At 30.3% G+C, this 57,267-nt stretch overlaps 2 protein-coding genes across 6 annotated transcripts; both read left to right on the forward strand.

Moving 5' to 3' along the window:
• The first annotated feature begins 20,561 nt into the window (after positions 1-20,561).
• Positions 20,562-28,481, forward strand: LOC129904976 (beta-amyrin 11-oxidase-like). 2 transcript variants are annotated; one of them, XM_055980384.1, is made up of 8 exons: positions 20,562-20,867; positions 21,035-21,503; positions 21,605-21,883; positions 22,473-22,562; positions 22,987-23,065; positions 23,326-23,432; positions 27,576-27,697; positions 28,279-28,481. In XM_055980384.1, exons 1-8 carry the CDS (start codon positions 20,635-20,637, stop codon positions 28,370-28,372), a joined length of 1,473 nt encoding a protein of 490 aa, XP_055836359.1. In that variant the 5' UTR covers positions 20,562-20,634; the 3' UTR covers positions 28,373-28,481. The 2 variants fall into 2 exon arrangements, with proteins under 2 accessions (XP_055836359.1, XP_055836360.1); XM_055980385.1 differs by lacking the exon at positions 28,279-28,481 and having other exon boundaries at positions 27,562-27,697.
• A 20,645-nt stretch (positions 28,482-49,126) lies between these two features.
• On the forward strand, positions 49,127-55,744 carry LOC129904975 (ent-kaurenoic acid oxidase 1-like). Of its 4 annotated transcripts, XM_055980381.1 has the most exons (9): positions 49,376-49,452; positions 49,610-49,652; positions 50,487-50,955; positions 51,175-51,471; positions 52,002-52,091; positions 53,015-53,093; positions 53,505-53,611; positions 54,285-54,406; positions 55,544-55,741. In XM_055980381.1, the coding sequence occupies exons 3-9, from the start codon at positions 50,503-50,505 to the stop codon at positions 55,641-55,643; spliced, it is 1,248 nt and encodes a 415-aa protein (XP_055836356.1). In that variant the 5' UTR covers positions 49,376-49,452; positions 49,610-49,652; positions 50,487-50,502; the 3' UTR covers positions 55,644-55,741. The 4 variants fall into 4 exon arrangements, with proteins under 4 accessions (XP_055836357.1, XP_055836355.1, XP_055836356.1 ...); XM_055980380.1 differs by lacking the exon at positions 49,610-49,652 and having other exon boundaries at positions 49,128-49,452; positions 55,544-55,742; XM_055980383.1 differs by lacking the exon at positions 49,376-49,452 and having other exon boundaries at positions 55,544-55,742.
• Positions 55,745-57,267: the final 1,523 nt, after the last annotated feature.

Raw genomic sequence — 57,267 nt, forward strand, 5'->3', positions numbered from 1 at the left:
ATATATATATATATATATATATACTATAATAATGTCAAAAAATAATTGAACAATATTTTTCCGTTCATGATAAGAGTAAATATCATTATTCACCGTAGCGCATCCAATCCCATCAATAAGCTGGGATGTTGACTGGGAGGGGCTAAAACTCCTCTTATGGACAAAATAATAATATAGCACATGTAAATTTAATCTGCTTAAAATATTCAACAAATATCAATATTCATTATAATGCATTGAATGATCAAACAATGTCCGTCAATAAATACTACTTCTTCCATCCCATATTAATTATTATGTATATTAGAATACTTACTTTAAAATAGTTATCAACTTAAATAATTAAAAAAGAATTAATTTTTTTTAATTTCATTCTTAGTATTAATTATTCTAGAATTAACAGGCTCATAAGGCTCATAAATAGATAAATATTAAAGAATTAATAAGGAGTATATTAGTCAAATAATACTCATAATGAATGTTAATCTTAATATGACAACTAAAAAGAGACGGATGAAATATTATTATGAAGAGGTGCTTAAGCTCCCTCTTAATATTTTTAAGAACATATAATATTAATAATTAATCTAAATTTATGTTGTGCATAAAAATTAGGTAAAATCCATAATTTTAGCAAAGAAATTTAAATCACGTATCCACCAAATATCAATACTCACTGTAGGGATGTTGACAGGGAACGTATTCAACAAATATGTCAATATTAACAATAACATATTAATTGATCAAATTGTGCCTATCAATAAAGGAGGCATATTAATGAACGGTGCTTAAAGTAATCCCTCTTACATACCCCTATGTTATTTTTTACTTTATAATTTTGATTGGGTACACGTATTAAGAAAATAATTATTGTTATAATAAGTTTATCATTTTTCTTTTATTAATTAATAAAATTTTAAACGTATTTACTTATTATATTTTTCAAAGACATTAATTCAATATTAATAAATTGAGGATATAATAGGAAGAAAAAATTAGTCATTTCTTAATTTCTCAAAATTGTCAAGTATAAGGGGAAATTAAATTAAACATTTTTTAACAAGTAAATAGAAATGGAAAAAGTATTTTTTAGAACATATAATTTTTATAATTAATGCAAATTTATGTTGTGTATAAAATTTAGGTAAGACCCAAAATTTTGACAAAAAAATTAAATCACGTATTCAACAAATATCACTATTCAAGATAGCATATCAAATTCGGATGTTGACTCTTAGGGTATCTCCAACTCAATCTCTATTGTACCTTCGACCCAATTTTTTATTTTACTTTCTAAAATAATTTTTTTTAATATTATATTATTATTTCTATTTCATTTTTATTTTCTTATTTCATAATATAAATCATTTCTTCTTCTTTTTCAAATAATCACCCTATACTTCATGTAATATAAATTTTGTTCTTTTCAAATTCTTTATTTAATATAAAATTAATTTTATTCTAAATTTCTAAATAACATAAATTTCAAGAAAATATTATATATATAAAAGACTTTATAGGGGTACATTTTTGCAGCCTAATGAATTTTTTGGCTCGTTAGGAGTATTTTAGATCAAATTATAGATGACAAAGATAATTTTAGATCAAATATTTATTTGAGGTAATTTAATTTAATTTTGCATAATTTAAAAATATTTTTGATCCTTTTTAGTTTAAAAAATATATAAAATTTAAGATGAATGAAAAAGAATATAAAATATAGATAGAGCCAATAAGAAAAAACATTGAGCCCTACGTGTAAGTGATAGGATCATTCACGTTAAATAAAATAAGGTGGACCACTTTTCAAGAAATAGCTATACAGACATGTTGTCGGCTTATTCCCTCTTAGTGGAATTAATATTTATTCATAATTTTCTTTAAAATGATATTGATTATATTTATACGATAGTAAATCATTTTAACAAGTGTAAAATAAATTCTTAATAACTATTATTAATATAGATAAAAATAATTTTAAGAACGTATAATATAATTGCTAAAATTCAGAATTTTCACAAAGAAATTTAAATTTCGTATCCAGCAAATATCAGTAATCACTGTAGCACATCAAATTCCCATCAATAAGTAGGGATGTTGGGGTGGGGTGGGGTGGGGGGCTAAAACTCCCTTTTATAGACTAAAAATAATAATATATAAAACATAAAATTTAAATCATTTAACGTATTTAACAAATATCAATATTAACAATGTCACGATTCTGACTCGTAGTAATTGACACAAACTAATCCTCTGGTGGGAGAACCACTATTACAGCCCAAACTAACAACAATCGCAAAAGATTAACAATTTAAGATGTGAAGCATGTTAAATATAAGAAAAGGATGTTGAGTTCCTATAAACTCAGCCAGTCCAACCAACATGCGGAAATACCTCTAAAATCTCAAAATCATCGTACCAAAACTCTAATGAAATAACTAGTCTAAAGAAAGGAGGATGCAACTCCAAAATCATAAACAAGTGTCTGAAAATTTAAATCCTGAATGAAGGACCAAGATATAGAAGAGCTCATGGTAGTCTGAAAGAATTGGCTCACCCTTGAACTCTTATTAGTCAACGATCTTCTATGTAAGGTCTCTCAACCGCCGCCTAAAGATGCCCTATACTTAACAAAGATATAGCAAGTGCAGTATCAGTACACAAAAGCAACACTGTATTGGTAGGATCACGCGGCTAGCCAGTAAGTGAGACATGAGCAAGTAACTACAGCACAGTATACACATATATACAAAGTATCTTACCACTAATCATTTCATATCCAGTACTTAAACATGCTCACAGATTAACAGTCTCAATTATCATGTAAATTCAAGGAAAGGTCCTCTCATGGGATCTACAAACACATATTAGTGTATCGGAACGTGACACCTGATCTAAGATTATGTCGGAATGTGACACCCGATCCAATTACGTGTCGGAACGTGACCACCCGATCCAGTTATGCGTTGGGACGTAACACTCGATCCAAGCATACACAGTCAATCAAATTTACAGTAAATAGTTCAACATTCATATCTGCCAAGAACAAGTTCATTGCAAGCCAGAAACAATACATAGTCATTTTACATGGTTCATTTCATCTTTCCCTATTCACATAATATAGTGAAGCAATTATCAAGCACATATAACACATACAGGAAGACAAAACCATCACCTACCTTGAACCAAGCTTTTGAAAACTCTAAATTGCTGGAGATTTTCCATTCTGGTTTCGTTCGGCTTGTTTTTGGTCTAAAAACAGTCACACGTAATGCAAATGATCAATAAAATGACCTAACTCACTTGAATTATAACAACTTTACAACCCTTGGCCAAACTCATGATCCTAATGCCTAACTAGGGTTTTTTCCACCACTAATTTCAGGCCAAAACCCTCCTCCAATTATCACCAAACATGATTCTAGGTTCTAGGAATCGAAATTCGAATTAGAGGAGTAATTATCTTATCTTTAGCGCGACAATTCGTAGAAAATGGATGGAAAATTGCCTTGGATTGCCTCTTAGCTCTTAAGAACAACTTTTGCAGAAAAATATCGTTTGTAGGTTGTTTTCCCGTTTTAGTCCCGACTAGGCCACTACAGCGGCCCCTATCCTACCGCAGTAGCCCCGTTCTGGCGGGATGTGTGAAGACAGAGAGCTCATATTGAGTCCCAAGGTCTCCCATTTTCAACCGGCCACCCTCATCCCATGATGTCTTAACATCTACCTTTCACGTCTCGTTCAATTTTTGAAGTTTTACTCGCCCGATTAATATTTCGTAAAGACGTACACGCTCCATATCGTCTCTGCTATCAACTCAACTAATCAAATTAATAATTCAATTCCCCTTCCATTCCCAAATTACCCTAAACCTATCCTGACTCAGATTTCGTCCAAATCTGACCTAGGTTCAAAGTCATTATCCGAAAGTTTTCTTGCCCGATTTCCTTTTCCGTTGACTTATCCGTAACGAAGGGACAGATTGTTACAAACAATAACATATTAATTGATCAAATTGTGCCTGTCAATAAATGAAGCATATTAATGAAAGATGCTTAAAGTACTCCCTCTTACATGAACCTGTCAAATGGGCCGATTGGCCCCCCTAACCGGCCCATTAAGGGCCCGACATGAGACAGATCCGACCGGGTATCGGGCCGACACGAGACATTACCCGCCCATCGGGTCGATTCGATCTATTTTTGACCTTGTACTGGTAAGACCGGCCTGGTAAGAGGACCAGTACCCGCCCACCGGTTCACCGGCCCAGTTCGCTAAATATTTTTTCCTGAAATTAATTTTGGGCCACAATTTGGAAAATAGTCGTTGGGCCCAATGGCCAAATCCCAAATTTACCATTTTTTTTTTAAAAAAAATTATTAATCAAATTTTTTTTCTATAAATATCTACAATATTTAATCATTTTTTCCCACCAACAATCATCTAATTCTCTCTCAATTTCTCAATTCTTTCTTAAAGTGATATCAATCTTTTATTATTTTTTGCAATTAACAACATCAAGTGAAAGTTTTCAACTTTCATGTATTCAACATTTTATTAATTTTACGATTCTTTATTTGATACCGGCAATTTGATATAATCGGTCCTTTTCTTGCTTTTATTTAGTAAATTAATTTTAGTATATTTAAATATTTAATTTTTATGTTTATAATTTTTATTAGTTTAATTTGTATAATGGATAGATTAAAAAATATAGATAAAAGTGTTAAAAATTTGTGTTCCAGCAGAGGTTATGGTAGTAAGAAAAAAAGTGCTTCAGATAGAGGTAGTACAAGTAGAAATTATTCTCGTATGCCTGAAGCAGTACCTAGTGAATTTGGATAAATAGGTGTAGGCACACATGATATGAATGAAAATGAATATCAACAAACTTACGGTATAGAAGAACCAAATGAATTTGAAGTAGAAATAGAAAATGATGATAATGATGATGTGGATGGTACACCAACTAGTCTTGATGTAGATTTAGGTAATGCTCAATCTAGAACTGTTAATCTTCTTTCAAGATCTGTAAAACAAAGAAAAAAAAACTAGTTTAGTATGACATTATTTTGAACGCATACCCGGAATAACTAAAGTTCAATGTAAAAAATATCAAAAAAAATTTGAGCATAAGATCGGGGGTAATAGAGGTGGAACGGGACAATTAACTAGGTATCTACACAATGAGCATCTTGGTTGAAAAGAACGAATAGGGGGTGCTACTGGGCCAGTTCAAGATAGAATAAACTCACAAACCGAAAAATTAACGGGGATGTATAATAAAATGAGGAACCATGAAGAGATAGCGAAAATGATAGTTGTAGGTTGTCTACATTTTTCATTTGCTTCTTTTGATGCTTTTATTCATTATATACAATCAATTTATAATCTCATGTACAATTAGATCAAATAATTTTAGACTTCATGTACAATATGCATACTATTTACGTTGGTTATTAACAAATTCTTCCGTGTAGAGTTTCACTTAATTCTGATCTTGATCGTGCTATAAATAAAAATAATTATTTAACTGTCACTTGTCATTGGATAGATAGTGATTTTATTATGCAAAAATGTATTTTAGCATTTCAATATGATGATGACCGAAGGCATGCTCAATTTATTTCTAATTCTATATCAATGGTTGTAAAATATTATAGTCTTGAACATAAAGTTTTATATATTTCTTTTGATAATGCATCTAACAACACCGTTGATATTAATTTTTTGAAAATTGAGCTCCCCCCCTCTTTAAATGATATTTTTCATGTTAGATGTGCGTGTCATATATATAATTTAGTTGTAAAAGATAAACTTTATTTTTTTGAGCCAACAATTAAAAAAATTAGGCATGCAGTTGGTTTTATTCAAGGAAATAATAGAAAGCTAGACTTAAAGAATTTTAAAAAAAATACGAGGAAAATAATCTTAGACCTAGATTAATGCCCGAAGAAATTGAGACTAGGTGGAATTCAACTTATAATTTTTTAAAGACTTGTAATATTTATAAAACCCCTATAACTACAACTTTTAATCAATATGCATATTAATTTACCAAATTCATGTTGGAAAAATCTGATTGGACTAAAATTAATAATGTTGTTATATTTTTAGAAAAAAATAATTTGGCTACTCTTGAATTTTTTAGTGCTTATTATCCTACTATTTCTAATATTTTAGCTTATTTAGCCGGAATTTCTGTATTGCTTATGAATATAAAAAGAAAGTTGATTACAAAGATGCTATTGTTGAAATGATAGAAAAATTTAAAAAGTATCTTTTTTCCTATTCTTCCTATTTATTTAATTGGTGCTATGTTAAATTAGTATATAAAATTTAATACTATGTCTGAATGTGTTCAACTTATATATATACTTCTATAGAAATTGGAAAAGATAAAGATCCTAATATATTTAAGGCGATGAGTGATACAAATGATTATATTTAAACACTATATAATCATTATATCGATTTACTTAATAATGTTACCACTAGTCATACTGTTCCTTTATCTCGTCATTCTGACGAACCATCATCTTCTAAAGGGCAAACACGTGGTATGCCTACCCGTGGTTTTTCTAATTTAGCTATTTGGATTAGAATACAGTCTACGTCATAACGGAGCATAAATCAGGACAAACTTAATTATTATTTGTGACAGACTGCAGAGATCTATGATGAAAAATAGTGTCATTACACTGGAATGGTGGAAGAACAATCGAAAACAATATCCAGTATTATCAGCCATAGTTAGGTATGTGCTAAATGTTCCAATATCAACTGTTGCATCGGAGAGCGCATTTAGTCAAGGAAAACGGCAGATCAAAGACAATCGACACTCTTTGGGGAGCAATGCCATTAATGTTTCAGTTTGCCTTCGAGATTGGATTAGATCCGAGTGTATGAATAAAGGAAGAGCAAAAGACACGGAAGAAAACGAAGAACTTGAAGAAATAATGTCAATTGGAGATCATTCGGCACAAGCTAGTTCAAATTACGGATTTGTTGATTTTGAAAATTACGAGTCAATTCCTATTAATATTAATACAGATGAATTGGAGAAAATGATTCGAAATATGCAGAGGTTACAATTTATTATATACAACTAATTGTATGTTTGTAACTTGTATGTTTTGAATTTTATCAATATCTTAATAAAGTCAATTTTTTCCCTACAATTTTATATGATTCAATTAAATAATTATTTTTACTTTACATAATCATCTAAGGAAATTAAATTTGTAGTCACTATAAGATTTCAATACTTGAAAAAATATTATTATAATAAATAGTATATAATGAGTATATTTGTTATACATTGTAAGTATATATAATATATAATGTAAGTAATAGATAGTATATTGTGAGTATATTAGATATATATTATAGGTATATATAATATATAACATAAGTATACTATTATAATAGGTAGTATATTGTTAGTATATTAGATATACATTGTAAGTATATATAATTTAAGTATATCAATATAATAGATAGTATAATATTAGTATACTTGATATATGTTATGTCGGAAAAAGACCGTTTAAAATTAATTTCAACTTTATAGAGAAAAAAAATCAATTTTAAAAAAGAAGAATCGCCACTTAATTTTTTTAAAGAAATTAAAAAAACATAATTTAAAAAACCCTAATAGATTCAAGTCTTAAAAATTCAGAGAAAAAAGTACAAGGGTCTTATTTCCACTTTGAGAAGGTGTTAAGCATTCAAAGTGGCCGCTAACGCACGGTTATCCGACGATTTGAAAAATTATTTGACTAACTTTAGAAAATATTAATTTAAAAGGACACGAAGACTTTTAATTATTTTTTTTTAGAAAAATGATCAAACTTAAGCATTTGAAAATAATATACACATGTATAAAAAAAAGTAAAAAGTTTATCAAATGACTAAGTAAAGGTAGAAAATCATTTAAAGAGTAAATTAACATGAATTGGTTTATCTTTAAGAGAATCTAATTAAGTTAAAACAAAATTAAAATTAATATCTAAGCAATCTTAAATAACATAAGTAAATAAATTATTACAATCCGAATCAATATAAATAACACATAAAAATATTGTCCGACACTTAGTTTCTGTACGCCTAGACTAAGTTGTTGAGTCACCTGCACCTTGAGCTTTTTTCCCAATTCTGTTGTATATCACAGCGGTATATACATTGTATATCAGTGTATACAGCCGCCAATTTTCTTGTATACCATATATACATGGACTGTATATCAGTTGGTTTGTGCTCTAACACCTGTAAATACAATAATAATAATAATAATAATAATAATAATAATAATAATAATAATAATAATAATAATAATAATAATACAATAATAATAATAATAATAATACAAAAATAAAACCCGTTTTATGAACATGGGAAGCCTTGGAAATCAACAGTAATTTCATCATCAACCAATTTCAACTAATAATATATAATATGTAACGTAAACTTAAACTAAAATTTTCGTCTTTTAAAATTGAGAGACCTCGAAAACCAATAGAGAAAATTTTTCATTGGAAAATTTTAACATACAAAATTATAATATATATTCACGGTTGATTTAAATAAAAATTCCAAGAGGTAAACAATTCCTTAAATACAAAGCAATAACCAAAGTGGGTGAACCCAAAATTAATCATAGCAATAAAATATACATATATCATTAATGGTAGGACAATAAAAATAATAATAATTTAAAACCTTTTAATAAATAATCTAACAATATAGAAAGTAATTGTAGTAAATATAAAAAAAACAAGAACAAACAATGATACAATAAACGCGTATCAATAAAAATATTATATATGTAAAATTATGAATTAATTAATAATTTTACCCACTAACAGGGGCGGACCTACCTTGTGCCGAGGGGGATATCCGAACCCCCTTCGGTGGAAAATTATACTATTTATATATGGTTAAAATAATTTTTTATGTATATAAAATAGATGTCGAACCCCTTTCGACTAGCTCATGTGTTTACTTATTTAGATTTTGAACCCCCTTATTTAAAATCCTGGGTCCGCCACTGCCCACTACATATATCAGTTTACATAAAATAAAACAAAACTAATGCTCTATAACTACACAATTCATTAGAAAAAGAAGAAAATCTAAAATCAGTCCATTAGCAAAAGTTATAACTACATGAAAACATAAATTAGTCCGTTCAAACAATATAACATATATAAACTTAAACTAAATTTCCGTCTTTTAAAATGGCGAGGCCTCAAAAACCGACAGAAGAATATTTTCATTGGTAATTGGACCTGCGGACAGTTTAAAAGGAAACAAACAAAATTGAGATAAAAGAATAACATTAAAGACGTCCAAATTAACTAAAAATTACCCAAACAAGAATAGTAAACAAAAACTTAACGAAAAATCATGAATAATGACCAGAGAACATGAAAACGCAGAAAATAATGTCTAGGTTTGAACCCCTCCGTTCAGATCTGAAACGGAACAAAATATACGTGAAAATGCAACAAAACATAACAACAAGAACAACAAAATCATAAAACAAAGTGAAGCAACATTTATGCCTAGTTAGATTTGGGAGTGAAAGCTCAAACCTTACCAAAAATGAAGTGTGTTTGGCTGGAAAAGAAGAGGATTTTGGTGGTTGTTGGTTGGTTTTAATGGAGAAATGTGAAGGAAAGGGATAAAAGTAGTGAAGAAGAATTACAATTGGTGTTATTTATAGTGAGGGTGAGGGAGAGAGTGGAGAAGAAGAATAAATATTATGGATGTGTTTTTTTTTATTAGAAAGAATTAAAGATGAGAAAGAAAGAGTTTGAAAATGATTGTATATGTGTAGAAAATTGTAGTGTATAGGTGTTGGACTTTTGTTGTAATTGTTGATGGATGTGGTTTTTTTAGGAAGAATAAGAAAGAAGAGAGAAAGAGTTTGAAAATAATTATATAGGTATAGAAAATTGTAGTGTATAGGTGTAACGACTCATTAGGTCGTTTTGAGAACTAGAACTTTTTATTTTATAAAAGACTCATTCCATAATTTTTTTTAATGGTATTTGGACTATTCAATAACCATAGTTATTTAGTTGAAGGGCAAATTTAAATAACTAATTTAATTAGTGGGCTAAGTTGATAGTTTATTTAACACTCTATACTAATTAATAAAGGAAAATGATAGGGTTTATTAATTTTGATACATAATTAAGTAGAAAAGAAATGAAAGAACACAGAGATAACTTACCGGCGCAGCGCAAGTGCTTCAAGTACATCACAACCTCGCCCAAATATTTGTTTTACTGAATAATGATAACAATGAAACTCAGGGAAGTAATCGTTAGAGGTTATATATTATTATATACATATAATGAATTTGTCGGAGGCATAATGTTGGTTTCTTAATTAAAGCATAATGTTGGTTTCATATACAGTAACACCACGACCAATGGTAAAACATGGCTTCAATCTTTATTTCCACATAATTATTGCATGATAATTTAAGTTTTGATGTATTGAGATAAATAATTAAATATTAGGTGTATTGTATTACCTAAATACCATTAGAGTTATGATATTGGATGAATTAAGACTTAACCCTAGGCTTAAGTTTTAGAAAATTGATTATAGAGTTGGATTTGTCGTAGGGTCTAGATTAAACATAAAAATAATATTGGTGTCTACTGTTACGACCCGCCACTTGATCATGAAGAAGGAAAAAGAACCTAGAGTCTTGGAGAGGTTAGTGGAAGACTCTGGATTCTTGTAGAAACTTGTAGAGAAGTCTTGAAAGACTTGAAATTCTCTAGAGGGTGTAGAGAATGTAAAGTATGGACTTCTTTGTAAATATGGAAGAACTTGTATAGCAATTTTTATTTACACTTGAGCCCCTTAGAAGTAGTATAAATAGAGGTGGCATTCATTTGTAGCAAACTATCCAAAAATCAATCATTCTTCCAAGTAATACAAAACCTTCTTCATAAAAGCTCTCTTGTCTTTCTTACAATCTAGTGTTCCCTTAGCGATCTAGTCTTAAAGGCTTATTTGAGTTTGCAAGATCGTGAAAGATTCCTGAGTAAGTTGTCAAGTGCCGCACGGAGGTCTTATTTGAAGTCTAAGTCCGTGACAAAGTGGTATCAGAGCGATGTTCTACTAAGGGAAATGGCAAGTGAGGGAGACATTAACGCCACTACCGCTACCAACGTCAAATAAGATGTTGGAAGGAAGCACCGCAGGGGAAAAAAGAATTCTAAGAGAAATGAGAAGGTGCCGCTCGAGCCTAGGAGGTTAAGCTTGGGTGCCAGTCATGACTCATTTTGGGTCGTGACAATAGGTGTTGGACTTTTGTTGTAGTTGTTGATGAGTGTGTTTTTTTTAGGAAGAATAAGAAAGGAGAAAGAGAGAGAGTTTGAAAATGGTTATATAGGTGTAGAAAATTGTGCGTGATTAATAGAGTAGGTAAAATTATGGAAAAAATTTGTGTGATTAGTTTGGTAGGTAAAATTATGGAAAAGATTTGTGTGATTAGTGGAGTAGGTAAAATTGTGTGAAAAAATTTATGTGATTAGTGGAGTAGGTAAAATTGTGTGAAAAAATTTGTGTGATTAGTGGGGTAGGTAAAATTGTGTGAAATTTTTTAATATTTATCTGTATTTTAATGTAATCCTAGACCGTGCTAAAAATACTAAAATGAATATGAACAAATATAACAAATGACATGTAAAAATTCAAATTAACGAACTATGATAAAAAATAGCTATAACTAAAATTTTCAAAAATAAATTGATAAAATCCTCATCTAGGGATAATTATCGATAAAATTGATTTAAAATTGTAAAAATGCATTTTTGAACTATTTAACAAAAATAAAAACTAAAAGTATTAATTTTACAAAGTCAGGCCAAAATTGAGTGTCAACAATATACATAGTACGTATATGTAGTATAATGTAAGTATATACATACTAATAGATAGTATATTGTGAGTATATTTGATATACTTTGTAAGTATATATATAATATATAATTAATTATATCACTATAATATATAGTATAATGTTAGTATATTAGATATAGATTGTAAGTAGATATATAATATATAATTAAGTATATTACTATAATAGATAGTATATTGTGAGTATATAAATTATTATAATTACTTGTAAATTAACTAGATAACGATACACTATATTGATGATTGACTCAAATTTTCGAATACATAAAAGCCAAAAAAAATATCAAGCCCGACGGACTCGGCCCGGCCAAACGGGTCCAACCCCACACAACCCATTAAGCCCGAACCCTATACCCTTAATGGGTCATGGGCCGGGTTTTAAAAAAAAATTCATTGCTCAGAGCGGCCTGGCCCGACCTAGTAATGATCCGGTCTACCCCGACAACCTCGGGCCGATCTGATCCGATCCGGCCCACTTAACACCCTCATTCTTACATATTTTCAAGAACATATAATTTTTATAATTAATGCAAATTTATGTTGTGCATAAAATTTAGGTAAGACCCAAAATTTTGACAAAAAAACTAAATCATGTATTCAGGAAATATCACTATACAAGGGGCGGAACCCATCGGTGGCCCCTCAAAGTTGGCACCAACTTTTACTTAGACACCTCAACTAAGCTTTGTTCATTTTAGACACCTCAAGTAAGGTTCCGATGTGTCATTTTGACACTTTTTTTTACAATTACCCAAATATCTAAAGTGTGTGTAATACACTTACCGCTGATGTGTCAAAGTGACCAATTAAATGAAGAAACGTGACAGATATATCAAAAATAATTTTAAAATAATGACTTTTGATTAGAAAAAAAGTGGTCATTAACTTCATTTAATTGGTCACTTTGACACATCAGTGGCAAGTGTATTACACACACTTTAGATATTTGGGTGATTGTAAAAAAAGTGTCAAAATGACACATCGAAACCTTACTTGAGGTATCTAAAATAAAAATTAGTGTCAACTTTGAGAGGTCACCGATGAATTAAGTCCTATAGAAGGTAACACATCATATTCCCATCAATAACCATGGATGTTGACGGGGAGGGGCTAAAACTCCCACTAATAAAAAAAAAATATATATATATAGCACATGTAAATTTATTTATTTTATTAGAGGCGCCCTTCGTCACGTTTTCTAGATGTGAGACAATCTAAAACACCAATAAGCTTTCAGATTGTCATATAAGCTTATCCTCACAAATCTAATCATATAGGCTCACATATTTAATTAAATTATTACGAATAAAGATAATATTTTATTTTCATAAAAAAATATTAGAAAATCTATTTTTATTATGTATTTTTTCAGTCATGATCTGATTCGATGGCAAATAAATAAAAAAATTCACGTTGTCTAGTATAAATTTGTCATAAAACTGTTGTTTTTTAGTAGTGAGAAAAACTTTCTAATTTTGAAAATTACTTTTGGCCATATAGTTTTATAAAAATTAACTTGAAATTGAATTTAGATAGTTTAAATTTTTTTAAAAATATCTAAAAAATTATTTTCATTTTCTTTATTCATTTCGAATTGATTGGTTGTTGTCGGTAACAGTTATCGAAATGGCAACTGTTCCTATCCCTATAGCTTCTGTAAATACATAAACTATCCCATTCAACTGAAATTAAGGCTCTCACATAATCAAGAAGATATTAATTGAATCGTAGTCTCACTAATATACTATTAATTAAGTTTAATGAAATAAAATTTTTAACATAATTTATAAAATTATTATTATATAATTATGTGATTGGGGGTTCAACTTGAGGAAAAAAAACACCTCGTGGAATATGTGGATCCCCTGTCGTTTACCTTGGTATTACCATAGAGTACTTTTTTATGTAATTATTTTTCTCTGACTTGTGGACCATACTTTCAATTATTGTAGTTGTTCACAAATTTATACATTTAACAATTTTATTTCCTGTTTTTTCCACAAATATTAATTCCCTATCAACCAAAAATTCAAAAAACATCACCCACCCAAAAACAAAAATCCTTCTTGGGATTCATGCCACATTTTGTGTGGTTATGCTACGCCAATGACAAGTTGACAACCTTGTTAATTGAATTTTTCCAAAATATCGATATATGAGTATTGAATTCTTCGAAAATAGTATATATTTAAAGAATTCGTTAATATTTTTGAAGAATTAAAGCTATATAGATGTAACCAACCTAAGTGAATGAAAAAATAATGCGAGTAACCATCTTTGACAGAAAAATAAAATTCTAAAGTAAATCAATAAATTATATTTATGCCATTCAATATATTAAATTTAAACACCTGATCTGGGTGTTTTTCTCACAAATTATAAATATTATTGCATAGTTGCATTGCATATTTAGGCTTTTTTGACTTAAGGATTTAGTTTAATACTTTTATTTTTGGCTATCTAAAATCTCAGTTATTTCACGAGGTGTCAGTATTTATTTTTGAGCAAGATACAATATGTCAATTCATGTATTGGTCACCTTATTTCTGAGTAATTTTTTGTATGTGAAATATTAATGGTTAAATCAACAATCACACCAATAATGATCAATGATTGATATTAGGAAAGCTTCCAATTATTTTAGTAAGAGTTTGTTTCCGCAGTACATTTTTCCAATAGTGAATTGACTTGATGGAAAATTATGTTTTATAACACAAATTTTTCACTATTTCAGGGTAGAAAAACCTTTATTTCTAAAAGTAGATTTTTTATATTCGCGTACTAAGTTAATTTGGTACTATAGTTTTGAGATTATAATTATTGGACTAATTTATCCCATCTTGAAAGGTGAATTAAAATAATATTAAATTGGATGAAATAAGTAGAAATATCAACGATTGCCTCTGTGTGTGTGAGAGAGAGAAGATACAAAGTAAAAGCATGTATGATACAATAAATACAGTCGTATGACACCTCAAAAAATATAGAAATACAGATATACATATGAAAATATAGAATATAAAGAGAGGTGAACGAGGGAGAGAGAGAGGGGATAAAACCTAAGGGGATGTCTGGTTTCTGTATAAGATAAATCTTATTCATGTATAAAATGTTGTATTAGTTTTACTATGTTTGGTAGAAATTGTATTAGTTTTACTATATTTGGTTGTGTTTTTTTGTAATCCTACATAATTAATACCTACATAACTTATGAGGGAACCTATATATAAGTTATGCGGGGTAGAAGATGGAATAATGTGGTATTAGTTATACATGTATTAAAATAATAAATTACACATTTACCCCAATTCATTTATTTTTAAATATTTTTTTTATTGAGAACTTTACATAGCTATTATGTTTTTCTAACTATTTTTGTTTCTTATTTCTTTTTATATACGGACAAATTTCTATTTCTTTCTATTTGAACTCCAAATGTAAGTATTTTATTAATAGTACAAATTGGATTGTATATATTTTAACGGCGCATATGCTAATCATATATTAGCACTATATATTATTAAATATATTCCACATATTTAATTAGCATGAATTATCTATTGTTTAGGACGTGAATTTATACATAATTTATATATTTGGTATGCTAAAAATGTATAAATAATATATGCAACATATTGATAGAATATTTACATTATATAAAATAGAATATTTGAAATATATTAATAGTATTTTATTTTTATAAGTTATAACCAAACCCTGGATAATTAAATCCTGCATTACTAATACTTGCATAACTAATATATATATTACTAATGCATGCATAATTCTAACCAACAACCAAACGGCCCCTAAATGCACATATGAATATAACAAATACATTCGCCTGATACATATATAAATATATAAATACATAGAAAGAAGGGTGAAAATACAAAACACACGAAGAGGTGAAAATATTGAATAAAAATAGGGAAAGAAAGACAGAGACAGAGAGGGCGAGATAGGGCGGAGAGAGGAGAGAGATGAGTGAGAGGATACAAGTTAAATACACATATAAATATAATAATAATAATATAAATACAGAGAGAGTAATGTCAATACAAAATTCAGAGAAAGAAGTGAAAATACTGAACACAAGAAGAGAGAGACGGAAAAAAAAGAGAAGCGAGTGGAAAAAGATATAACCTAAATATACATATAAATACAATAAATATACTCGTATGATACTTTAAAAAATCTATAAATACAATGAGAAAAGTAGAAATATAAAAATATATAGAGAGATAAAAATACAGAATACATACAGGGAGAGAACAAGAGCATGAAGCCTTTTGAATTGGCTTATAAATTGCTTAGAAGCTGTTTTCAACTTTTTTTGAGTGTTTGACTGACCATCTTAAAATTATGTTGGGCTTAAAATAAGCCCCAATAAATAGTTGAGTTTATTTGGATGAACTTATTTTAAGCAGTTTATAAGTTGAAAACAACTTATAAGTCAAAAAAAAAATTGGTCTGCACCTATTTTTTTTTAAAAAAATTATATGCAATTTTCAACTTATAAACTGTTTAAAAATAAGTCAATCCAAATAGGGTACGTATGGTGTGATGTGTGATTCTAGCTTTTTTTAAGATTAGCTGTCTAACTTGTGGGTCCTACTTGATTTATGACCACAAACAAAAGTATATTAAATGTACTATACAAATAATTAAACAAGCTCAATGATATAAATGCTTTCCTATATTAATTTGTGTTAAAAAAAAATCTATTGAATATAGATATATTATTAATTTAGAACTTAGTAAGTAAAATTGATTGAGGTTCCTGAAGAAAGTAAACTATACTGGTGTGAACATTAACAATAAATAGTGATGAAATTAAATTATAGAGGCACTTAATTTATTATTTGATTAGCAAGTTTGGGATAATTTATTTCGGTATTAATAATTAGTGATGTGATAAGTTATCCCTTCTCTTGGGTGATATACTAATCTTGGAATAACTTATCTCGGGATAAAATAGATAAATGACAAAAATATCTCTTTAAATCTTTTTTATGCCTTACTTTTCAAATTTATATATTTACATTATTTTTAATATCATATATAACAACATTCACAACCTTCACTCCTTATTTTTATGATAATTCTTCATATTTTTCCTATTAAAAAATTACAAATATAATTTTTTATTTATAAAATTATTTGACTAATTCTTATGTTTATTTATATTTTGATTTCTTATAAATTATTTTTTACTTTAACAAATTTAAAATGGAAATTCTATTTTAAAATTAAATAAGAAGAAAATTTTATTTTTTAAATACACACGGACATCATGAAAATGCACACATAAAAATATTTAAACTAAAAAGATGAAAGCTTTATTTTAAGAATGGATATTGAATAACTGAAGCTTGCAAATAAAATATAAAAAACTAAAAAAAGTGAAGGGTATTTTTATAAATAAATAACTTTTTTTTATGCAATGCATATTATTTTGAATACAACAAGTCAAACACTCAATAAGAAATAATCTCAGCATAACTTATCTCATCATAACTAATTCGAACATAACTTATCACATTATAACTTATCTCATCATAACTTGTATTCAAACCAAACGACTCCTTATAAGTGTGGGTAAGGAAGGACCCCCTTGTATTATAGTTTTAAGGGAAAAGGTCTTAATCTACCCCTCAACTTTGTCATTTAGTGTAACAACCCCTAAAATGTTGTATGTCGGTATTTCAATTCTCGACGAAAATAATATAGCCTCTGTATTTTGGGCATAACTTTTCATAGGTTGGTCCAAATTAGGTGATTCAAATTTCTAGGTAATCACAACATCCTTACCTACAACTTTCATGAAGAACATAACTACAAATTCGGAGTATAAGTAGGTCAACTAAATTAATCTTTGCAAGATATAGTGCTGTGACGTAATTGAGTGTTGATAGAAAAAAATTCATATCTCACTGTAGGTTGCTCCAAATTGGTTGATTTTTGAATGATATGAAACTAGACTTCCATATCTACAATTCTTATGAAGACACCAAATCCTAATAAAGAATTTATCTTATTCAAACGCAGCTTCGAAAACGGGTATTCTGTTAAAAAGAACTCATCTTACCTACCATGGAAACATCTAGATGCATTTGACATCATGCATGACATAAATTGTCCTCCATTTAACATCATCCATGACATCAATATATTCCATTAAATTTTCAGATTTTTCTTTATAATTATTTTATTTATTGTTAGGTCCCTCTTTTCCACCTATAAATACCCACCTTATTTCCTCATTTTATTCATCAAGCTTTCTTAAGCATTTCTTCTCTCTATATACTTCTTCTCAAATATAGTTTTAGTTTTAGTAGTATAAAAATACTACTCCGGTGATTCTTATACTCCGGATAGTACACAAAACGCTCCGGCGAGAAGAAAAGGCTAGGGATCCAAGAGTGTTCCAATTCGGAGTAAACCTTCGGATTTAAGGTATGTAAGGCTTTTATAGCATTAGATTGAGTTCGTCCATGCGCCCAATATTTAAATTCATTATAATTGAGTTATAGTTTAGTTTTATCCAAATCTTGAATTCTAAATGAAATAATTCTTCTTCTATTGAGTTTGATATATTATGCATTAATATTATTATTATTCTTATCTCTCATATTATTGGAATTATTGTTCATGGCTACTTTCCCATGAATCCTAATTGATTTAATGTTCATGAATATTTTTACACATGTTTTGAGTAAAGATGTTGGCTTTTTATTATTTTTATTGATAAAAAGAGAGTTATATGAATTAATACTATATATGTATTTTATTGAGTTTTGAAAGAGCAAAAGAGTTGAATTTGAATGAATTTGAGAAAATGATATTTTGAGCAAGATGTTTTGATGAGATGTAAATGATGATTTTAAAAGTATAATGATTGATGAACATGAAATGAGATGAGTTTGATGATTTAAATTAAAGTCCAATGAGACTAGATGATGAGTTTAATATGAGCACATATTTTGGGAGTAGTATTGAGCACCGAGTTGGGTAAGAGTTTAATTGACTCAAACCCTAGAACTACGTAGCTAGCGTAGGATGGAGGCTATGCCTCTTAAGTCCCAAAAAGAGGACTTTGATGAATGGATCCAAGATGGTGATGTCCTTTACCCTGGCAAGGTATTGGATGGATGTGGCAACGACATCGCTTCGTTGTATCATCTCTAGCTTATAAGTGATGGTTGTCGGTTAGAGAAACTCCCAACTGAGTAAGCATTGCTTATTACTATTATTTTTATTATTATATTTTAAACTTGCATTACATATTCATGTTGAGATGATGTTGAGTTCTGAGCTGAGTTTTCTTGAGAGGAGTTTCTTGATATCTGTCCTTACCTTCCTGCCATTTTACATACTCGTACATTCCACGTATTGACGTCATTCGACCTGCATCGTTTTATGATGCAGATACAGGTGTTAGAGATCCTCAACAGGCGCATCGTTGAAGATCATTTCTTTTCAGCTATTTGGTGAGTCCTTCTTGTATTCGAAGGAACTCCTTATCCTTTTATTATTGTTGAGTGTGATGTTTCTTTTGAGGTAGCCATGGATATGTCGTTGGCACCATCTAAGAGTATTAGAGGCTTCATAGACAGAGTCTGATGATGTAATCGGAGTAGTTCTCCTTAGAAACTACTTCTTATAAGAATTATCTATTTTTTCTTTGATTATGACAAGCCCACATTAGTATTCTTAAGTCTTCCACTGATGAATAAATAAGAAATGAGACCAAGTGGTTCTCTCGGAAGCCAGAAATGATTTCTGAGTGCCGGCCACGCCTAGGGTACCCTCTCGGGCGTGACATTTAGAGTCGATATACCCCCGTTATGAAAGTGGCTCATAAGTCAGATTTACCCTTACCGTTACACAAATGACTCACATATATTCCTACCGTTACAAAAGTTGCTTACATATATGTGAGTCATTTGTGTAACAGCAGGAGTATACACGATTCACTTTCATAACAAGCGGTATATCAACTCTAAATGACAAAGTTGAATGGTATATCAGACTCTTTTCCCTAGTTAGATGTGGGGTAAGGAAGGATCAACTTTTATTAGGGTTCGTTAGGTCACAAATATTTTTGGAAAGAGTTTAGAAAAAATTAGAGAAAAATTTGAGAAGTGGTGTTTGGTCATACAACTTGATAAATATATTTGACCTTATCCCAAATTATAAAAATAGTATTTTTATAATTACTATTTTATACCCAAATGACACATGTCATCTTTTAATTAGTCATCATGTCACGTCATCAGCGAGTGTAATACACACACTTTGTAATTTGTAATTTTAGTTGATTGTCAAAAAAATGTCAAAATGACACAGCAGGACCTAACATGAGGTGTCTAAAATGGAAAAATTTTAATTGAAGTGTCTAATTGAAAGTTGGTGTCAATTTTAAGGGGTCACCGATTGATTTAGCCTATTTTAAATAGATTTAAAGAATGATTGCAAAAAAAAATAATCAAAATAAGGGAGATAAGCGTAATATTGTAAATGAGAGAGGTGTGCGTTATAGATTTATATGTTTTGAAGGGAAAAGGTTAGTATGGTCTTTTTATATTGGACCTTAAATAAATATCGCTATCTAGCAGCTCCCTTGTACAATCTGATTTACACAGTTATCCATATCTGGACTAGAAATCTTAAAAAAGACCGAGTATGGAATACTACCATTTAGCCTTGTTCTTCACAGCTTTACCCGTAGGAATTTTAACTCTTTATGGCATATTAAAGAGAGCAAATGGTTGGTATTATTCAATCAAATTTTGTTCAAAGAAATATAACATCCCTCCTGGTGATATGGGCTGGCCACTTATTGGCAACACAGTTGCTTACTTCAAATCTTGCATAAGTGGCGATTCAAATTCATTCTTATCATCCTTTTTTCATAGGTAAATTATGATTTTTAATTTTTCACATATTTCATTGTGATATATATTTGCTTCGTTGATTGGACTCTTGAAAAATATATATCATTATGTGTGTGTCAAATCTTTCAAAAATAATATAGTTATGGAGAATCTGACATGAGTACTGCGACAAATTTCTTTATTTAAAGGTTTGGGCCAGGAGGAATGTACAGGGGTTACATATTTGGGAAGCCAACCATTATTGTCACAAAGCCTGAAATAACTAAGAAAATATTGCTGGATGAAGAATATCTTGATAGAGGTATGCCTGATTACATGAAAAAATTAATTGGACTAACAACTTCTATCCAAGAAGACAAGCATTCTCGGCGATTAACAGCTCCGGTGAAAAGCCATGGATTATTATCTGATTATTTTGATTATATCGATAGAAACGTGAGAACTACACTCGAGAAATATGCTGCTACAGAAGAACCCGTTAAGTTTCTCTCTACCATGAATAAACTTACATTTGAGGTGTTTATGAGAATTCTTTTAGGTGGTGAGGTTAATCGAGAATTGTTTGATGAAATGTTCGAGGAGATTACTTGCCTCATTAGTGGTGTTCATAACTTGCCCATTAATCTCCCAGGATTTCCTTACCATAGGGCACTTAAGGTAAGATGTGTCGAACTTGTATAACTATCTCGTTTAAAAGTTTAAATCGTTAGATAGAATAATATGTTTTTTGTATCATGCTATTTTTATTATGATTTCAGGCTCGAAGAAAATTAGCTGAGATATTTCGACAAATATTAGAAGAAAGAAGAAAACACATGATTGCAAAGGATTGCAAAGAAATGCCAAAGTCCAACATAGTTGATATGTTGTTATCAGACATTAATCAAGATGATTATGAAGACAAAAGATTAAGTGATGACAAGATCATTGAAGTCCTAGTGTTGTTTGGATTTGCTGGTTTTGAACCTGTTGCTCTTATGGCTACCAAGGCAATTATGAACTTGGAAAAACATCCCCATTTCTTGGAGAAAGCCAAAGTATGTACTCATTAATTTGTTCTAGGGGTGTTAAATGGGGTGGGGGGGGGGGGGGGGGGGTAAGTTGAATTTGGACGGATGGGTTGTGTTAATTAGATTGAAATGGGCTAACAAACAGATCATAACTCAACTTGTCTGATTGGACGGATTGAGTTGAATTTGAACAAGTAAAAATGGACTAAGTGAATCCACCTTTAAATTACTTAGGGTTGAAAAGGGTCAACAAACGGGTCCTAATCCAACCCTTGCAATTCTTACTAAATTTTAGTTTATTTATTTATTTTTTATAATTTATTTATATACCTAGTAAAAAAAATCTTTATTTATAATATGACTATATATAACTAAGATATCAACAAAAAAAATTTGATAAGACAAAATTTATCATGGATTAATTTGAGCTACAAATTAAATTAGTCCAATTTAAGATGAGATTAACTAGATGGATCAAAATAAATTATGTTAATAACTGAGCGAATTATTAATCGATCCAAACTTAAGCGGGTTGAGTGGGTCGTGTATTCATAAGTGGATTTCACACATCTACTTCATTTCATTTCATGTTTGACAATTTTTTTTTTCTTTACAGGAGGAGCAAGAAGATATAGTTAAGAAAAGATCATCTTCAAATGTTGGACTTAATTTTGATGAGACTAAGCAAATGACGTATCTAAGTAACGTAAGACAATGTTATGATGTTTTTGTATTAAAAGTGGCTACTTTCATGAAATTATCCAATGTTGGCTACGTTTGAAAAATTGATTGGATACAGAATTATAAAAAAAATAAAAAATTTGACACTTGTCGATCTTAAAGATGTTATGTTATAATATTTGTGTGGCGATAAAAACTTTTCATTAGTAATAAAATGGAAAATGTAAGTTGAACTGTAAAAAATATTCAGAAAATAATACAGTTATACAAAAGTTTATTTGTATAATTAAAAAAAAAGGGAAAAGGCATAAATTCCTTCCGAAAATTATATCGAAAAGTCAGTTACATACTTAAATTATCAGGCGATCTATTACACACTTAAATTATCTAAAAGTGACAAAATTGGACTAACATGCATTATTATTTGTTCACGTATCTCATATTGACAGGTAATTAATGAAACGCTACGTCTTGCTTCCGACCAGACAATATTCCTTAGAAATACAAATGCTTCATATCACATAAATGGTTGGTACTAAGCCTTCATTTTTTTTCGTACTAATATATTTTCCTCTGTTTGGAAATATTTGTTACGCTTTAATTTTTCAAAAGTCAAATTATATGAATTTTGATTAATATTTTAAGATATATTATTTTATTATATTGATATGAAAAAAAAATTATAATTTTAAAAATTAGTCAAGATGACTTTCAAAAGATGAAATATGAAAAATATTTTGAGACGAAGAAAATTGAATGATTCATTCATTTATCTCTTGTATGTGCAGGGTACACCATACCCAAAGGGTGGAAGTTTTTTGCAATTGCATGGACTGTTCATATGAATCCTGATATTTATGTTCAGCCTAAGGAATTTAATCCTTCAAGATGGGATGTAAGTGACATGTACCTTAATTAATTGTGTTTAAAAATATAGTGGGTGATAAATTGTGTTTTTGCCTTCTTTTTTTCACTTAAATATTAGAAAAAATTAACTAAATACATATCTTATTTTATCATAATTTTGAATTTTTTTTACCATTTAAAAAACTTTCAAAAATTTTCTCTCGAATACATCACTCTCCTTTTGCTCATACATCCCTATTCCCCTCTCGGACACATTCCTCCCCTCTCTGATACATCTCTCCACTCTCAGATACATCCCTCCCTTATGTATCCGGATGTCTTATCCCTTTTCTAATACGTCTCTATCCCCTATCTGATACATCTCTTCCCATTCGGATACGTCTCTGATCCCCTATGTATCCAGATGTTTGTTGATGTATCTGAAAGCCTAGTGATGTATCCGAAATTCATAAATTTTAAGAATTTTTTGTAATTTGAAAAATAGTAGGGATATAATGTAACTAACTCTTAACATTATGTGATTTACGTAAATTACACTAAATATTAGGTATTTATTAGCATTAGGGTTGAAATTCATAATATGGATATACCATTAAAATTAGCTCATGAAAATGTGATTTGTTAAACATGTCATTTATTAATTCAATCAATTTTTACCCGTCTAATTCAATTCATCTAAAAATTAGATTAATTTGGGCCAAATATGTATTCCAAAATTAACTAATGAGAAGTTTCATCAAAATATTTATTAAAAATAATACATTTGATATATTATATATAATCATAATTAAAAAAATAACATAATTAGATAATTAAATAAATTATAAGAGAACATATCCAAGTAGTCTAGGCTGATTTGGGTAAGTTGAGCACTGATCCATGATTTAACTCATTTAAATCTAAGTAATAACTTTTTTTTATTAACTTAAATTATTTTGACATGCTCAAATTTGTTCAATCTGTCTATTAAACCCTCCTACTTATAATATCTCATAAATTGTGCTCTTACCATAAAATCAAAACTATGTAGCCATGAAATTTTGTCGCTTAGCCAATATCCATGTAATTATTACTCATTAATTAATATGACAATAACATACTCATTCATGTATTAGTTTTTGTTTGATAGCTAGTTAGAAAATAAGTCATTTATGTATAAAATTACTAAGATATTTGGTTTGCAATTTATAATAATCCGCATAACTAATACATGTATAAGTCAAATGAGAAATGATGTATTATTTTATGCAATGTAAAAGTTGAACATTGTCACATCCCAGGAGGGTACCCTAGACGTGGTCGGCACTCAAAAATCATTAATGATTTTCAAGCGAACGACTTGGCCTGATTACACATCCGTTCATTCATTAGACCAGCGGAAGACTTAAAATAAAAATACAAATAGGTGGGCAAATTCAATCAACAATCTAACTCAAGGAAGAAAGGTCATAAGGCAATAAATCAAATTCCAATCTATGTCATGAGAATAGTCTGACAAGAACAATTCAAGGAATAAAAAGAGTCAATCAACACATCTCTATCTAGTCTATTAAGCATCTATCAATATTGTCTAAATGGTGCCAATGACAGGTTCATGGCTACCTCAAATCAAAATGAAAAGACTAAACTCAAAGAAAGAATAATATAAGTGGTATCCTCCGAATGCAGGGGAGGACTCACCAATCAGCTAAATGTGAACAGATCCTCTACGGTGCATCTGTTGATGATCTCTAGGTTCTGTCTTTGCATCATGAAATGATGCAGGTCCAAATGGACGTCAATACATAGAATGTACAAGTATGTAATATGACAGAATGAAACATGCATCAAGGTAGAATAATATCAGTTCAGAGATCTCAAATCAGAATGATGAGAAACTCAATCAGGATGTCGTAAGTCTAAAGTAAGAATAAGGTTTAGACAGAGACCAATCATATACAATCCAATCCAATCATTAGAGTACTATCAATACCTATTTGGAGTTTTTCTTATCCCATAACAATCACTTATGAGCCAGTGATCGTACAACAAGCTTGTTGTTGTTGCCACAACCGTCCAATGCTTTGCCAAGGTAAGGGACGAATCAACCAATCATAAATCCAACAAATTAATCAAATCCTGTTATGTCCGGACAATAAGGGAATCCATCCAATTTACGGTACAATCCTCACTTACTTTGGCTACATAGTTATTGAATTTGAGTTGTTAATTACTCTCACTCAATTCGGTACTCAATACTCTTTCTAAAACTCAATGCTTATAAGACTCTATACAATCAGTTCAATCTAGTCATTCGATAAGTCTCATTTGGACTCTTATCAATTCATCAATTCTATCACAATCAAACCTCTCGACGAATCATACTATCTAATCAATCCAAATCACATCTTTCAAGCGTAGTTTAGATATGCATTTATGATGACATTTAATTCTATTCAATCCTATTTGGATTCAATTTATGAAATACAAAGGACCTTCAAGTGTCATTGAGGCTACATTCATATTCAATTGCATTCACATTCAAGGCATTCACGATTCATGCTTTCAAATTCAATCATTACATGTAGATAGTAAATTATATGCAACATTTGGTTAGGGTTCATATGGGAAAAGGACATAATCAATTATTCTAAGTATTTAATTTATAAAACTATCAACTATACAATATCATGCAAAAATTTACTAGAATTTAGGGTAACTTTCAAGAACTCGTTCATAAAAGACTCAAGTTAATCTCAATTCAACAAATCAACGAAGCAGTGCACATGGACGAACTCAATCCATATTTTAGTTAGCCTTACATACCTGAAAATCGAAGACTTTGAAGAATGACTTGAAAACCTTGAACCCTAACTTTCTTTCTTCTCTCCAATTCTCTTCTCTCAAAGTTCTAAGTGTTAAATGAGAGGAAATATTCTTAGGATATTGATACGGGATGAATTTTTATCTCAAAACGGCTTGGGTTAAGTTTGGAAAAGGTGGAAAAAGTCCGAAATGTCCTTTATTAAGAAAAATCTAAAGAATGGGCTCGAGCGCACTATTGGCGCGCCGCCCAAGGCCCCAATTGTGGCTTGTTTCGGGCGCACTGGTGGAGCGTCGCGCCAGGCGCCAAACTGCTGCAACAATAGTCTTCAGTAAAATGATCATAACTTTTTACTCCGAACTCAAAATGGGACAAACTTGATGGAGTTGGAAAAAAGATTCAAAGACCTTTAATTTGATTAGTTATGGACCACCTAAATCTTAATATTCTGAGAGATATAGTCATTTGAAGTTGACCCTTATATGATCTTATACTAAAACTAAATTGGTAAAGGATCTTTGAACTCGACTTAGTACTAGAGGTTCCTTATGACCCTAATTCACCTCTAATACGCTTCGTATACTTAGTAATTGATCCTAAAACATATATACAACTAGAATTCATCGGGCTCGAGCCTATACGAATAAGAAGAATGACTCGCATCTTAGCTTAAAATTTTTTGGTGTATAACAAACAACGAATACCCGCACAATTAATACATGCGTTACAACTAATACATGCATAGTACTAACCAACTACCAACCGACTTTGTGATTTCACAAGTGGAGCCTGAGAACGGTGAGGTTTATGTAGACATTATCCCTATCTTTGTTGGAATAAAGAAATTGTTGAGTAAACTGTTTCCTATAGTTCATCGGCTCAAGAAAAGTATTTTTCAAAAATAGTTTTAAAAAATACAAGAGTAAAAAGCTAAGTAAAATGAAAATATTGAAGAAAAAAAGAAATGTCAGAAAAAATAATAAAGATAAAAGAAATAATAGTAGTAATAAAATTAATGAAGAGTAAAATAGTGCAATAATAATAATAATAATGAAAATGTGCTCTAAAAAATCGCTTGATTACCTTTTAGCATCTTTCTATTCTAATTTCGTAACTCCATATACTCTTCTATTTAGAATCACATCCTTATTGAATCGAAAATGAATCATGTACCGTCTAGTTAATCGCTTCTTTTTAATTATTCCCTGTCTATCTCTACCTTTCCTTAAATATCACTGTCAATCTTTTGTACCTCCTTATTAGGACAACTGCGTTTTTCCTTTTTATATATCTAAATCTATCTGAGTCTCATTTCGAAGACCACTCCCACATAACTTATTAATCAATGATCTAGTGACATGTTTACAGGATATGGAAATTAAGCCAGGCAACTTTCTACCCTTTTCATTGGGCCCCAGAGCATGCCCAGGATCCAATTTTGCCAAGCTTCAAATTTCAGTAATTCTTCATTACTTTCTTCTTTACTACAGGTAAATAGCTCCGTACTCATAATCTGAAATTCACTAATTATATTTTGAATTATTAACTTTAATTTTTAAATATATATTTTTATTTTTTACTGAAATATTTTCAAAGGGACTAAAATACATAATTTTAATTTTCAACAACTTAAAATCTTTATTGCAAAATTTGTTTAAAAAAATAAATACTTCGAGTCTCGTATTCGTACTGATCATCTGAGATTCACCAATTATTATTTCTTATGTTCTAATTTATGTGACTTTTTTTGAAATACTGCTGGTTAAGTTAAAGATGTTGTTGACCATATATTTCATAAATATTTTGAATTATTATCTTTTTATGTAATTTAAATATACTTTTTTTTTACTGAATAATTTCCAAAGGGACTAAAATATATGAATTTCTTTCCAAGAACTTAAAGAATTTATTACGAAATTTATACCAAAAATAAGTATTTTGACTCTCGTACTCGTAACCTTGTCATATGAATTATATTGAGATGGACGGAGTATATGAAATAAAAAGAAAATATCAATTACTGATTAAATCGTATTTAAATTTAATTAAACGATATTTGATATGCATGCAGAATTGAGAAGATTAATCCAGAGGAGAAACCTTATCCTCCTGAAAATTGTCTTGTGAAATTCAAGAAGCTCTCAGCCTCTACTGATTGTAATTAATCTTTCATGTTGTAATCTTGAAAAATAAATTTGTTTTGGTAGTAATAATCTTGAAAACAATGAGTATATTGAATCATATTATCAATTATTGAATTAAGTTGCAGTCTGAGTGATAAGCAAGAAAGAATTCTGATTCTAGTTTAAAATTGGATATTTTTGCCCAACGTTTAATTCACTTAAAGCCTAGTTTTTGTTAGGAAATGTTTTACCCCTGAAATTTTTGACGTGAAGTTGAATTTAGTCATGCTCGTTTCAATAGATATACCGAACACCAAGTGAAAACTTTTGAAAATTTCTATTTACTATGTTTTTCTCTCTTTTTCATGTCTATATAAGGATTCATCGTATGAAATAAAGAGATAGGTCTCAGAACCCCCTCTCTCTATGTTTCTTACAATTTTCCTCATTATAAAAGTTTCCAACATAAAAAAAAAATTCATTTGTGTGCGCTTTCTATTACATTAAGAAGATTTGGTGAAGTCTCACGTACATAAGGTAAGTTTTAATTTCTTACATTCTAATTTTTTATTTCAATAAAGTTTTAGCCTAAATTTTAATGTGTTGGACTATAACATTTACTAAATTATTACAAGAAAAAGTGAAAGATTCCTTTTGAGAATCATATCACAGTCGAGGCGGAATGTTTAAGTTATTTCAGGGGTCCTGTTGTGTTGCTCGTTGAGCCAAACAAGGCGTTGTAAGGACTGATTTTTTGGACTTGAATAACTTGGATATATTCTTGATACCACTGTTATCTTGTAAAAATTCATTGAGTATCATCAAACGATCTGATTTCCTCATCTGGCACCTCTCTATGACTATCATTCTTATTTATCTTTTTTTTTTCAGAATTTTGCTCTTTTCTTCTTATTTTTCTGCTTAACTAATTTAAGAAATCCCAAAGTTATCTACATTTATTTCATTTGAATTTGTGCTTAAACTGGCCGCTTGAGTACCTTTAGCTAAAGTAACAGAAAATTTAGTAAGTACAATAATTTATGTTAGTGTATTTAACATGCCAATTATGTACCGTATTGCCTAATTTTCAGTTTCTAAAACCTTTCATTTCTACTGCCATTTTCCCCCTTGGAATCAATAAGAAATTTGTGTTAGAAAATATGATTTTTCCATCCCATTTTCAGCTATTCAGCTCTATGAAAAGAAGAAAAAAAAACATAGTGAAAAATAAATTTTCATTGAAATACTGTCTTTCTAATTTTTTTTCCGTATGAAAACACTACAATTCTTTTCTCACTAACTCAATTAAAATATCCGTGAAAATATCTAAAAAATATTTTTCCAAAAATTTCAATAGGAAAATAATATTTTAATATTGGGCTGAATAATTTCATTGCCCTTAGTATGCATGTTCTCTAGTTTAGAGAAATAATTCAATTTATTTTTTCTTTATGTAGTTCTATTCTTAGACATTTAATTTATAATTTTAGTTTGTATTTTCTCTCGATTTCCTAGGACCAAGATAGAGCTATCAGTATATGATTTATATTTTATATTTTTCTTATGACTAAATTTATAAAAAAAGAAATATATTACTGTTCGAAACGCGAATTTGTTCACTAATACAGCTTAATATGGCTACTCACATTTTTTTTTGTTCACTCGTGTTGTTATTATTTATGTTGTTTAAACTATTTAAAAATATTATCATATTTATGTAGGATCTTCTAAATATGCATTACTTAAAAACATACACATATTAATATTTTTTAAAAATCCAAGCAACACATATTATCACAGGCTATGTTGGATGAGTTTTCTTTTGATAGTACCTTTAATCACAAGGTTTACAAATTACAACACTGTAAATGTAACAAGTCCGTAGACTCCAATTTTGTTGACAGATAGCTCCACTTCTAAGGAAACCAAGAAGAATACGAAAGTTGAAACACATGGTTTTCAGACTCTTTTTTTTCTAAAATATTTACAAGATCCTCCGTAATGACCCGGGAGAGTAATATGTATAACTTCACCGTGATTCACACTATTTTTAGCATTTAGAGGCTACTCAATAGAAATTAAGTGATTTTTCTCAATTTTTCATGTATGTTAGTCAATTAATATTTTGGTGATATGGTTTTCAAGTACTTTTTTTTCAAAACCTTTACATGACCCTCCGTAACTACCTGGGAAATAACATGTATAGCCTATCATGATCCACACCATTTTTTTTGCATTTAGGGGTCATTCAATAGAAATTGGGCGATTTTTTAAGTTTTTCGTGTGTGTTAGTCAATGAATTTATTGGTGATATGATATTTGAGCACTTTTTATTCTAAAACATTTACAGGACCCTCCGTAATGACTTGGGGGAACAATAAGTATAGCCTCACCATGATCCACGCTATGTTTTTTCATTTAGGGACCACTCAACAAGAATTAAACACTTTACTAAGTTTTTCATGTGTTATCAAGGAATTTTTTTGGAGATATGATTTTCGGACATTTTTTTTGAAAATCTTTACCCTCTTTAATGACCCCGGGGAATAGAACGTATAGCCTCATCATGATCTCCACCATTTATTTTGTATTTAGGGACCACCCAATAAGAATTACGTATTCTTTTAATTTTTTATGTGTTACTCAATTAATTTTTTGGTGCTATGATTTTCGGATCACTTTTTTTCAAAAGCATTACAGGATCCTTCATAATTACCTGGGGAAATAATATGTATAGTCTCACCATGATCCACACCATTTTTTTTAGCATTTATGGGCAACTCAAAATAAATTATGTGATTTTCTCAGTATTTCGCGTGTGTTAGTTAATGATTTATTTTTGTGATATGGTTTTCAGGCTATTTTATTCCTAAACCTTTACATGGCCCTCATAATGACTTGCGAGAATAGATGTACAACATCACCATGAATCACGTTATTTCTTTAGCATTTAGGAGCCACTCTAAAAGAACTATACGATTTTCTCAATTTTTCGTGTGTTTTGGTCAATGAATTTTTTGGTGAAATGATTTTCGGGCACTTTTTCTCCAAACCTTTACAGGACCCTTCGTAATGACCTGAGAAAAAATACGTATAGCCTCACCATTATCCATGCCATTTTTTAGCATTTAGGGTCACTCAACAGGAATTAAGCGATTTTCTTAGTTTTTCATGTGTGTTAGTTAATAATTTTTTTTGATGAGATATTTTTCGGGAATTTTTTTTCCAAAAACTTTACAGGACTCTTCATTATGACCATGGGGAATAGTATGTATAGCCTCACCATGATCAACGTCATTTTTTTGGCATTTAGGAATCACTCGACATAAATTAGATGATTTTCTTAGTTTTCGTGTGTGCTGGACAATGAATTTTTTGGTGATATAATTTTTGGGCACTTTTTTTCTAAACCTTAGCAAGACCTTTCGTAATGATCTGGGGGACAGTACGTATAGCATCACGATAATCCACACAATTATTTTTGCATTTAAGGGTCATTCAACAAGAATTAAGCAATTTTCTCAGTTTTTCGAGTGTATTAGACAATGAATTTTACAGTGATATAGTTTCTGGGTATTTTGTTCTAAAATCTTTACAGGACCCTCCATAATGTCTTGAAGGAACAATATATATAGCCTCACCTTTTTCTACGTCATTTCTTAGGGCCACACTACCTGAATTAGGCGATTTTTTTCCCAAATTTTTCATGTGTGTTGCCCATTAATATTTTGGAGATATAACCGTCGTTCAATTTTTTTCTGAAATCTTTATGGGACCCTCTGTATGTAACTGAGAGAGCAGTATGTGAATATTTAGGTGAACTGACTTCCAGTCAATTTGTTTATGAAACTTTTATGGGACCCTCCGTAAGTACTTGAGAAATCAGTACGTATAGCTTGACACGATCCATGGCGCATTCATAGCATTTAGAAGATGCACAAGCAAAATTAGGCAATTTTTTTATTTTGCGTATGTGTTAGCCCATGATTATTTTTGTGAATTAGCTTTCGATCAATTTTTTCCAAAACTATTATGGGGCCATCCGTAATAAATTGGGGTATCATTACGTGTAGCCTCATCACTATCCACAATGTATTTAAAGTATTTTGGGGACGCACAAGCTTTTAAGGTAAAATAAATGTGGACATACACATATTATACATAAAAAAATGTGCTTGGAATAAAGAAGAAAATAATGTCAAGAGAATTTATATGTAATCTAGCAAGCAATTATAAACTTTCGTAGATACAGTCTTATATAGTATTATATATTGAAATACGCATCGTAATATTATTGTTGGACTGTATAATTTTAAAATTTTTGCTTTTTTTTATTAGATATTTGAGTCGAGGTTAAAGTAGAGTATCAGGGGGATCAGTACGATCCACACAACATTTATAGCATTTAGGGGTCGCACAAGCGGAATTATGCAATTTTCTTATTTTTCGTGTGTGTTAGCTCATGAATATTTTGGTGAACTGACTTTCGGTCAAAAAAAATTTGAAACTTTTATGGTACCTTCCATAAGTACCCGGAATATCAGTACGTGTAGCCTCGGCATTATCCACGATACATTCATAACATTTAAAGACTGCAAAAGCAGAATTAGGCGTTGGTCTCATTTATCATTTGTGTTAGTCCATGAATATTTTGGTGAACTGACTTCCGGTTAATTTATTTCTGAATCTCTTATGAGACCCTTCATAAATACTCGAGAAATCAGTACGTATAGCCTCAACACGATCCACGATGCATTCATAGCATTTAGGGCTACACAAGCAGAATTAGATGATTTTTTTATTTTTCATTTGTGTAACCATCAATATTTTGGTGAATTCGCTTTCGGTCAATTTCTTTTCGGAACCATTATGAGACCATCCGTAAGTACTCGATAGATCACTATGTGTAGCCTCGGCATGATCCACTACGTATTCATATTATTTTGAGGTTGCACAAGCTTTTAAGGTAAAATAAATGTTGATATACACATATTATACATAAAAAATTATGATTGGAATGAAGAAAAAAATTATGTCAAGAGAATTTATATGTAATCTAGCAAAACAATATAAATTTTTGTAGATATAATCTCATATAATAATATATATTGAGATATGTATCGTAATATTTATGTTGGACTGTATATTTTTGTAAGCTATATATTTCGTTCATAAATTATTCCTTATTATACATCTCTTCATTTTTGCTTTCTTTTTTTATATTTGAGCGGAGGTTAAAGTAGAGTACCGGGAGGATCTGTACGTATAGCCTCGACATGATTCACGGCATATTTATTGCATTTAAGGGATACACAAGCGGAATTAGACGATTTTCTTATTTTTTGTGTGTATTAGCCAATGAATAGTTTGGTAAACGGGCTTTCGATCAATACTTTTTTTGAAAATCCTATGGCACCCTTTGTAAGTACCCGGGGGATCAGTACATGCAGCCTCGACAAGATCTATGACGCATTCATAGCATTTAGAGTCCGCACAAGTGGAATTATTTATCGTGTGTGTTAGACATGAATATTTTGGAGAGTTGACTTTCGGATAATTTTTTTTGAAACTCTTATCAGTATGTGTAGCTTCGACATGATCCATGGTACATTTATAACATTTAGTGGATGCACAATCAGAATTAGACAATTTTTTAATTTTTCGTGTATGTTAACCCATGAATATTTTTGTGAACTGACTTTCGGTCAATTTTTTACAAAACCATTATGGGACCATCCGTAAGTATTCGGGGGATCAGTACATGTAGCCTCAATATGATCCAATTTTATATTAATAACATTTTGGGGCCACACAAGCTTTTAAGGTTAAATAGATGTGGATATATACATATTATACATAAAAATGTGCTTGGAATGAAGAAAAAAATCATGCCAAGAGAATTTATATGTAATCTAGCAAAAACAATTTGAATTTTCATAGATATAATCTTACATAATATTATATATTGAGATATGTATCGTAATATTTATGTTGGACTGTATATCTTTGAAAGCTAATTTTTTTAAATAAATCGTATTCACTAAATGCATTTATTCCTTATCATACATTTTTTTATTTTTTGCTTCTTTTTTTTATATTTTAGCCGATGTTAAAATAGATTATTGGGGAGATTAGTGCGTGTAGACTCTGTATGATCCATGGTTCATTCATATCATTTAAGGGCTACACAAGCGGAATTATACGATTTTCTAATTTTTTGTGTTTTAGCAAATGAATATTTTGGTGAACTGTCTTACGGTCAATGTGTTTATGAAACTCTTATGGAACCTTCGTATGTACTCGGGGGATCGGTACGTGTAGCCTTAACAACATCCACGACGCATTCATAAAATTTAGGGGTCGTACAAGTAGAATTAGGCTATTGTCTCATTTTTCATATGTGTTAGTCATGAATATTTTGGGGAACTAGCGTTCGATCAATTTTTTTGAAACTCTACTAGGACCCTCCGTAAGTACCCGGGGGATCATTACATGTAGCCTCGATACAATTCATAATGCATTCTAAGAATTTAGGGGTTGCACAAGTGTAGTTAAGCGATTTTCTCATTTTTCGTGAATGTTAGCGTATTAATATTTTAGTGAACTAACTTTCGATTAATTTTTTTTCAAAACCATTATGGAAACATTCGTAAGTACCCCAGAGATTATTACGTGTACCTCGGCAGGATTCATGACGTATTCACAACATTTTTGGGCCTTACAAGCTTTTAAGGTAAAATAAATGCGGGATATACACATTATACATAAAAAGTGTGCTTAGAATGAAAAAAAAATAATGACAAGAGAATTTATATGTAATATAGCAAAACAATAGGAATTTTCATAGATATAATCTTATTATATATCTCTTCATTTTTGCTAATTTTTTTATATTTGAGCAAAGGTTAAAGTAAAGTATTGAGGGGATTAGTACGTGTAGCCTTGACATGATCTACGACACATTTATATTATTTAGGGGCAGCACAAACGGAATTAGACGTTTTTTTCATTTTTCATTCTTGTTAGCCATGAATATTTTGGTGAACTGACTTGCAAGTCGGTAAAAAAAAAATTGAAACACTTATGTGCCCTCCATATGTATCCAGGGGATCAGTACGTCTAGTCTCGAATGATCCACGCCGCATTAATAGAATTTAGGGACCACACAAGCGGAATTAGGCAATTTTCTCATTTATCGTGTGTTAGCCATTAACATCTTGGTGAACTGGCTTCCGATTAATTTTTTTTCCAGAAATACTACATGGGACCCTTCGTAAGTACCCGATGGATTAGTACGAATAGATTTGACACAATCTACAGTGCATTCAAAGCATTTAGGCTGCATATGCTGAATTAGGTGACTTTTTCATTTTTCGAGAGTGTTAGCCCATTAATATTTTGGTGAACTGGCTTTTCATGAATTTTTTTTTGAAATCATTATGGAACCATACGTAGGCATGATCCACGACGTCTTCATTGTATTTTGGAGCTGCACAAGCTTTCAAGGTAAAATAGATGTGAATATACACATATTATACATAAAAAACGTGGTTGGATTAAAGAAAAGAAATCATGTCAACAAAATTTATATGTAATCTAACAAAACTATACGAATTTTGTAGATATAATCTTATATGATATTATATATTGAGATACACATCGTAATATTTATGTTTAAAAGTATATCTTTGTAAGCTACAAATTTTGTTCATAAATCGCATTCACTGATCGCGATTTATGTATTATCATATCTTTCTTTATTTTTGCTTACTTTTTTTTTGATATTTGAGCCGAGGTTAAAATAGATAATTGGGGTTATCAGTACGTGTAGCCTTGGTACAATCCAGGGCACATTAATAGCATTTAGGGGCAGTACAAGCGGAATTTGGTAATTTTCTCATTTTTCATGTGTGTTAGCCAATGAATATTTTAGTTAACTGACTTCCGGTCAATATTTTTTTCAAAACTCTTATGTGACCCTTTATAAGTACTCGGGAGATCAGTATGTGTAGCCTCTGCATGATCCACGGTCAGTTCATAGCATTTATGGACCGTACAAACAGAATTAGGCGATTGTCTCATTTATTGTGTGTGTTGGCCATGAATATTTTGGTTAATCAGATTCTGGTTAATTTATTTCTGAAACTCTTATTGGTCCTCCGTAAGTACCCGGAGGATCAATACGGGTAATCTCGATATGATCCATTGTGTGTTCATTACATTTAGGGTTGCATAAGCGTAATTTGACGATTTATTCATTTTTCGTGTGTGTTAGCTTATAAAAAAATTCGAAACTCTTATGAGACCATTCATGATTACCCGGGAGATCAGTACGTGTAGTATCGATATGATCCACGACACATTCATATCATTTAGGGGCCGTATAATCAGAATTAGACGGTTTTCTCATTTTTAGTGTGTTGTTAGCCCATAAATATTTTGGTGAAGTAATATCTGGTCAATTTTTTTTGAAACTATTATGGAACCCTTTGTAAGTATCTAGGGGATCAGTACGTGTAGCCTCGATACGATCTACGGTGCATTCGTAGAATTTAGAAGTTGTATAAGCGAAATTTGGCGATTTTTTCATTTTTCGTATGTGTTAGCCCATTAATATTTTGATGAATTGACTTTCGATTAAATTTTTTGAAACTCTTATTGGACACTCCGTAAGTATCCGTGGGATTAGTACGTATAGCCTCGACATGATCCACGGCACATTCATAGCATTTAGGGATCCACAAGCTGAATTATGCAATTTTTTTATTTTTCATATGTGTTAGTGCAAAGAATATTTTTGTGAACTGCTTTTCGATCATTTTTTCTCGAAACCATTATGGGATCATCCATAAGTACCCGAGAATCGCTACGTGTAGCCTCGACTCGATCCACGAAGTATTCATAGAATTTTGAGGCCGCACAAGCTTTTAAAATAAAATAGATGCGGATATATACATATTGTACATAAAGAGTGTGTTTGGAATAAAGAAAAAAATCATGTTAAGAGAATTTAAATGTAATCTAGCAAAACAATATGAATTTTTGTAGATATAATCTTATATAGTATTATATATTGAGTTACATATCGTAATATTTAAGTTGTACTATATATCTTTGAAAGCTATAAATTTTGTTCATGAATCGCATTCAGTGAATGTGATATATGCATTATCATACATCTTTTCATTTTTATTTTTTATATTTTTTATATTTTAGCCGAGGTTAAAGTAGCGTCCCAAAGGTATCAGTACGTGTAGCCTTGATATGACCTACGATACATTCATAGCATTTAGGGTCGCATAATCTGAATTACGTGATTTTTTTATTTTTCTTGTGTATTAGCCAATAAATATTTTGGTAAACTGGCTTTCGGTCAATTTTTCTTCAAAACTCATATGAGACCCTTCGTAAATACCTGGGGGATCAGTACGTGTAGCCTCGGCAAGATCCACGACGCATTCATGCCATTAAGGGATCGGACAAGCGAATTAGGCGATTGTCTCATTATCATGTGTGTTAGCTCATTAATATTTTAGTGAACTGGTTTTGGTCAAAAAAATTTCTGAAACTCGTGTGGGATCTTCCGCAAGTATTCGGGTGATCAGAATGTGTGTTTTTGACACGATTAATGGCGTATTCATAGCATTTAAGGCTGCACAAGCAGAATTAGGCAATTTTTATTATTTTTCAAGTGTTTTAGCCAATTAATATTTTGGTGAACTGATTTTCAGTTAAATTTTTTTAAACCATTTTGGAAAAATTTGTAAGTACTCGAAAGATCAGTACGTGTAGCCTCGGTAGGATCCACGACGTATTCATAGCATTTCTGGGCCGCAGAAGCTTTTAAGGTAAAATAGATGCAGATATACACATATTATACATAAAAAGTGTGCTTGGAATGAAGAAAAAAATCATGTCAATAGAATTTATATGTTATCTAACAAAATAATATGAAATTTTTTAGATATAATCTTATATAGTATTATATATTATGATATGTATCGTAATATTATTGTTGGACTTTATTTTTTTGAAAGCTACAAATTTTGTTCATAAACGCATTTCGTGATAGCAATTTATGCTTTATCATATATCTCTTCATTTTTGCATCTTTTTTTTATATATTTGAGCAGAGTTTAAAGTAGAGTACCAGGGGGGATAAGTACTGTAGCCTTCGTATGATCTACGACACATAAATGATATTTAGGGGCCGTCCAAACAGAATTAGCTGATTGTCTCATTTATCGTATGCGTTAGCTAATAAATATTTTGGTGAAATGGCTTTTGGTCAATTTTTTTTGAAACTCTTATGGGACCCTTCGTAAGTACCCGGGAAATTAGTACCTGTAGCCTCAATATGATCCACAATGCATTCATAGTATTTTGGAGATGCACAAGCGAAATTAGGCAATTTTTTTTGTGTTTTATTTATTAATATTTTGATGAACTGGCTTTCTATCGATTTTTTTCCGAAACCATTATTGGACCATCCGTATAGTATTATATATTGAGATTCATATCGTAGTATTATTGTTGGACTGTATATATTTGAAAGCTACAAATTTTGTTCATAAATCACGTTCATTGAATGCGATTTATGCCTTATTATACATCTCTTCATTTTTTCTTCCTTTTTTTTTACATTTGTGCCGAGGTTAAAGTAGAGTACTGACGAGATCAGTCCATGTAGCTTTCACACGCACATTCATAACATTTTAGGGCCGCACAAATGAAATTAGACAATTTTTTCATTTTTACGTGTGTTAGCCTATAAATATTTTGATGTACTGACTTTCGATAATTTTTTATTAAAAAACTATTATGGGATCCTTCGTAAGTATCCGAAAGATCAGTACGTATAATTTTAACAAGATCCGCACCGTATTCATAGCATTTAGAAATCGCATAGATAAATGCCAAAATTTCCCAGGGTCTAAGAAATAATATAATTAAATAAAAACATAAATATTATATTATAATTTTAAATAAAACAACATGAATTCTTGGAGTTTGGTGCACTGAATTTAAATAAAACAACATGAATTCTTGGAGTTTGGTGCACTGAATTTAAATAAAACAACATGAATTCTTGGAGTTTGGTGCACTGAACTCGACAAAACAGTAGCCCAATCATTTGGCTACATGCATTTCATGAAATTGGAGAATCAAACAAAAGAAGATTCTCATATTTTTTTTATATTATCATATATTTTTTATATTTTTTTATTTTAAGTAATTAATTATTATTTTCTTCGTTCACTTTTACTTATTATATTTGAATTTGGTATGTGCCGATAAAAAATAATTGACATTACTATTTTATCATATTATTTTTATTAATTAATATTTAGTACTAGGTCTTGAAATATTATCTGAAAACAAATAATTAATGTTAAGGTTAAAATATAAAAAATAATAATTATATTTTTTTGATATGTTAAAACTGATAAGTAAAAATAAAATTTTATTTTTGAAATAATTGAGAAGTAAAAGTGATTAAAAAATAATTATTACTAAATATAAAAATATGTCGAATTAAATCACATATATAAATCTCATACCTTATAATTAAATTATTATTAAATATAAAATATATCAAATATTTTAAACTGATTAAAAAACAACATTTTTTAAATTACATATATAAATCTCATACCTTATAATTAAATTATTACTAAATATATAAATATATGGAATATTTTAAACCGATTAAAAAAGAACATTTTTCATTAAAAAAAGCATTTATTTTGGACAGGAGGGACCACAGCATTATTAAATTTTGTGGCACTCTAATTGTTGTCTGAATTGAATCTGGGTAATCACATCACATTTTAATACTATTCTTGTTTATTTTGTCATTTATATATTTTTATAAAAATTACTCACCTCCGTCTATTTTTATTTGACTCCTATTGACTTGACACAAAAATTAAAAATCAGTAAATAATAAAAAAAACTTTAACAAATTATCCTTATTTAATATAAGTCATTTAAATAATTAGAATTCATTAAATTTAATTAAAAAAATTGTGTCAACTATAAAAACTTCTTGAAGTTTTCACTCCAAATTTTAAAAAAAGGATTTTAAAGTGATGCATGGGTCCAAAAGGAGCATATTACACACACAATTGAGGTGTGTTTCTCAAACTGAGAAGTGATAGTTTAGTTATGAAACTCACACTTTTAATAGTTTAGGTATGAAATTAAAAAAAGAGAAATAATTTAGGTGTGTTTTTGACACTTATATTTTATTATTAATATTAAGAGGGACCTTAAGCACCTCTTCATAATAATACTCCCTCCGTCTCTTTTTAGTTATCATGCTAAGATTAACATTCATTAAGAATATTATTTGATTAATATATCTTTTATTAATTCTTTAATATTTATTTATTTATGAGTCTGTTAATTCTAAAATAATTAATGTTTAGAACAAAATTAAAAAAAAAAATTCTCTCTTTATTATTTAAATTGATAATTATTTTAAAATATATAACAATTAATATGAGACGGAGGAGTTACTATTTATCGACAGACATTGTTTGATCATTCAATGCATTATAATGAATATTGATATTTGTTGAATATTTTAAGCAGATTAAATTTACATGTGCTATATTATTATTTTGTCCATAAGAGGAGTTTTAGCCCCTCCCAGTCAACATCTCTGCTTATTGAAGGGATTACATATGCTACAGTGAATAATGATATTTAGTCTTATATCATGAACGGAAAAATATTGTTCAATTATTTTTTGACATTATCATAACATATATATATATATATATTCTGACAGTATCATAAAAGTATCAAGATCTGAATAATACTACAGTGAAAAATGTTTAACTGTCCTTAATATCTTTAGAGTATATATATATTGTGCAGTTATCAAGGAACAAAAATCAATTAATCACTGAATAAACCGTTCAATTACTTTTTGATACCATCAGAGTATATATGAGTGAATATATACTCTAATAGTATCATTGTAACAACCTGTTTCCGTCGTTAGAGATAGATCAATGGAGAAGAATTTCGGGCCAGAAAACTTTGGATAGTAACTTCGAAAAATTTGAGCCCAGGCCAGAGTTGGATGAATTTCGAATCAGATGAAGTCTAGGGTGATCATGTGAATGATGGTGTTAAATCACCATTAAGGGAGGTTAAGCACAAATGGTCATTGAAGAGAAGTGAAGAGAGAATAAAAGAGGAAAGGAAGAGAGAGAAGAGAGGAAATGTAAGAAAAATAAGAGAGAATGAAAAATATCAGTATGTGTTATTTTCAATATATTCCTTCTTTTTTGTACATGTATATCACATTGTGTATTTTATGAGTATTGTACACATTTGCCCAACTAACTACCATCTAACAACTTACTAACAAACCTGATCAGTTTAACTAACCATTAGCTTGCCTAACTAACTCCTTAGTCAACTCTCCCCCTCAAGCTCATGGTTTAAACAAATCCATGACCCCTAAGCCACTTAGAAGTAGTTGATGCTGTGCTTTTCCAAGACTCTTTGTGAGTAGATCAGCTAGCTGATCCTCAGTGTGAATGAACTCAGTTTTCAGCATGTCTTGACAAATCTTTTTTCTTACAAAGTGACAATCTATGTCTATGTGTTTGGTTCTTTCATGGAAGATTGTTGTAATTTGTATTGCCGACTTGCTGTCACACACCATCTTAACAGGAAGATCAACTTGGATGCCAAGCTCTCTGAATAAGCCAATCAGTCAAGTTACCTCAGCAGCACAGTTTGCCATGCTCCTGAATTCAGCCTCTGCTGAACTTCTAGAGACTGTCTCTTGTTTCTTGGACTTCCAAGGGATGAGAGCTCCATCAAATTTGATCAAATAGCAGTGACAGATCTCCTAGTTTCTAGACATGCTCCCCAGTCTGAGTCACGGTAGGCAAGTAGTTGAGTTGAAGTTAGTGTTGGCATGAAGAGTCCAAGGCCTGGAGCTTCCTTAATGTATCTTACCACTTTGAGTGCTGCAACCATGTGTGACTCCTTGGGGAAGTGCATATATTGACTCAACTTCTGAACTGAGAATTCCAGGTCAGGTTTGGTCATTGTAAGATAGAGAAGTCTTCCAACTAGTCTTTGATATTTGCCAGGGTCCTTCAGCACAGGATCTACATATTCTCCTTTTGAAGTAACATGTTCATCAAACTTTACAAAGGTTAGCTTCAGATTTTGTTCAAGTGGTGTACCTGCAGGTTTAGCTCTCCCTAGACCAGCTTCAGCTATTAACTCCAATGCATACTTCCTTTGAGACAAATGTATACCTTGACTGGATCTGTCAACTTCAATTCCTAGAAAGAATTTAAGTTCTCCTAGATCCTTCATCTTGAATTATTTCTGCATATCCTTCCTTGTGCAGTCTATAAGTGATTGCCTGCTGTCAGTGATTAGGAGATCATCTACATAGACCAATATAATGACTATGTTACCTTCAACTTGTCTAGTGAATAAAGAGTAGTTATAGTGACTCTGAATAAAGCCCAGTTGTACCAGGGCTTCTGTTAACTTCAAGTTCCATTGTCTAGGAACTTGTTTGAGGCCATAAAGGAATTTGTGGAGTTTGCAGACTTTACCATGCTCCCATTGTCTTGCAAAACCAGCAGGAATGATCATGTAGACCTCCACCAAAAGATCACCATTGAGGAAAGCATTGTGAACATCTATTTGGTGAATGCACCAGCCTTTAGAAGCAGATAGAGAAACAATGGATCTCACCGTAACCATCTTTGCAACAGGGCTAAAAGTCTCACTGTAATCCAGACCTTCTTGTTGACTGTAACCTTTTGCAACTAGCCTGGCCTTAAACCTTTCAACCTCACCTGAAGCCTTATACTTCACCTTATATACCCACTTGCAGCCAATAGGTTTCTTGCCAGGGGGCAATTCCACCACAATTCAAGTATGATTATCCTGTAAGGCAGCAATATCAAGCTCCATAGCCTGGACCCATTGGGGGTCAAGAGATGCTTCAGAGTAGGTGTAGGTTTAGTGATGGCTTAGTAGGCAGCTAGAGCATGGGCATAAGAGGGGGACAGATGGTTGTAGGACAAATGGTCGATGGGATATGTAGATGAGGTATTGTGGTGTGCAGTGACAAAATCCTGAAGCCACATGAGAGGTTTAGTTTGTTTAGAGGACTTTCTAGTAGGAGGGACATTGGTTTGGACAGTGGTCGGAGGAGTAACATGAGGAGCTGTGGAGGGTGAGAGACATTGGTTTGGACATGAAGGAGGAAGGAGGGAGGAGAAGGATCAACTGCTTGGGTAGGTAGTGTAAGAACAGGAAAGACAGGATTAGAGGAGACTTGCAGATATTTGAAGGGAAAAACATCTTTCATGAACACCACATTTCTGTTGACAAACATAGATTGGGAGTGCAAATCATATAAGAGATAACCCTTTTGTGGTAGAGCATATCCCATCATGACTGCAGGAATAGATCTAGGTGCAAATTTGTCTGACACCTTTGAACAGGCAACATAGCATAAGCAACCAAAAGTTCTTATATGTGAGAAGGAAGGGGATGATGAATGTAACAATTCAAAAAAAGATTTATAGTGAAGAAGTTTGGAGGGAAGTCTATTAATCAGGTAGACAGCAGTAGTGACACACTCACCCAGAATTTTAAAAAAATACTGGCTTGAAATCTGATAGCTCTAGCCATATTTAGGATAGTTCTATGTTTTCTTTCAACACCACCATTTTGTTGAGGTGTATATACACAGGTGCTCTGATGGAGAATACCAAGAGTAGATAGGAGAGATTGGAAATCATGACTGAGGAACTCACTATCATTACAGTCTAAAAGTTTTAACAATAGTAGAGAATAAATTGTGAACCTGTGCAAAACACTTCCTCAATACCACTATAGTATCAGCTTTAGAGGTAATGAGAAATAACCAAGTGAATCTAGAAAAATCATCTACTATAATAATAAAGTACTTCATTCCAGAATGATTTGGTACTCTGTAAGGGCCCCATATATCACAATGAACCAGTTCAAATACAGACTTAGAAACATGAAAACTGGCTAAAAAAGGAAGCTTAGTTTGTTTAGCTAAGGGGCAGACAATACAAGGTAGATGCAAATTGGTATGTATAATATCAAGACCAGTGGACTTCTTTATTATGTCTATAGGAGAATGACCTAATCTTTTATGGCACAGGAAAATGAATTCAGACTGACTTGATGGAGTAAAGGAGGTATTTGTTGAATGTGCTGAAGAGGGAACAATTGGGATTGAACTGATGAGATCTTCCTTGAGGATATAGAGACCTTGATCTTCTATACCAATCCCACTGACCAGTCCATTATTGAGATCCTGAAAAATACAAAAATTAGAAAAGAAGGCTGCCACACACTGAAGTTCCTTGGTAAGTTATGACACAAATAGTAAGTTACACTTAAATTCTGGAACAAACAACACATTACTAATACTTTGGCTACCAAGTACTTTTGTTTTCCCAGTATGTGAGGCTGATGCTACATTACCAGTAGGGAGCTGAACTTCTCTCCTCTCATAGTTAGGCACATGTTGAATTGTATCAAGTACATCAAGACTAGCTGTCATATGATCTGTGGCTCCAGTATCAACTATCCAATCCATAGGCACATATTTGAAGACTAAGGAAGATAAGGTACTACCTGCAGTAGCTTCTTTAACTGAGTGCTCTCCTGCATTCTCACTTTCTTTTGCCAACATTTGCATGATCTGTTGATACTAATTTTGTGTGAAGAAGGGTGCTGAAGCTGGAGAGTTTAAATTAGAATTAGCAGATTGAGAGGTTTCAGCTTGATTAGCATAGGAGTTGGTAGTGCCACCTTTCTTCTTTGATCTCCAGCCAACAGGATAACCTTTAACCTTAAAGCATTGTTCTTTGTTGTGTCCCCTGTATCCACACACTTCGCATAAGACTACAATCTTCTAAGGTTTCTATGACTGTGGCTTGTATTGAGAGTCATAATGTCCTCTATTTGGTTGACTATCACCACATCTTTGTTGGTGTCCAGAATTACCATTGCCTGTAGTGTACATTTTCTGACTGAACAGAGTTGTACTTTCAATAGCCCTATGAAGGAAAGCATCTGAACTTGCATGTATCAAATTTCTCTGACTCTCATGATCTAATATGAGTGAGAAGGCTTTGTTTAGATTAGTAGTAGGAGTCTGAAGTAGAATTTGACCTCTAGCAGCTAAGTAGGACTCATTCAGTCCCATTAGAAACTGAAGTAGCCTTTGAAACTTACAGTGTTCTTTGAATTTCCTAGACTCATCACAAAAGTATCCTAGACAAGGCATGATGGGGTCGAACTCATTCCATAGGCTCTTAAGTATAGTGTAGTAGTCAGTCACTGACAGAGTTCCCTAGTTTAGGCTGTGAATCTCCTTATGAAGATGAAACACATGCACACCATTAAGCTTGTCAAACCTCTCCTTTAAATCACACCATACTTTGTGAGCATCATCACTGTATACTACACTGCTGAGCAGGCCTGGCCTCACAATATTCATAATCCATGACAAACTAACAGCGTTGTATTTTTTCTAAATATCAACATACTCAGGGCCAAATTTCGATTTAGGATACCTACCATCAACAAACCTTAATTTACTCTTACCTAGTAGTCCAATACGCATGGACCTACTCCAGATTGCATAGTTCTCCGATTCGGTGAGCTGCAAGGAGATCAGAGAGCTTCCTAGAGTGTCATTTGGTTGAAGGTAAAGCGGATGATTGTGATTTATCACAGGAGCTCTGAAATGCACTGCTTCAGCTGTGGTGTTTGTGTTTAAGTTGTTGGTTTCCACAGATCCGGCTTCAAACTCAACTGTAACAGCCATAGTTTCACAGCTTCAAGATTCGTTTGTTCTTCTTAGTTGCTGACTACCGACTCTACTGCTTGTTGGCTAAGAATCTCAACACTCGATTTTACCACACCGTAGAACACAGTGAGGCTCTGATACCATGTTAAATCATCATGAATAGAGGTTAAGCACAAACGACCATTGAAGAGAAGTGAAGAGAGAATAAGAGAGGAAAGGAAGAGAGAGAAGAGAGGAAATGTAAGAAAAAAGAGAGTATGAAAAATATCAGTATGTGTTATTTTTAGTATATTCCTTCTTTTTTGTACATGTATATCACATTGTGTATTTTATGAGTATTGTACACATTTGCCCAACTAACTACTTCTAACTACCATCTAACAACTTACTAACAAACCTGATCAGTTTAACTAACCACTAACTAACCATTAGCTTGCCTAACTAACTCCGTAGTCAACAGATGGGAGGTCAAATCAATAATTTGATTGGACAGGGTGATAGCCAAGAAGATAAGAAGCATTTACGGCTTCGCGGAATCGCCATAGCGGGACAGTCGCGACTTAAATCTTGAAAAAGATCAAAAACGGTCTCAACTACACACTCATACATCACGGGAATCCTATTACCCCCTTGAAACTTTTTAAAAGTATAATATATACTCTCTCAAAAATTCATACCCAGATTTATATTAAAAAGTGATCTCCATGCGCCTTGCCACGTAATATTATATTATTTTTTTATAAAAAAATTATTATTTGTTGTCTTTATTCTATTTTCCCCTTTTATATTTCCCTTTCTCATTTTCTCTTTCTTTTTTTTGTCTTTTCTTTTCCTTTTCTTTCACGGTTTCTTTTTCTCCATTGATATGAAACCCTCGAGAACATTAACTTCTTCTCATCACTCCTTCTTCTTCTTCTTTTTTTCTTCTATTTTTTCTATTTATTTATTTTTATATAATTTTAGTGAAATTTCATCCAACGGGTAATGATAATATTGCTAAATCGAATTTGAGGCTGCCCAAAATGAATTTGTGATTTGAAGTATAAAAAATATTTTTGCTACTTTTAATCTCGTTATCATCATTACTGTCTACGAAAGGTATTTTTTAGAATGAAACCAATTTGTCGGTCTCAATTTTAAACATTTCTTAATCTACTACTATTCTAAATTCAATAATAACAGATAATGATAGTCGGAGAATTTTTTAGATTCGGAAAAAGAAGGTGGAGGTTCTGGCCTAGCAACGACAAAAATGGTGGCGTGAGAATGAAAAAAAAAATTATTTTTAAAAAAAGAAAGGAAGGAGATAACATTTTCGGAAACAGTCGTCCTACATTGGTAGGAGTCAGGTCTGCGTACATTTTATCTTCTCCAGACCCCACGATGTGGGATTTCACTGGGTTGTTGTTGTTGTAAAGGAAGGAGATAACATTAGTGATAACTAAACGGTGAAGTGAGTTCATCGTATTTTCCGGCAATTTAAATCCGGCGAAGTGTTGAAGAGAAAAGAAAGAAGAGAAAGACAATAAAAAAGAAAAGATAAATAAAAGTAAAAGGTAACATAATCTTAAAAAAATCAGAAATTTAATATGAAAAGAGAAAATACTTGTAAAGTTAAAGTTCAATAAAAATAAAAATGTCTCTCACTTTCTTTGACAAAGTGAATATACTTTCTTTGCCACTTCTGCATCTAGGGTGAAATTAATTTCATTTTAAAATAGTTTAAGAAAATAATAAGACCCCCATAAAATATAGATATGTAGTTGAGAATTCGACAATAGATTGAAGGTGTATTTGACTATTTTCTCAAGATATTTTTATTACTTAATTTTGGACCCGAGGGACTATTGTATTCCACCTGTCCCTTCGATGAAAAAGAGGCACTTTGTTAAATTTGGCAAAAATTTAATTTTTCTCAGATTTATATTGATTGTCTATATTATTAAAAATATTTTAAAATATTTTATTTATTTCATTTTACTTGTGCCTTATATCAATATATATATATATTATTTTATTTGTCCAGTCCATTATAATAATAATCAAATTTTGAGTTTCAAGTATTAGTGTTAATAATCTCTTTGAATCATCATAAAATAAAGCGCTCTTCATTTTTCTATTCTTTATTTTTAAATTTATACATTTTTCAAAGTTACATGCATGTATCTGAGGCGATAGTTCCTAAGAAGAAAAATTCGTAGAAAATATAATATATTTTTTTAATTAGTTCAAGTGTGGAGTGTTGTCACCTGTAATATTGAGAAATAGAATAATTTTTTAATAATTGTAACATTTTTTTATGTGGTTGTCTATTTTGTTGCCTCGTTTATATTCTGACGAATAAAATGAACTCATATTATTATTTTTATATTTATTTTTTTCATTCTCCTTTCACTATTTAAATTTTTTGTTATTGAATATTCTGAAATCTTCTGAGTGGTCAAACCTTTTGTATTATGCAAAATCTATTGTTGTGTGATCAAATATTTTTTTATGTTTTCTTCAAATTCAAGCATCGTAACAAGTTGACAATATTTCAATATCATTATATCAATTCATCGCAACACTATTCAATTTTATTATATCAACTTCTCAATTTTTTAGCAAGGTTATAGGCAAATGTTTATTATTCTAACTTTGTATTGTATTTTTCATTAAAAAATTACATTGTTACTTCATAAGGTTTGTGTACATCATATCCTCTCCACATGCCTCACTTGAAGGACTATACTTAATATGTTATGAATATTCAATTTATATATTTCTTTTTATGAAGTTTAGCTTTAAGCCCCCAATCTTGTTGAGACAATCATGAATATTGTAATAATATCACTCGATATAAACTTTTATCATAAAATTGACAAACACATTATCATAACTACTATACTGTATAATTACTTGATGAGTGTGATTACTATCCTAATAATTACACAATGTAGCAATTACATAATGATTTCCAAAATAGAGAAGTCTATATATATATACACATATGTATTAAAACCACCTCACACAAGTAGTTGACTAGAAAGCTAAAGAAAATGGAGTACTACCATTTAGCCTTCTTCTACACAGCTTTAGCAATTGGAATTTTAACACTTTATGGCATATTAAAGAGAGCAAATGGTTGGTATTATGCAATTAAATTTTGTTCAAAGAAATATAATATCCCTCCTGGTGATATGGGCTGGCCATTTGTTGGCAACACTCTATTTTATTTCAAATGTTCCATGATGGGTGATCCTGGTTCATTCTTATCATACTTTGTTACTAGGTAAGTTATGTTTAATTCATCACATATTCAATGTGGTACTTTTCTTCTACGTTGCTCGTACTCTTTAAAAAAATATAATTGAGTATGTATTGAATCCTTCAAAAATAATATATTTTTGGAAGATCTAACATGAATATAACTGTACGTAATTTTGCAGAGTCCGAGAAAAGCAGCTTATTTCATATTCGAGGGTGTGTTTGGTATGCAGAGAAATACAAGTGAAAGAATGTGTTTTTCCCTAATTTTCATGAGAATATATAAACTGTCTCACAAACCAACACCCTTTAAAAATTTAAAAAGAATTTTAATTTGTACATCTAATTGTCAATTTTGAGCAATGAAAAGTGAAAACATTGTTTTTTTATTTCTATTTCATCTTCAAAATCTATTTTTTTTTGTTTTAACTTAAGATCTGTTTGGCCATAGATATTGCAGGAAGTTTTAAGGGAAAAACTTGGCAAATAGTGTTTCATCATATAATTTGTTTATTATTTGGTAAAATTATAGTATTTTGGAGAAATTCTATTATTTGGGAACATTTAAAAATTATCTCAAACTTTGTATTTTATAAAAACACCCATCATTTATAGTTTTTGGACTAAATGTCAGTCTTAGTTCATGGTAAAAAATTAATATGGTTATATATATATTTTATATAGTTTTTACCGAGCTTGCTCTCCGAAGTCACTTTCAATTACAAGCAGCAATAGTAGTTTGTCGTGTACAAATCAATGATATTTTTCTTTTGTTTTCTTCCTCTAATCATATTTCTTTAAAAAGTAATATATTTTCCCCCATTGAATACCCTTTTTCTCTGTTCCAGGTACAAGTCAAGTTGAATTTACAAAAAAAAAAATCAGTGTTAGAAGTATTCAAATCCATAAATTTACTAGGAAAATATTTGAGAATCTATGGCCAAACTATAACCTAATTTTCAGAGACAGATTTAGTAATAATTAAGTTAATTATTAGAAAATGACTTACTATCGTACCAAACACACTGATGATCAATTATTTTCCTTTTTTTAAAAAAGGTTTGGGCCAGGAGGAATGTACAAAGGATACATTTTTGGAAAGCCAAGCATTATCGTCACAAAGCCTGAAATAATTACGAAAATCTTGATGGATGAAGAAAATCTTGACAGAGGTTTGCCTAATTATATGAAAAAATTAGTGGGATTAACAACAACATTCAAAGAAGACAAGTGTATTCGTCGATTAATAGCTCCAATAAAAGGCCAAAGATTATTATCCAACTTCATCGAATGTATCGATAGAATCGTGAAAACTACATTCGAGAAATATGCTGCTACGGAAGAACCCATTGAGTTCCTTTCTAAGATGAAGAAGCTTACATTTGAGGTGTTTATGAGAATTCTTGTAGGTGGTGAGGTTAATCAAGAATTATTTGATGAAGTATTCAAGGAGTCTACTTTCCTAAATTGTGGTATTATCAGCTTGCCCATTAATATACAAGGATTTGCTTACAATAGAGCAATCCAGGTAAGTTGTGCATGTTTTTATTTACTTAATTATATATATTTAATTAAGTAATAACTCAACTTGCTCATTAATATCTGAATTGAAACGTATATTTATTTATCTTCAACACGCTCCTCACGTGTTAGATTGCTCCTTTATATATCATGCATGTTATATCTTTATATATAACATCAATTTCTCTGCTTAATTTGAGTTATATTCTTTTATATTATCTTTTAGGCTAGAGGATCACTAGCTAAGATATTTCAACAATTATTGGAAGAAAGAAGAAAAGCCATGGTGATTATTGCAGAGGATTACAAGGCAAATATGCCAAAGTCCAACATAATTGATATGTTACTATTAGACACAAATCAAGATGATTATGATGATGATGATGGCAAAAGATTAAGTGATGAACAGATCATTAGGATGCTAATTTTATTTGCATTTGCTGGTTATGACCCTGCTGCTCTAATGGCTACAAAGGCAATTATATTTTTGGAAAAACATCCTGAGTTCTTGCAAAAGGCAAAAGTGTGTATACTCATTACTCTGATCTGCCTATGTTTTTAGGACTTTTTAAAATATCTTCGACGATTACGTATTAGATCCTTCAAAAGTAGGAGTATCATTTTGAAGGCATAATACACAAACAGACACTCAAAATAGGCCTCAGCTTACAAGTAATTAACATTTCAACTTTGAGTATGCACATCTATACACCTCAACTCCTCTCTACTTTGTCAACTAAAAACTCCAACTTAAATGATTACCTAGACACCTCAAAAATTTATGTGTCATGTCAGTGTTGAGTGTTCACGAGACATAGTAAGGATGAGTTGGATTGTTTAGTTATCGGATGAGACCAGTTGAAACGTCAACACTTTCAAAGTTAAAGTGTTTACTTGGTACATATGGCCAAAATTTGAGTTTATGTTTATGTATGTTGCCTTTTTTTTGAAGGATCTAATACTAGCGCAATAATATTTTTGAAGAATCTGAATAACATAGCTCCGTATAATCTATTTTATATGATGATATTTGACAATTTGTTTTTTTCACAGGAGGAACAAGAAGATATAGTTAAGAGCAGACCATCTTCAAATGTTGGCCTTAATTTTGATGAGATTAGACGAATGAAGTATCTTAGTAAGGTTGGATATCCAAATCTTCTTTACTAGAATCGACTCACACATTCAAGGGTAAAATTGGAAAACACACATGGTGTTTCCGCATTAAAAGTGATTACTTTTTAATGATTTTTTAAAGGCATAATATATAAATATGACCCTTTTAACTTGCTTCCGCTGACAACGATGACCTCTAACTTTACTAGTGCACAAGTAGACACTTTAACTATCTAAAACTTGAACAAATAGACACATTCATCCTACATGACATCTTATATGTCAATTTTATGTCCTACGTGTATTATGTCACGTAGGATACGTATGTCTACTTGTTCATTTTTATATAAATTTAAACACCTACTTGTGCATATTCAAAATTGGAGGACATAGATGTCAGATGAAACCAAATTAAAAAGCATATTTATGTATTATGCCATTTTTTAAATATTAGCTATGTAAAAAAGAAATGGCTTTAAAAGTGTCTACTCCTTGCAAATTGTACGTAAAACAATTACTCTATTCATTTTCAATTTATATGGCATAATTTAATTAGATACAATTGAACTAAGAGAGTTGAGGGTAATTTCTCCCGATGCTAGCAGGTCGATAGACTTATTTGAATTGAGCTAAAAGGCATCTTTAAAATAGGCTTCAAAAATCTTAGCTAAACCCTATTAAATCACTAGTTGGATTGGGCTAGGTCGACTCAATGAGTCAAACACATATTAACAGTTCTAATTAGTTTAGCAATTGTAAATAATTTCCTAAAGTATTCAGTTTGAGATCTTGAAAATACAAATATATTACCAACAAGTATAGTAGGTAAAAATAATCTGATAGTTTAAAAATTATTTATTTACTTTTTATTACCTTCCAAGCTCAATATCAAATTCTTTTGGACTAACATGCCTTCTTTTAATTGTTTTTTTCTATTTCAATATTGAAAGGTAATTAATGAAACGCTGCGTATTGCTAGCAATCAGACAGTATTCCTTAAAGACACAAATACTCCTTATAACATAAATGGTTAGTACTTATCCTTGACTTCTTCTATCTTGTCACATTTAGTTTTTCGAGAGTTTTAACTATACACATTTAAATTATTATTTTTTTATTATACTAATATAAGAAAAATTATAACTTATAATAAATTAAGAGGATGGCTAATGCACTCAAAAAAATATATTGAAAAATGGACGCGGAGGATAATCCGTGGCTTAGACAGAGATCACATTTTATATAATTTTTGAGTATCTAAATTTTATTTTAAATATTAAATTAATTGAGCTAATCTAATTTACCTTCAAAGATTATCTTATTAACTCTTGAAAAATGAAAGAAGGCAAGTATTTTGGGGCGAAAAGAATTATATATCCTCTGCAACTTTTACACTTAATTAAATCCAATGACTCATTCATTTATCTCTTGTATGTGCAGGGTACACCATACCCAAAGGGTGGAGGTTTTTCGCAAATTTATGGAATATTCATATGGATCCAAATACTTTTGTGAAACCTCAAGAATTTAATCCTTCAAGATGGGATGTAAGTGGCATGCAATTGTTTTCATGAAATTTTGTTCACTTATGTTTTTCCTTTTATAATTGAAATACGATTTGAAATTTGATGGATAATTGATTGGTTCGCTCTATATCCTTCTAGATATTTTGGCTGGTAATCTCTTTTTGATATATTTATTTAGTAAATGACCTTATTTTTTTTTTCTTGCAACTTATGAGCCATTTTAGACTATCATAATCTAAAGACTATTTAGATAAGACTGAAAATTTTATGAGAAAATACAGATAATGATCTAAAATTTTATTGTCACAAGACGATACTTTAATAGTTTATCAATCTCAAGAGCTATATTTATACAAATTTTAAAAGATGGGGGGGGGGGGGGGGGGGGGGAATATATGTAGTGTTCTAAAAATGAAACTTCTGCGTAAATCTTCCTTATAAAGTTTTTTTTTTTGATATAATTTGACTTAATTCAAACATCATAAGTTGTGATCTTACCACAAAATCAAAGATAATTATACCTCTCTCTAAATCATTCTTCATAATTATATTTCACTATAAAGACTAGATCTTCTTTAAAACCCTATATTCATAAAATATATGTTCTTTATATCAATATGCTATCGAACAAATGATATCAATATATAAATATTTTGTTGTAATTATTATTTATTTATATTTAATTTTTTTACAGGATTTGGAAACTAAGCCAGGCACCTTTCTTCCTTTTGGAATGGGCCCCAGAGGGTGTCCAGGATCCAATTTGGCCAGACTTGAAATTTCAGTAATTCTTCACTACTTTCTTCTTTACTACAGGTAATAAGTTATAGTTGCAGTTTAAACTTATTAGTAAATTTTATCTGAAAAAGCTTTTACGTATGTTCTCAATGTTTATCACATAGATAAGTTAATCATTCAGGGTTTATTTGATAATTAATTTAAAGGTGAGTTATGCATATATTAAATTTCGTATAAGTAATATCATATTTAGTAGCTGGTTAGAAGGTAAAATTATTCATATATAAAATTAATAGCGTTTTGTAGAATTAAATAACCCGCATAATTAATATTTTCTCCGTTTCATTTTATGTGGTATCCTTTGGTGCGATTTTTAAGAAAAAAAAAGGAATACTTTTGAAGTTTATGGTTTAAAACAATCCTTAGATATTTATGTGGTTACAAATCATTTCATTAAGAGTAAAAGAAAATTTTTTAACGATAAATTGTTTATAATTATAATAAGGTCATATTCTTTTTAGGACGGACTAAAAAGAAAAGGGTGTCACATTAAAATGGACAGAGGGAGTATATGTTTAAGTTATGAGGGAATCTATATTATATGGATAACTTATTTTTGCATAACTAATACTTACATAAAATAATACAAAAAAATTCTCATAACTAATTTTATATTACTAATACTCGCATAATTCTAACTAGATATGATAAATCCTACATAAGTAATAACATGTTTAGTACCATTCTTTTACTATTTATAAAATTAATACAATGTTTAAATTTGTAATTTAGAAATGACATACTAATACATCTGTAAATCATGAGAGAATCTATGTATTAAGTGTTTTTATGCACGATAAAAAATGGAATAACTAAATCCAGCATAAAGTAATATATATATTTCCTAAAAACTATTCTCGATATTACTAATAGATACACAACTCTAACCACCTACCAAATGACTATTTAAAATGCGTACGTGTGGGTTTCAATTGCTGCAAATGGGTACAATTAAAAGTTTTGAGGTATATTTTATATGATTAATTTATCTACGTAACGCTTGAAAACATTTTAAAATATTAACCAAAAATGTCTAATAAGAATACTTTATCATATGGTTCATGTGGTCATCAATTGAAATATGTCATAGTTCACGTGTTAATAAAATTTACTGACAAATGATTAATGTATTCAACCTTATTATTTTTTATGCAGGGTTGAGCAGATTAATCCAGAAATTAAAACACATCCTCCTGAAAATTATCTCGTAAGATTCAAGAAGCTTTCAGTCTGTACTAATTGTAATTTATTTTAATCATCGCATTATTAGTTAATCTTTCATGTTGTAATCTTGAAAACAATAAGTTTGTATATATTGAATTAAAGATTTTATCAATTATTGAATTACGTTGTAGTCTAATGAAGAAAATAATTCTAATTCAAGTTTTACAAGTGGATATTTTTGCCCAATGTCTAACTTGGGTTCAAGCATTGCTGGGTACAGAATTATTTTTATTAGGAAGTTCAGATTTATTCAGACCACAATGAAAATATTGAACACTGGGAAAAAAACCAAACAAAAAATTTTTAGTGACAATTGCTATTTCCTTTTTGGAAAAGGGTAAAAAAAAAAAGTCTTTAAATTAGGTGAAATGAACAAAAATGCATTAAGTTGATAGTTTGGTTCAACAATGCCCTTGACGTCAATAGTTTATTAAAAAATATCCTTATTGTTACTTAATAAATCGAAAATGTCATTTTCCAAATATATATTATTTCTTTTCTTTGTAAGCACATTTTTTCCTAATAATAATTTTTTAACTTAGAAATTTTTATCCTACTTCAATTCTGAAAGATTAAGAAATATAAAATATTTTCTATCTTATTAAATTTTTTTATCATTATCTAAATGAAATTAATGACAGGATTACTATGATCTTATAAATATGACCTAAATTATCTTTTAAATGGGTACATGAATTTATTCTATTTTAGTTGTTAAAATGAGATTAAGGAGAAATAAGAGAGTATTTCCTACTTATAAAAAAATTCTAATAAAATAGAAAATATTTTTGTTTTCTTAATATCTTTTACGAATTGAAGTATAATAAATATTTTCTAATTAAGAAAATCATTATCAGGAAAAGAATTTGTTTTAAAATATATATATATATATTCGGAAAAGAACATTTTTGACCCATTAAGTAACAATAAAAATATTTTTGAACAAACTATTGGAGGTAGAGATATTTTTGAACCAAATTATCAACTGAGGTCATTTTTATTTAGTTCACATAATTTAAATACATTTTTGACTTTTCTCCATATAATCGATATATCTGCATAATTTTTTAATCTAGTAATCAAATGACCCCTAAATTTGTATGAACCCGATATTAATAAGAAAAGTTACGCAAATAAGCAAATATATACTAGTTAATTAGTTAACATAACTATAGTTTAGCTAATTTATAATTTACCACTAACGTTTAGCGTTAATTATAATTCAAATTTGTATAATTCGCACATTTGGATAATTCAAAATTTATATAATATAATTTGTATAACGTTTGTATAATGTCTTTTTGTATAATATAATTAGTATAACTATTTAAAGTTCAGATGATTGTGTTTGTATAAATTTATTATTTTGAATTTATATAAAAATATCTCAATTATACAAATGTATCCGTAAATTATACAAATGAAACAACTTCAATTATAGCTATAACTCGTAAACATGTAAATTGTAGCTAAATCGTATAATTAAGATATTTATAATAGCTATTCGTGAAACTTTTCATGTTAATAAATTATATTCTCCATGATCATTTTTGTAACTACACGTAGCCAGCCAAGTTTTTAAAAGTCAAGCATTGAGATTCGAGCAATATGCACATGAGGGCGATAATTTCCATAACTCCAATCATTTTTTTATG

The sequence above is a fragment of the Solanum dulcamara genome, chromosome 10 (assembly GCF_947179165.1).
Source record: "Solanum dulcamara chromosome 10, daSolDulc1.2, whole genome shotgun sequence".
Taxonomy (NCBI): Eukaryota; Viridiplantae; Streptophyta; class Magnoliopsida; order Solanales; family Solanaceae; genus Solanum; species Solanum dulcamara.

Coding starts and splice junctions, on each gene's coding strand:
- LOC129904975 (XM_055980380.1), top strand. CDS start 49,220: ATGGAGTACTACCATTTAGCCTTCTTCTACACAGCTTTAGCAATTGGA. Junction 51,472..52,001: donor AGTTCTTGCAAAAGGCAAAA/GTGTGTATACTC, acceptor TTTTTTTCACAG/GAGGAACAAGAAGATATAGT. Junction 53,612..54,284: donor TTAATCCTTCAAGATGGGAT/GTAAGTGGCATG, acceptor ATTTTTTTACAG/GATTTGGAAACTAAGCCAGG.
- LOC129904976 (XM_055980384.1), top strand. CDS start 20,635: ATGGAATACTACCATTTAGCCTTGTTCTTCACAGCTTTACCCGTAGGA. Junction 22,563..22,986: donor AAATGACGTATCTAAGTAAC/GTAAGACAATGT, acceptor TCATATTGACAG/GTAATTAATGAAACGCTACG. Junction 23,066..23,325: donor TGCTTCATATCACATAAATG/GTTGGTACTAAG, acceptor TTGTATGTGCAG/GGTACACCATACCCAAAGGG.